Genomic DNA, 72,089 nt, shown 5'->3' with positions numbered 1-72,089 from the left:
CAGAGTGGTAGAGCAAATGGACTTTTCAGTTTTTTGGCTTCCAGGCTACCCACATCCATTCAAGACTTCCCCTCTCAAGAGATTATACTGGAGCTCAAAATTCTTTTCAGAGACCTAGGTCTGGCAAAGCATGATGCTTGGAAAGACTTCTGGGGAAATACCTGATTTACAAGGAATGGTGGGAAAGTCTGTGCCACAGCTGCATCAGTTTTGTCTTGGCTGTCCCAGAGCTTATCTTTGGTTTATCTAAATTTTTTCTGTTTGTTTTCCCTCATGGTAGGAGTACTCAGTATAGGTTTGTCAATGTCACCTTCATGGGAAAAAACTGAAATAGGCACAGCTTCCAGTTTTGGAATAATAGTGACTAGAACATAAACACCTAAGCTGGTCCTGATTAAATTTTCCAAAGTATTGGTCATTTGATAAATGGAAGATATCCTCTTTTCCTCAGTTCGTGTCTGAACTGAGCTTCAGTGGTGAGTGCAGCTGGTCATGAGTCCTAAAACCTGGTTACAAATGGCATCCATAGATTTTCTGACTAATATGATAGTTGTTCATTTATTGTGATTGACCCATTATTCTTGGGTAATTGAGTAGAGCATTGATCATTGTCAGTTCTCTAGTTCTCCAATATGCTTTCAGTTCATGTTTAAGGTTATGTAGATATTCTAGGTTGGCTGAAGAAAACATTCTAGAGAGGTGCGCCCAGGGAGAAGTAGATACAAATGAAACAGAAACATGGAAATATACACACCCACAGTGAGTAAGGAAGGGGTGCTGAGGTGGAGAATCAGAGATAGAAAGGGTTGGGGAAATGGAAAGTATGATATATGTGGGAAGAAAAAACTGCAAAACATCAGAAGCCTAAATGGAAAATTTGAAAGTAAATATGGAGAAGTAATGACAGATGTTGGATATTTCAAACAGAGCTAGGGAGGCAGATCATCACACTTGAGTAGTACACACACTGAGAGAAAAAAGAGAAGGAAGATCAACCCATTTAAAGGGAAGCAAACACATTCACGGGACATTGTGAGCCTTGAACAGAGATAACAATTAACACAGATACGTTGAAAGAGGTAAAATAACGTGCATGACTTAGAATGAAGTCAGATTCTAGGTTTCTAATGTACATAAGGTGGGGAAGTTATAGGTCATAAAATTAGAAAGTGACCATTAAAAAAGGTAAAGAGCTTCACAGAAAGGGGCTTGGAAAGAGATGGAAAGCATATGGCATGGAAAAATAATTGAGGGAGTGTGGAAGGACAAGCAGAAGATGGTACGAGGAAGAAGTGGGAAGGAGGCAAACAGAATGATCTGTATGAGGATGTTATAATAAAGTCCATTACTTTGTATGCTAATAAAAACAAAATAATAAGTAACTAGCTGTACATTCTAGACTTACTTGAAATGTAACTGTGCTAAGGATAACACAGTTTATTATAAATGAAAGGCTCACTAATTTTATTAGTATATATTAATAATATTCAATGATGTTACATAAAATAATGGGTCCCATGGAAATTTCTTATCTGTATATGTATTTTTATTTTATTCATAGCCAATTACCTTATGCTGCCTTTTTTCCACTCTTGCTAATATACCCCCAGAAGCCCACTCTTTCATTGGGCCTTGACAAATGTTGCTCTGTGTACTCCAGATTCAGTTCAAGCCTTATCTTACCAGAAGCATGTGTACATTTCTGTAATATTTCACTGTAGACTTCCTCCTCAATTAAAATATTTCTACAGTGTGATTGAAGGTACCTGATATTACTCTCACGTCATCACATTACTATGCTGTTGAAAAGTTTGTTCCTGTGAATTGAAACATAATCTTTTGTAAATGGAAATAGAGAAACCTCTAAGTCTCTAGAAGATCCTGAAATATAAAAGATTCACAGATTCAAAATGGCACTCTGAAGTTGTATGAGTAATAACAGTAGCTGAGAAGATGAGATCCTCAGATTAACTAAGTCTCCTGCAAGTCATGTTGGGTAAAAGATGGAATGCAAATATTTAGTCACATGAATGGGGGATGTTTTGGTTTAGCTAATCCAACTGATCAGTCTAAATGCTATAATACAGATTTTAGCATAAGTAAGTCTTCTCTAGAGACCATTGGTAATGGAAATTATACTCATATTAAAATGAAAATGGAGAGCTGGGTGTTGGTGGTGCACGCCTTTAATCCCAGCACTCAGGAGGCAGAAGCAGGTGGATTTCTGTGAGTTCAAGGCCAGCCTGGTCTATAGAGCGAGTTCCAGGACAGCCTCTAAAACAATACAGAGAAACCCTGCCTCGAAAAACCAAAAAAGAAAGAAAGAAAATGGAGATTTTTGGTTTACTGACTACTAAAGTTGATATTTTTGTACCTAGAATGATGCTAGCCAGTGGTTTAGAAAAGAAACTCTGACTTCATTTGGTACATTGTTGCTGGGTATTTGATCATACTGTGTGAAAATATGTCACCATTTTATTCTGATCGGTATAATAAAGAGCTGAATGCCCAATAGGTAGACAGTAGAGAATAGGCAGGACTTCCAGGGAGCATCCTGAAGATGAAATTTTATTTGGAGTTTCTTTAATACAAGTTTCTTCCAATGATGCTTCAAAGAGATTCTTTTGAAGGTCATGGGTAACATAAAAGGTTTATACAGTTGTAGGGGTGCCTGCAAACACTATGGCTAGCAGAGAAACAAGCAACTTAAGGTAAGAAGGAAACCCAGTTCAGAATTACTTAGTTATCCAGGCTGGTTCAAACTTTGGGACTTTGACACCAAGTGGTTTATTGTAAATACATTTAAACACAATACAATTCAGGGGAAATGTTTCCTGATGTAATACAATACGATGAGACATAATAATATCAAAAATCAATTTAAAGGAACTGTCATTTCTTTCAGGAGCATGGGCTCTAGAGACAGAGATAGATATTAGCTTAATGGCTGTGGGAAGGATCTGGCATGGTCTCAATCCTAGAGAGAACTATTAGGCTATTAGTTTTCTCTTATTCTGATTGTGGGAGTTTGGGGGAATCCCTGCCTATATGGATACTTGTAAGGTTCATCTAGACTAGTGTATATCTCCAGTACTGCTTGTGAATCACCAGGATATTAATCACCTCAAATTCCAGTCTTCTGAATGGATAAAAACAGGTTTATACCTCATTTTCTTTGAAAAGAAAACCAAGATTGCTTCACATTCCTAATTTCCCTAGTGATTTGTGGATGCAAGGACCTTTCAGCTCCCAACATTCCCTTCATTCTAATTTTTTTAAATGGTGGGTAATAGAGGCCAAGTTTGAATTCATTGCTTCTATAGTTAGTCCAGTAAATATAGTCAAGCATAAGAGACTTATAAGGATATCTAACAGAGGACCAAAGAAGGTGGAAAGCCATCTTCACATTAATGGACACTCAAAGGTCCCTACTGAGATTTTGTCTGTCTCTTTACACAAATAAATATTTTGACCATAAATAGAATGAGGAAAATCTGACATTAAAGGAACATGTGCAAGGAAATTGTTTACAATCAAGATTGTGTTTTAGTAACAAGTACAGATTTATTTATTTTTATTGTGGCCCTCAATTCATCCATCCCTTGATAAATTTCTGCTATTGTTTTTGCTGCAATATGTGCAATTTTACTAATCATATAGGTACTGTATTTGAAAACTTTCTTTGTGTTCCAGTAACTATTACTTGGATTGGTCCTAAAAAAGCTGGCTGCTGTAGTTGCAACCATTAAACGATCCAATGGATGCAAACAATCATCACAAGTTTCAGGAAGAAATCTCTTAATTCTATTTATTGTGCAGTGTAAACTTAAAGGAGACTGACAAGCTTCAGCTGAACAAGAAATTTGGTCATAGGTCAGAGTTCTCCTCTTACACTTTGCTCAGAGTTTACTGAATATGTAACACATTAAATAGGGGGATATACTGGGTGTGCCCCTAGAAAGATTGACATTCAATGATAGGCTTATTTATGAGTAGTAATTTGTACACTAAGCATTGATAGTACACTATTCAAACCATGATGTTTCACCTGAACTGAATCAGATATTTTGTCTTTGGTTAGCTCTTTGAAATTGCAAGAGCTCTCAGCCTGGGAACAGGCTGTTATATATTAAGTATGTTTGCCTTAACAAAAACAGTTTAAAGATTGTTTGAAATAGGTTTAGGGGACTATGATGAAAATAAAATCTGATATATATATATATATATATAATTGTAATTTAGCCTTCAACCCTGGACATGTTATGGAAAATAAAATACATGTCTGCAGACAAAATGATGTAATTTTTACCTTTGAAAAACATCTTGAGTCTGTCTTTCTCTTATGAATGTGTGTGTGTAAACAAATAAGCAACCTGATGGCTAATTAGTCAGAGCTACAAGATTCTCCCAACCACTGACTCGCTTCTTTCCTCACTGATAACTTATCTCTTCTTGGGATCTATGAACTTCTGGGGCTGGCCCCTGGAATCCTATGCAAAAAGGTAATTCTCCTCTCAGAATCCATAGGCTACTTAGCAGAAAAGCCAGATGTGGGATGCTCTCTCTCTAGCTATTGCTCAGGGAGAACAAGTGAACCCCCCCAAACAATACAGGCTATTGCCATTATTCTTGATTACATTTCAGAATTGATGGTAAGATCTTATAGCTGAAGACAACACTCACTTTGATCATAGCATATAAAGACATTGAGCAAATACATACCTGGAAGCATCATCCATGCTGGCTAGGTTTCATTATGCCAGGGGCTGTGGTATAGATTGCTTGGGGGAGCATTTACCAGTTTTGAAAACTGCAATAATTAATACCCTGACAAACTATGGCTGTTGATACCATAGTGACATTGATGTTATGTGGGGTAACCAACAGACTTCTGATTGTACCTAAGACCTGCTCCACAGGAGTGACCCAAGCCAGGTGTTATAATTGAGCCAAAATTTGTGTTTGGGATGTTATTAGTCATAACACTATTTTGCTAAAAGTGCATAATATTAATCTGCTTTCTTAATACTTATTCTACACACTTAGAAGAGTGCAATTCTCATTCCTTACCAAACCTTCATTTTGCCACACATGGTGGTGACTAAAGAGACACACAACTGGTCAAATTTCAGAGGATAAGTGACAGCGGAGTCTCTTAAATAGAACATCTCTATCACATGACCCTCTTCAGAAGGGAGAATTGCAAGAGCTACAGGACTGCTAATGGTTCTGTGTGTCAGTTGGATGTATCAGAAACATTTCATCCCTTAACTCACAGTAGCTGTGAGTCCCTGGCATAAGACCTACACAAAATGAAGCCGGTCAGGACTCCCAGCATGGACGGGGAAGAAGCTCACAAGGCCTCACATCTAGCCAAGGATCTGTTGGCCGCTGATAGATGCTGGGGCATACACATCACACCCTCTCAAACCCATTGCTCAGGGATTGTTGATTCAGAAAGTCGTAAGAGACAAAGACTGGCAGGGGGTCCAAGACCTAACTCTAATGCACAAACTGACTTAGTGGAGCCCATTCTATATGGAGAGATACCTTGCTCAGCCTAGACAAAGGGAGGGTGTCATGGTCCTTCCTGCCTCGACGAGACGATGGGACAGACTTAGTAGACTTCCTAGGGGAGGCCTTACCCTCTCTGATAAGTAGATGGGAGGCGGGGTGAGAGGAAGTGGTAGGAGTGAGAGGAGAGGAGGGAGGGGGAACTGGGATTGGAATGTAAAAAATACATTAATAGAAATACACATAATAAAAAATCAAAGACTGGATAACTACAATGAAATAGTGTTTTTCCAGACATAGAAGGGCAACTGCAGTTTTGAACTAACTGTGATTATGACAACATGCATAAGTCCTGCACAGGCACAAGCCAGCCCAAATCCCAGCACAGAGAGGGGAGGTGGGTATGAAGTTCATCTCTAATTGAGAATCTTTTGGCTAGATAACTTTTGGGAGAGGAAAATTCAGTCTTCTTCATGGTTGTCACTCCTGGTAAGTTGACCACAGTTCAGTTGAAGACCACACATCAAAATGTATAAGCAGCACTGCAAATTCTTTCCCTACACCCTCTCTCTTTCTCTCCATTTTCTCTAGGGATAAACCCGAAGGTTTCAAATGATAGATAAATCCTTCTATTCATGGTGCCTCCTGATTATCTAGGATGACTGGACATCATGCAGGGCCTGTGGCTTCTCTTACATCACCATTTTCTCATCTATGCCTCCACTTGGAACAGTTTGTTTTTAACATCCTTTCTTTTCATTGTAATAGATGAAGCCATTGATTTTGAAGACATTTTATTTGCTTATGCATTTATTCATGATTCTGAAACTTCCAGTTTCAAAATCAATATGTCTTTTTTTTTCGAGACAGGGTTTCCCTGTGGCTTTGGAGGCTGTCCTGGAACTAGCTCTTGTAGACCAGGCTGGCCTCGAACTCACAGAGATCCGCCTGCCTCTGCCTCCCGAGTGGTTACACTGTCATTCAAGTCACATTTTCTCACTTCATTTCTTTCTCATTTCACTGTTTATTGAGAAGGATTTGACTTTACGTACAAAATGTAGGACATTAGTTAATCTCTGACCAAAGAATCAAGATGGTTCCCAAATTTCTGAGAGTCTCCTTATGATGCATGATGTTTGCATGATGGCTGTCATTCATTAGACAGAGTGCACTAGGGACATATTTTATCTTAGATGTCTCCTAATTTCTGTCCATGGAATGCGGGGTTAGGGTATTCTTCTTGTGATGGCTGTTTACTGGTCTGAGCTGTTGTCCTATTTCAGTGTCCTGCTGCATAACTGGGCATAAGTCACCTCCTGGGGTTCCTTGGATGTAGTTGCCTGCAGTGGGACAGAGTTTGAGGAAGGTTTGTGCTTGGCATTAGCAACTTAGGTGGCTGGGATGAACAGGACCCACCTGAGAGTGTATCTCTTTGTTCTCTTCTGATTGGCTGTTCTTCATGTCCAATACTTTTCCTGACAGTGAGGAGGGAGAGGTAAACCCTGTCTTCTGAAGCCTGGAGTGTTTCACCTGGGCATACACAATTCTCTGGGGGTCTTCATCAGGTGGTTTCTGCAGCAGGGAGATAAAGAGATGGATAAAGGGACTCCTGATTCCATTCAGAAACTTCTTCAAACAGAGAGATCTTCAGGGTCTTCAGGGAGCTTTCTGAGTCTTTGGGCAGTCTGTAAGTGTCCTTCCCATAGTTCTGGACTTTTATCCTCACACCAATGCCTGTTTTCTCAGATCCAGCTACAAGTGCCTCTCCCTCTCTGACGACATTTTCACCTGCTGTAAATCTGCCTGTTTGTGCTAGTTCATTGGATGTCTGGGTAGACCTCTTCAGGATTCCCCCCAGAATACACCCAGTCAGAGTCTCCCCTTGTGATCCACACTGGCCCTGTGTGCCTCACACACTATATCCATTTTCTCTGCTTCCTTTTCCCTAATACCCAACCACACCATGAACATTCTTCACTTACACACATCTAATTTCCCAGCCTTGGGGTGAGCTTTGAGTAGGTGAGGATCTCTGCCCCTTGATGCGTTTGCAGCCATCATGGAAAGCCAGAACAAAAGATGCTATCTGAAGCAGCTTATAGTTCTGTTACCCATACAATTTTGTAAATGTGCCTACATTTTTGAGTTACTACATAACATTTCCGTTATTTTTTTGTGTATCAATTCTAAGCAAGCTTTCCTCAATACTTTGGGATTCAATAAACTTTCTCTAAAGCTTCCCTCCCTGGCTTGTGACTGCCAGCAATCACCTAGTTGATCTACATCCTGGCTCTACTCAAGCATGGCGTTCCCCTATTTCTTTTCTCCGTTTATCTATTTATTCTCCAGGGAGCTGCTGGGATTTACTTGCCATCTGTACTGTGTTTTTTCTTAAATGCTAATAAAATTGTTCTCAAGCTCAAAAAAGGAGAAGCTCTCTGTGAATGACAAGGTGAAAGCATATATGGGGATCTTGGCGGATGAGAGCTCAGTGACTCATGCGTTCTGAGTCTTCAGGCATTGCTAAGCAACAGTCAGATGGCACAAATACAAAAGGGAGACAGGAGACAGAGGTCACAAAGTCATAGTGGAGCCAAGAAGGAGTGGTCATAGTTAAGAGGCAATTTTTTTTCTGAATGGAGGCATCAGCTGTGGCTGTGGCTGTTGCTGGCACTAAAAGGGAGTGCTGGACCAAATTAGACCATAAGTTCTTATCACTAACAGTAGTCTTACCCAACTGTCCAGCTCTAGACTCTCCTCAGGTTGTGTGTCCTTCACAGAAGTGTCTGTTTTGTTAGAACAAAAGAGTCATTTCTTGGCCAGAGGCCCTGAATTTTTCAGTCTCCCAGACCTATGCCATTGCTCCACAAGGAGACAGAGAAGCAGGGAGTGTGGTCAAGGGTAGGAAGCCCAGAACTATTCTCCGGTAAGAGACATACTTAGATTAACAATTATGGGGTAATTACTTAAAGCAGAGCTAGCCTGTAAGAGACAAGCAAGGCCAACAGCTTCATAACTAATATAACCTCCTGTGTGTTTATTTGGGACTGATGCGGCTCTAGAACCAGGCTGGCAGGAAGGCTTCTCTCAAAGAAAAAGTTTCTCTTTACAGTCAAGTCTCTAGGTCCATTGTGAAGGTTCAGTCCCTTAAAGCGCTGACCACAGACCCTCCCATCTGTCCTGTATGCTGAGATTTAAAGAATCTCCATCCCCTGGGACCTCTCTCTCTCACACTGCTTTTCTTCCTTGATGGCAGCATCTGGATTGGATCTGTGGAGACAGAAATTATCAGGTAGCAGTGAGGTGTGAGGCAGCTGGGAGTCTGGGTCTCTGGGCTAGAGTTACCTCTTCTGAGGGAGTCTATCCCTGGGTGTTGGCTCTGGAGCCCCTGCAAGAAGATGCAAGTTGGTCTCTCCTTGGGCTGCATGAAATGAAAAAGTATCAGCTAGTAGAATGTGGAGACCCCACCAATACAAAATTTCAGATGAATAAGGGGAATATTAAAATATAAGTATAGAAATAATGTGGCAGATGGAAAATCTTTTCAAATATTTGAAATTTTCATGAATCTGGAGACAATATGTGTTCTCTACCACCACATACACACACCCAAGTCACTCTCACTCTGCTTACCTGTATTCTTCTCTTTGCGTTTACGCTGATAACGGAAGAGGATGTGAAGAAACAGGAGGAAGAAAATAAAGAGAAGGGTCACCAAGACTCCAATCAGAACTTTCTGGTATCTTCCTAGTCCTTGGGCACAATTGACATTGCATATGAGCGAAAGATATATTTACCCAAACACCCATTTTATTCCACCCAGTCAAAGCCTCCATTCTCACAATCATACATCACAGAATTGTTTCCATTATCCAGATAGGATGGATGATGAAATTAAGGCTCAGAGAGACCCAGTAGGCCCAGGTAATTTAGAAGGAGTATAAAGAGCTGGGGTTGGAACCCAATGTCTGACTTTCAGACTTGCCCACACTACAGAATATGAGCTCTACACAAAGAGTCTGAATGTCCAGGACAAACTGAGTCTCTTCTAGTGTTGTGTACTGTGTCACCATTCTTGTGACAGAGGGGACATGGTCATTCCAGAACTGGCATCTGATAGAAGAGACTCCTACTCATCCAGGAGATCACAGTCAAGGAAAGCACAGGAAGTAAATTAAAGATCTGGGCCAACAGTTTCCTTTACACTTGCAGAAATCAAGGGGAAGACTCAGAAAAGGTGATTTTCCTCAAGTCTGAGTCTCAGAAGAACACCTTGGTTTCCCTTCATTATTCAATAAAATCAATCCAGGGAACTAGAAGATAGGAAGAAACCATATTTGGGATTTCAGGACCCAAGGGGATCAGAAATTGGTGTTAAGGAGGGCATGGGATCTAGGTAGAGAGGTATATTGAGGCTTTGGCTATGTAAGGGACAGATTATTTAAGTGGGGAGCAAGTTCAGTACTTTTGATTTATTAACATCAGAAGGGGCTTCGCCAATCCATAATGATCTCACACATTATTGTACCCACATATCAAGAGAGCTCTTACTTACCATTCCCACTGTGAGTTTGGAACTGGTCCTTGGATTCTGCCAGAGATGGATGGAGAGGTGAGTATTTGTACTTCCAGCACTTGACTATGGCCTTTCTATTTCTACCTCAATCTGGAATCTATGTACTTCCAACTGACTATCACCTTGTTTCAGGCAAGATTTTATGCATCTGGATACTTGTGGGCATATCAAGATCACAGCTCAGATTTCCCTCAGCCTCAATAAATAATGTAAATGAATGTAAGTGGAGAATGAGATACTGGGGCACACAGAAATTCCTGATTAAGCCTGAGCTGTGTTTGTGCCACAAGTACTTGGTGACCACTGTTGACATGACGGTGAGCCCTGTATTTCAAGATAAAAACAAGAGGGCAGTGAAGGAGAGTGCATGCCACTGGACACTGCACTGGTTAGATTTTACTAATTGGATGCAAGCTAGAGTCATCAGGGAAGAGGCAACTTTAATTGAGAATATGCCTCCGTCATAATCTCCTGTAGGCAAGCCTGTTGGGGAATTTTCCTGATTGACAACTGATGTTGGAGGGACCAGGTCCTTGTGGTTGGTTCTAACCCTAGGTAGTTGGACCTTGATGGTATAAGAAAACAGGCAGAAGAAGCCACTTGTGAGTAAGTCTGCTTCAGCTCCTTCCTGGAGTGTACCTCTATCTCTCTTCATGATGAACTGTAAGCTATTAAATGTAATACAACTTTTCCCACACAAGTTTCTTTAGAACATTGTGTTTTCATCACAGAGTAGAATCCTAATTAGTACAGACACAATGTCTCATTGGTTAATCAAATTTGTGTCCAATTTAAACCCTCCTGCCTCTGTTAAATTGCAGTAAGTAATGGTGGGCACTTGCATCAGGGGATACTGATGGTTTTTCCTGTATGATGGGTTAAAGTCTTTTGGAATGAAGAGTTTCCTCACTCTCTTATTCTAGGCAAGAGCACTTCTTAGAGAAGTTAAATGAGTGACCACATACATTAAGAAAGGGTAAGTGAGGGGTCCTTACCTGAGATCAGGACATCAAGAGGGTCACTTGATGCTGAGCATACTTGGGGATTATTCCTAAAACAGCCATAGCATCTGAATGTCCCATTGTAGTTGGTAGTCACAGAGGCCAGAACAAAGTGAGCATGGATTGAATGCTTGGCCTGTTCCTCTGAATCCAGGGTCCAGGAGAGGTTGTGGTTTCCTTCCTTGTTCAGAATGAACATGCCAAATCTCAGTGATGAGCTACAGTTCATGCTTAAGGACACTCCTGAGGACACAGCATGGTGGGGCCAGATTGACAGGCTTGGTTTTGCATAAGCTCCTAGGATATAAGGGTTAGTGAATGAAATGAATTTAAGCTACACACATTGTCAACCAGGTTGGGCTCAAGAGTAGTACCCCTGGAAAGTATGCCTCTTTCTGAAGGGAGAGGCTGTAGTAAAACCCCTGTGTGTCCACTCACCTATCATCACCAGCTTCAAGATGTCACTGTGTTCTGATCTTCCACCAGGGCTCATATAAGAACACTTATATATCCCAGCATATTGCTCTGTCATGTATTGGATGTTAAACCTGGCCTTATTCTTTGTTTTCAGAGGGTTCTGTGTGTCCCAAGGATCTATGCTTCCCCCTTTACTCAGAAAATATTGCTGGGCATCCCAGGACCCCTGGCACCAAATAGTCACAGGCATATGTTGAGCAATGAAGGAGCTTGGCTCAGCCCAGATGAGGGGCTTTGGGAGAGAACCTGCAAGGAAATCAAAGACTGAATCCCAGTACAATCCTCCCACAGATCACAGCTATGAGAACAGAGCCCTCACAAGCATCACAGCATTAGCCCATACAAACTTTTTCCTATTTTAATTGTGAAAAATTAGTCTTCTGGAGAGAAAAGGGGAAGTCTGGTTTCCAGAATAAAATATCAAAACCTGGGATGGATAGATACACTCACCTGCCAGTACTTCAGTCTTGTATTCCATACTCAGACCTGGAAGAAAATTCCCTCTGAGATTTTTTTCTATCTGAGAGCCAGGCTGGATCCCCTGAGCTCTCCATATGGAATCAGACCCGGCTATGGAGTAGGGTTCTTTACAAACTTGAGTGTCCACGCCCACTCTTCATATCTTACCAAGGAACAGCAGCACAATGAACACTGGGATCATGGCGAGTCTCGGTATTGTTCTCACTTGTGCGCCCACGCTGGTCTGACTATGCTCTGTAGAACCACCTGACAGTCTGTTCTCATTCTGTGGGCTGGTCCTGCCAGTCATGTGTTTGCCACATCGCTGCTATCACTTCCCTTTTTCTCTGGTGCAGGGATATGGTTAAATATGCATGTCTGTGAACATGGGTGTCAGTTAGGATCACTGGGCAGTCTATGGGGCCTCTGGAACTACGATGTAGCCTTAATACACGAACGGACTTTGGGAGCCCATTTCCCACAAAGGGATAATCTATTAGCCTACATACACTGGGGAGGGTATTGGCCATGCCCAAAATGACTTGGCAGATTTTAATGATCCCTCATGGAAGGCCTCACCCTCCCTGGGGAGTGAATGAGGGATGGGATGGGAGGGTTCCTTGGGGGTATGGGAGGATGGTAGAGGGAACTGCGGTTGATACGTAAAATAAGATTTGTTTCTAATTTAAATAAAATTTGTATGTATAAAAAAAGAATGAAGTGCTGGTCTGAGTTGAATCAGTTCTGTTTTAATTCTAAGAATTCCTAATAAAGTCAGGACCTCCTCCAAAGGATTAAATCTCTCTCTTAGGAAAGTCGAGTTGGAATGAGTATCTATTGGTAAAACAGTAATAGAGTATATTACAAAAGTAGTACCTCTGTCCATTCTAACTGTGAGTGTAATACCCCAAACACTAAACATCCTTCTACCAATTGCCATATCCAAAATTCATATAGTGTTGGTTCATGTTTACATGAGGAAACCCAAGGTACTTCTGGTACATGTTGTTAATTCTCACAACATCTTGGAATGTACAATGCAATTATTTACAGGAATTCTAAAATTATTGCATTGTGTTATGTTGGGTTTTCTATAGTAATAAAACTTGGAGACTCTCTCTCTCTACATATATATATATACATATATATACATACATATATATGTATGGATGAATATAGATTAGATAAATGATATATAGATAGAAAGATAGATATATTAAGATATATGCTATATTCATAAATTATTGACAGGTCGAGATAGGGAGAGATACAAATTATCTATATCTATATGTAAATATATAGAGAGCGAGAGCTGGTTTAATAAAATGGCTTATAGTCCAGCTAATTCAAAGATGGTTGTTTATCAATGAAACTTCCAAGAATCCAGTAGTTGTTCCATTCACAATACTGGATGTCTCAGCAGGTTCCATATATGCCAGAATCACAAAGAATAAGGTCCAATGCCAGTGAAGAAATGAAATTCACAAGGAGAGCATTACTATGTGGGAAAATGGGGCTCAAGCATTCTCTTTCCTTGTCCCTTACATAAACTTCCAGAAGAAGTTGCATTCCAGAGTAAAAGTAGGTATTCCCACCCAAAAGACCTTTAAAAAGGTTTATCCTTCCATATCAAAGATCCTGATAGAAGGTGGTATTCCCTCTTCAAATTATCTGATTACTAAAAAGTCACAGTGGAATGCAGTCTCTTGGGTTACGGTTAAGTTCACAAATAGTTAAGCATTTGGTTTGCTTTCTTAGTTGTTTTTTTGTCTTTTTGATGTTAATTGCTTTATAAATTACATGACCACTGTGTCCCTTGTATACTCCAAGTAAGATAGAAGTAAATTGAAAATAGTTATTAGTTTTAGTCCAGCTAGCAATCCCTAAGAAAATCTTGTAGGTAGTCCAAGAATAATTAAAACTACAGTATTACGGGTACTTTACCCAGGATCACAGGAGTAAATTATCCAGTAGTGCCCATAAGATATCACCACCAGAAACAAGTCAGCAATGCCACTCAAGGGTTATGTGGTGAACCATTGAATGTAATTGTGATTACTAAACTGAAGCGTGAATGGGAGGCTGCTTGCATGAGCTTGAGCAGTTTGTAAACTGCTTTAACACCAAAAAAGTCTGGCTTAGCAGTTCTTCAGCAAAGAATAATATATGTAAGAAAACAAAGATTATGAAACAGACTAACAGTATAGGAAAGATCAAACAGACATCCCATCACCTTGCAACATTGTTGAGGGAATGTTTTATTGTGGTGCCAACCCAGACAGCTATACCTACAGGTCAGGTATTAGAAAATAGAACCTCACTGGCTATTCTTGATTATCAACTTAGCTACTTCTGAATTTAAGAATAACCCAATGACTGCACTCAACTTTGAGTGACTTTTTCATAATTACATAATTTGAAGAGGGAAGACCACCTTTTACTCAGGATACTGATATAGAAAGATACACCTACATCAATATCTTTTGAGGTAAGAATATCTACTTATAATTTGGAATGTAGCCTCTCCTGGAAGTTTATGTAAAGAACATGGAAAAAGGAAGCTTGATCTCTCTTTTCCCACATAGCCTTGCTCTCCTCACCAAGTTCATTCCTTCACTGGCATTAGAGATTTTTCTTTGGGATTCTGGCATATACTGAGGATTGGCTGAGACATCCAGCCAATGTAAAATGTTCTGATTAGGTTTTGCTAACTTCATACAAGCTAGAGTCATCAGGGAAAAAGCAACTTTAAATGAAAAGAGAATGCCTTTATCATTTTGGACACAGGGCATTTCTGTTAAGGAATTTTCCTGATTTATTTATAATTGTTGTGGGAGTTTCCAGGCCACTGTGTGTGGTTCTAAGCCTTGTTAGTTTGACCTTGAAAGTATAAGAAAATGTGTTGAACAAGCCACTTGGGAGTAAGTCAGTATGAAGTGCTCCTTTATTGCCTCTGCTTCTGCTCCTCCTTGGGTGTCTACTTGTAATTGTCTTCAAGGTAAATTATAATCTGCTAGATGGAATAAATCCTTTTCCTACACAAGTTCCTTTAGAATATTGTGTTTTCATCACAGGATAGACACCTAACTAGTACAGTGACAGTGTCTGATTACTACATCATATATTTTAAACATAACACACTTGTCTTTGCTTAATTGCAGTGAGTCAGGAAGGGGAACACTTGCATCAGGAGATGTTTATGGTTTGTCCTCTATGAGGTGTGAAAGTCTTTTGGAATGAAGAGTTTTCTTAATTAAGGTTTCCTTATTCTTGTTCTAGGCAAGGGCCCTTCTCAGAGAAGATAAATGAGTGATCATATACATTAAGAAAGGATAAGTCAGGGGTCCTTACATGAGACCAGGACATCAATTGAGTCACTTGATTCTGACCAGATGTGGGGATTATTCCTAAAATAGCCATATAATCTGAATATTCCATTGTGTTTTGTAGTCACAGAGTCCAGAACAAACCAAACACAAGCTGACACATTGGCATGTTGCTGTGAGTCCAGGATCCAGGAGAGGTTGTGGTTTCCTTCCTGGATCAGAATGAATATGATGAGCTACAGTTCATGGTTATGAACTCTTCTGTGGATACAGCATGGCGAGGGAATATTGACAGGCTTGGTTTTTCATAAGCTCCTAGGATATAAGTATCAGTGAATGAAATGAAATTAACCTACATATATTGTCTACTAGGTTGGGCTCAAGAGTACCCTTGGAGAATATACCTCTTTCTGAAGGGAGAGACTGTTGTAGGACCCCGGAGTGTCTGCTCACCTATCATCACCAGCTGCAATATGTCACTGTGTTCTGATCTTCCACCAGGGCTCATATAAGAACACTTATGCACCATATGAAATAGACCTGGCTGTGGAATAGGATTCTTTACAAACTTGAGTGTCCACGCTCACTCTTCATATCCTACCAAGGAACAGCAGCACAATGAACATTGGGATCATGGTGAGTCCTGGTATTGTTCTTACTTGTGCTCCCTAGCTGGTCTGACTATGTTCTGTAAAACCACCTGACAGTCTGTTCTCATTATGTGGGCTGGTCCTTCCAGTCATGGCTTTGCTATATCAGTACTGTCACTTCCCTTTTTTCTCTGGTACAGGTACTTGATTAAATATCCATGTGAGTGAAGTTTTAGATATTTTTCTGCATTCCTCACATATTTCCGTATGTCCTGTGTGTTTTCCAAGCCAGAAAATGAACATTCACATGTCACAGCATTTTATTACACAAGGATACAAAATTGCAGATTCCAAACATGAAAAATGATGCTGGTCAAAGCTAGCACAGTGTTCTAAGACAATATACATTAATGATCATACAATTGGAGGCCATAATTTCAAGGTGGTTCCCTAGGTACAATCAAATATTCCCCCAGTCAGATCTCAGAGCAGACTCTGATGTCTTTCTTCCCTAAGCGCCAATTATCTTCACATCCTTTGCCCTATGACCTGGTACATAGTAGCCAAGGACTAGCATTTTCCAACTCTGTTACATTTTCTAATTTGTTTCTATGAGGTTGACTTTCTTGACTACTTGTTTGCATTATAATGACATTAATAATGTTTTAGGATCCATGGCTTAAATTCACTTCAAAGACACTTAATAAACTATGGGATGAAGTATACTGGATCATAGTCCATGCTTTTTCTAATGTGTTCTTGGATTTTATTTTCCATATTTTATTGAGTATTTTTTCCATCAATGTCCATGAGTAATTTTTGTCTGTACTTCTCTTTCTTGGCTGTGTCATTTTGTGGTTTCAGTACCAAGGTACTTGTAACCTTTTAGAAAGAGTTTGGCAATGACTTTTCTGCTTCTATTGTGTGGAACATTTTGAGGAGTATTGGTATTAACTCTTCTTTGAGATTTTGGTAGGATAACGCACTGAAACTATCTGATCCTAGGATTTTTTGCTTGGAAGACTTTTGATGACTGCTTCTGTTTCATTTGAGGTTATACGTCTATCTGCATTACCTATCTGTTCTTGATTTAATTTTGGTCAATGATTTTTATGTAGAAAATTATACATTTCCATTCAGTTTTCTAATTTTGTAGAGTACAGGTTTTCAAAGTATGACCTCTTGATTGTCTGGATTTCCTCAGTGTCTGTTGCTATGTCCCCCTTTTGATTTCTGATTTTGTTAATTTGCATATTCTCTCTCTGCCTTTTGTTACTTTGGATAATGGTTTGTCTATCTTATTGATTTTCTCAAGGAACCATCTCTTAGTTTCATTGATTATTTGTATTGTTTTCTTTGTTTCTGCTTGATTGATTTCAGCCCTAGGTTTGATTATTTCTTGGTATCTACTCCTCCTGGGTGAGATTGCTTCTTTTTTTCTCTACCTTCTTCTCAGCACCACATGGAACCTTCTCTAAAATCGGCCACATATTCCGCAATGTAGAAAACTTCAACAGGTACAAAATATTGGAATAACCCCCTGTATTTATGGGATCACCATGGTTTAAAATTAGAATTCAACAAGAACACAAGTTGCAGAAATCCTGCAAACTCATGTTCAATTACATTACTCTTGGGTCAAGAAATAAATAAAGAAAGAAATTAAAGACTTCCTTGAATTCAATAAAAATAGAGGCACAACATACCCAAACCTGTGGGACACTCTGAAAGCAATTCTAAGAGGAAAGTTCATTAAGAAACTGGAGAATAGCAACACTAGAGATGTTTAAAGTATTTAAAAATATGTTTGAACCTATCTATGAAAATCTGAACAGCTAAGATTGTTATTCTTGTCATTTCATAGGAGAGCAATCATATAGAACACTGTAATATAGAGGGTTGCAGAAATTTATAGGTAACTGGATGGAAATAGAGAAACAAGAGTCAATGAGGTGATTCAGTCTCCTAAGAACAATTGCTATGTTTTTGTTTACTTGTGGACACTAACTCTGAGGATTTAGACTTGAGAGTATCCTCAAAGAACAGAATTGGCCCACAAATAAAGAAGAAATTGTGGGGGGAAGAGGGTTGGATAGAGCTGTAGAAAAAGATCGTAAGACACAGGTGTCACAGGGGGAAATATGAAGGGAAGGAAAGTAATATATAGAGAGGGAAAAGCAGAGACTACAGTACAGGTGCTTGGGAAAGGCAAGAGAAAGCCTATTATCTCATAATCTAACTGAAAATACTTAAAACACACTTATTGACATGGAGTTATACATCATGGAAGAATAAGTTTCCCCTAAGAGCCTTGCATCATATAAGAAAAATAGAGTGACATATAGAAAACCTCCCTTAAGTTGTACTTGAGAGTTCCAAAAAACTTCCAAAACAATGTAAGTCAAGACCTTACTCTAAATGTACCACATACTTAGCAGAGTTGTTCTTCTATGTGATTACTGATTGCTTGACTGCTTTCTTAATTTGGAATTCTTCAGCCTTCTAAACTGTTAAACTGGCATTGGTCCTTGGTAATCATCCATTTATTTGTGACCAGATACATTTAGGAAGAGTAAATATTGTATTTGTTATTCAGCTTTCATACACTCATTTCAATAGCCACTGCACTAAAAATCTTACACTTCTTCCTGTTCCTGCTTAAGATTTCCACAGTGGAAAGTTAGTTTAATTAGTTATTACATTTATCTTCACTGATACATTTTAAAAGGCCCTTCTTGTTTGGGAAATGACTGTAGAGTTTCTTTTGGCTATCTATGTTCCACTCCTAGGTCATGATACATATTTAAGAATACATTTCTGGGTTTATACATCTTTTTAAAGATTTATTTTATTTTATTATTTTTGGTTAGTTGTATTCTTTTCTTTTATTATACTTTTATTATATATTTAAATTAGGAACAAGCTTCCTTCCCATATTAGTCCTGGTTCCCTCTCCTGCCTCTCCATGCCCACTCCCCCCAACAGCCCCCAAAACCCCACCCAGTCCCCACTCCATTCCCGAGAGAGGGTAAGGCCCTCCTTGGGGGATTTCTAGAGTCTGACATTTCGTTCCTGGGAGGGCCCAGACCCTCCCCAAAGTGTCCAGATTGAGAAAGCATCCCTCATTGTGGAATGGATCCCCAAAGTCCATTTGTGTGCAAGGATAAATACTGATCTACTACACAAAAACATCATAGATTGCCTGAGTCTCCTCACTGACACCCACACATTCAGGGTGTCTGAATAAGTCCCATGCTGGCCTCTTAGCAATCAGTCTGGGTCAAAGATCTCCCCCTTGTTCAGGTCAGCGTTATCTCTGGGTTTCAACAGCCCAGTCTTTACCCCTTTCCTCATCACTCTTCCCTCTCTGTTACTGGGTTCCAGGAATTCAGTTCAGTGTTTAGCTGTGGGTGTCTGCCTCTCCTTCCTTCTGTCACTGGATGGAGGTTTTAGGATGGTAAGTAAGACAGTCGTCAAAATCATTATTAGGGATGGACATTTAATGTAGTTTCTCCCCTACTGCATAGTTTGTCAGTTGGTGTCACCCTTGTAGTTCTCTGGAGATCTCACTAGTGCCAGTTCTCCCGTCTAACCTATTATGACTCCCTCTATTATGGTATCTCCTTTCCTGCTCTCCTCTATTCTTCCCCCAACTCAACCTTCCTGTTCCCCCATGTGCTCCTCTCCCTTCTTCTTCTTTCCCTCTCTTTTTCATGGCTCCATTTCCCCTCCCCCACCCTGTGCTCCCAATCTGCTTAGGAGATCTTGCCTCATTCCACCTTCTCTGGGGTACAATGTATGTCTCTCTTAGGGCCCTTCCTGCTTCCCTGCCTCTCTGGCAGTGGGATTGTAGACTGGTACTTCTCTGCTTCAGGTCTAAAATCCACTTATGAGTGAATACATACGATGTTTGTCTTTTTGTGAGTGGGTTACTTCACTCAGGTTGGTTTCTACTATTGCCATCCATTTGCCTGCAAATTTCTTGATTCCATTGGTTTTTATCTGTTGAATAGTATTCCATTGTGTAATGTACCACATTTTCTCTATCCACTCTTCAGTTGTGGGGCATCTGAATAGGTTCTGGCTATTACAAATAGTCCTGCTATAAACATAGTGGAGCAGATGTCCTTGCTATATGAATGTGCATCTATTGGGTATGTTCCTAAGACTGGAATTGCTGGGTCTTGTGGTAGACTGATTCTCATTTTCCTGAGGAATCTCCATACTGATTTCCATAGTGGCTGTACGAGTTGGCACTCCCACCAGCAGTGGAGGAGTGTTCCCTTTTCTCTGCATACTCTACAACATAAACTGTCATTGGTGTTTTTGATTTTTGCCATTCTGACAGGAGTAAGATGGTATCTCAGAGTTGATTTGCATTTTCCTGATGGCTAAGGATGTTGAGCACTTTCTTAAGTGTCTCTCAGCAATTTTAGTCTCCTCTATTGAGAATTGTCTATTTAGTTCTGTAGCCCTCTTTTTAATAGGATCCTTTGGTGCTTTGGAGACTTGCTTCTTGAGCTCTTTGTAGATTTTGGAGATAATCCCTCTGACAGATGTGGGGTTAGTAAATATCTTTTCCCATTCAGTGGGCTGCCTATTTGTCTTGTTTACTGTGTGCTTTGCCTTGAAGAAGCTTCTCAGCTTCAGCAGGTCCCATTTATTAATTGTCAATCTCAGTGTCTGTGCTATGCTCAGGATGTGGTCTCCTGTACTAATTCGTTCAAGGGTACCTCCCACTTTCTCTTCTACCAGGTTTAATGTGACTGGATCTATGTTGAGATTTTTTTTGTTTTTACGAGACAGGGTTTCTCTGTATTGTTTCGGAGGCTATCGGTCCAGCCCAGCCTCGAACTCACAGAGATCCGCCTGCCTCTGCCTCCTGAGTGCTGGGATTAAAGGCGTGCACCACCACCGCCCGGCTATGTTGAGATCTTTAATCCATTTGGACTTAAATTTTATGCATGGCTATTGACATTGATCCATCTGCAGTCTTCTGCATGCCAATATCCAGTAATGCCAGCACCATTTATTGAAGATACCTTATTTTTTTCCATCGTATAATTTTAGCTTCTTTGTCAAAAACTAAGTGTTTATATGTGTGTGGGTTAATATAAGGGTTTTAGATTTGATTCCATTGGTCTACTTGTGCCAATACCAAGCTGTTTTCAGGATTATAGCTTGAAGTAAGGGATGGTGATGCCTCTGGACTTTGCCTTGGTAAATAGGGTGGTTTTAGCTATCCTGGTTCTTTTATTTTTCCGTATAGAATTGAGAATTGTTCTTTCAAGGTCTGTGAAGAATTGTTTTGAGATTTCAATGGGGATAGCTTTGAATCTGTTGATTGCTTTTGGCAAGATTGCCATTTTTTAGTATGTTGATCCTACCTATCCAAGAGCATGGGAGATCTGTCCATTTTCTGGTGTCTTCTTTAATTTCTTTCTTTAAAGACTCAAAGTTCTTTCTATACAGATTTTTCACTTGTTTGGTTAGGGTTACCCCAAGATACTTTATATTGTTCATGGCAATTGCAAAGAATGATGTTTCTCTGGTTTCTTTCTCAGCCCTTTTATCGTCTGTATTTAGTAGGGCTACTGATTTTCTTGAGTTGATCTTGTATCCTGCCACTATGCTGAAGGTATTTATCAGTTGTAGGAGTTCCCTGGTAGAGTTTTTTTGGTCACTTATGTAAATGGGTACTTCTGTTTCTGACCACTTCCAAAGAACCAAGTTTCAGCTCCTCCATATCTTATAGAATTGCATTTGGATTTCATTTTCTGGGACTTATTCACCGGGTTCTGGGACCATCGCTCTATAAAATACCTCCACATAAAAATCCATTTACAGTCTTTTTTCAAGATACAACATATAAGATATGAAGAAATGTCATGAAGATCAATGAAGAGAGAAGGGAGCATGTGATTTTACATTCTTTAAATGAAGAAATTTAGAGAACACAGGTGTTCTGTAGTCTGTTATTTAGGTTTAATTAAATCTCCTATCCAGACATCAAATACTTTTGTTTTTGACGCAGGGAGATGTTGAAGTTTTCTGAATTTGTAGTTAGAGACAAATAGACAAAAACACTAATTGAAATGCTAAACCAGTTTTATTTGTGTCTCAAGATCTGAATACCTCACCAATTTGGTGGATTACTTGAATCAGTTATTTTGAGGTCTTTTTATTTAAGAAATAGTTAATGGGAGGTAACTAAGGCCCTGCATCTGAGCCTGCCTTCCAGTGCCTCCCATCCCAGCAGGAGCCAAGCACCCCAGATCCCACCACCAACAAGACCAGGGGACCAGCAGGTTCAGGGGACCAGTGGGACCAGGTAAACCAGGCCCTGCATCCGGGCCTGCATTCCAGTGCCTAGGGATTGCCTGGGGACTGCCACAGAGCTTCCCTTCCAGGTGGGAGCCATGCACTCCGGATCCCAGGTCTTCTCTTCCACCAAGGAGTCCAGGGGACCAGCGAGTCTAGGTAAGCAAGGCCCAGCATCTGGGCTTGCCTTCCAGTGCTTGGGGACTGTCTACTGACTGCCACAGAGCTTCCCATCCTGGCGGGAGCCAAGCAACTCAAATCCCAGGTCTTGTTTTCCTCCAACGGGACCAGCAGACCAACAGGACAAGTGCTTGGGGACTGCCACAGAGCCTCCAATCCTGGCAGGATCCACATACCCCAGATCCCAGGTCTTCTCTTCCACCAACAGGAACAGAGGACCAGGTAGGAGACTATGCACCCCAGATTCCTATAATAAAAAAGCTATATACAGCAAACCAACAGCCAGCATCAAACTAAATGGAAAGAAACTCAACTCAATTCTGATAAAATTAGTAACAAGACAAGGCTGTCCACTCTCTCCTTATCTTCTCAATATTGTACTTAAAGTTCTAGGCAGAGCCATATGACAAGAAAAGGAGATCAAGGGGATACAAATTGGAAAGGAAGAGGTCAAACTTTCACTATTTACAGATGATATGATAGTTTACATCAATGACCCAAAGAACTCTACCAGGGAGCTCTTACAGCTGATTAACACCTTCAGCAAAGTGGAAACCAGGGCTAATTACATGTGGAGACCTCAAGGGATTCATCCTGGCTCTCAGATGAAGAAAGCTTATGATAGTCTACATAATCGACCCAAAGAATTCTACCAGGGAACTCCTAGAGCTGATAAACACCTTCTGCAAGGTGGCAGGATACAAAATTAACTCAAAATATCAGTAGCTCCACTATATATAGACAGTAAAGGGGATGAGAAAAAAATCAGAGAGACATCACTCTTTACAATAGCCACAATATCTTGCAGTATCTCTAACCAAACAGTTGAAAGACCTGTATAACAAAAACTTTGAGTCTTTAAAATAAGAAATTAAAAAAGATACCAGGAAAGATCTCCCATGCTCTTGGATAGAAGGATCAACATAGTTAAAAACGGCAATCTTTCCCAAAGCAATCTTCTGATTCAATGTATTGAATACCAGCACAATTTTTCACATACCTTGAAAAAACCATCCTCAACTTTATATGGAAAAACAAAAGTCCCAGGATAGCCAAAACAACCCTGTACAATAATGGAAATTGAGGAGGCATCACAATTCCTGAGTTAAAGATCTATTATAGATGTATATTTCTGAAAACAGCTTGGTGTTGGCACAAAAACTTACTGGTAGACCAATGGAATTGAATCTAAGACCCTGCTATCAACCCACACACCTTTGAATGCCTGATCTTTGGCAAATAAAAGAAAGCATCCTCAACAAATGGTGCTGGTGTAACTGGATGCTGGCTTGTAAAAGACAGCAGATAGATTCATATCTATCACCATGAACAAATCTTAAGTCCAAATGGACATAAGATCTCAAAATCAATCCAGCCACACTGAACCTTTTAGAAGAGAAAGTGGGAAGTACTCTTGAACAAAGTGGTACAGGAGATCACTTCCTGAACATAACACCAGTAGCACAGATGCTGAGATCGATAATTAGTAAATGGGACCTCCTGAGACTGAGACGATTCTGCAAGGCAAAGGTCACAGTCAACAAGACAAAATGAAACCCCACAGAATGGAAAAAGATATTCACAAAACCCAAGTCTGACCGAGGGCTGATCTCCAAAATTTACAAAGAACTCAAGAAGCAATTCTCCAGAACACCAAAGGATCCAATTAAAAAGTGGAGTACAGAACTAGAGAATTCTCAATAGAGGAGTCTAAAATGGCCAATAAACACCTGAGAAAGTGCTCAACATCCTTAGCCATCAGAGAAATGCAAACCAAAACAACTCTGAGATGCCATCTGATTCCAGTCATAATGGTTATAATAAAAAACAAAACACTGATGACCGTTTATGCTGGAGAGGATGTCGGGAAAGGGGAACAGTCCTCCACTGCTGGGAGGAATGCCATCTTGTGCAGCTACTTTGGACATCAGTATAGAGATTCCTCAGGAAAATGGAAATCTGTCAACCACAGTATCCAGCAATTTCACACTTAGGATTATACCTAAAAGATGTAAAATCATACAAGAAGGACATCTGATCAACTATGTTCATAACAGAACTATTTGTAATAGCCAGAGCCTGGAAGCAACCTAGATGCCCCTCAACTGAAGAGTGGATAGAGAAAATGTGGTTCATTTACACAATGGAGTAGTGCTCAGATGGAAAATATGAAATCTTGAAATTTGCAGGCAAATAGATGGCACTAGAAGAAACCATCCTGAGTTAGGTAACCCAGTCACAAAAAGACAAGCATGGTACGTACTCACTCATATATGGATTTTCGACATAGAGCAGGGGATTGCCAGCCTACGAGATCACCTAATTGGATTGGGAGCAGTGGTGTGGGGAGAAGGAAGTAGGAGAAAGAGAGAGGGAAAAGAGGAGGGGAGAGGAGGACATGGGGGAGCAGGTAGGTTGAGCCAGGGCAAGAGTGGAGGAGAGAAGGATGAGAGATACCATAATAGAGGGATCCATTATAAGTTGGAGGAGAGATCTGGCACTAGTGAGATCTTCACACATCTACAAGAATGACACCAACTGACATTAAAGCAACCTTAAATGCCCTCCCATGATAATGAGATTGATGACTACCTTATGTGCCATCCTAGAACCCTCATCCATTGGCTGACGGAAGCAGAGGCAGACACCCACAGCTAAAAACTGAACTGCGCTCCTGGAACCCTGTTGCAAGGGGGGGGGGGTGATGAGCAAAGGAATCTAGACCAGGCTGGCAAAACCCACCGAGGCAGCTGACCTAAACAAGGGGGAATGCATGGACCCCAGCCTGATGCCTGAGAGGCCAGCAAAGGCTCCTAGGATAAAGAGGTAATGTGTGAAATGAAGTTAAGCTACTGACATTGACGTTCAGTGTTGGACTCTGAAAGAAGTACCTTCTGAAGAGAGAGGCTGTTCTGAGATACCTGAGTGCCCTCTCACCTGTTAGCACCAGCTCCAGCATGTCACCGTGCTCTGAAAAACCTGCAGTGCTCTTATAGTGACATGTATATATCTCTTCATGTTGGATTGTCATGTGTTGACAGTATAACTTGGCCTTTTCCCTTGTTTCCAGAGGGAGCTCTCTGTCCCAAGGATTTAGGCTTCCTTCTTTATGCAGAAGGTACTCCTTGGCCTCCCAGGATCCCTGACACCAAATACTCACAGATTTATATAAGGCTATCACAGAACCTGGGTCAGCCCAGATGATGGGCTTTGGGAGAGTACCTGCAAGAAATGCAAAGGCTGAATTCCAGGAAAATTCTCTTTCATACCTTACCTATTAGCATAGAGCACTCACAGGCATCACAACATTAGCCAACAAATATTTTTCTCCATTCTCTTTGTGAAGGATCAGTCCACTGGAAAGCAAAAGGAAAATCTGGTATTCAGAGTGAATAATCAATTCATGGAATAGACTAAAACTCACCTGCCGATACTGCAGTCCTGTGTCCCATAGTCAGACCTGGAAGACACATTTCTCTGAGAGATTTCTTCATCTGAGAGCCAGGGTGGATCCCTTGGGGTCTCCACATGTAATCAGCCCTGGCTCCAGAGTAGGGGCCTTTACATGTGTGAGTGTTTACTCCCCCTCTTAATATCTTCATATCTTACCAAAGTACAGCAGCATTCTGAGCATGGGGATCATGGTGAGTCTTGATAATGTTCTTACTTGTGCTCTTGGGATGGTCTTACAATGTTCTGTAGTACTGCTAGACAGGCTATTGTCATTCTGAGGGCATTCTCTCCCTGTCATATGTTTACCACACTAGCACCATCACCAGAAGTAGAACTTCTCTTTTTTCTGTAGTGTAAGGGATTGGTTAAGTACCCAGTCTATAAACAGTCTTTAGACAAAATGTGTAGAAAATCACAGTTTACCATATGCCCTATGTCTTTGCCAAGCCAGAGAACCAACATTCATTTATCAAGGCATTTTATTTCACATAGTTAAACAATCCCAGAACGATAATGTGCAGAACTGATGTTGGTGAAAACCAGCACAGTATTTTAAAACAAGCAACATTTATGGTCTTACAACTGGAGGCTGTGATCTAAAGTTGGTTTCATATATTCAAGTCCTTGGGTTCTTCTGGGTAGTGGTGTACCTTACATGAGCAGATGGGTGATGGCTTACGTTATTGCTGTGTTTCTATCTACCTCTTTTCCCCCAGGTCTTTTAGGTGTCTGGGCCAACCAGAGAGCTCCTGGTTTATTCCATTGCCTCTATTACAGCATGGCAGGGGCTTCATTCTTAGTAAGAGCTAGGAAGAGCTTGACTGAGGGGTCACGCAGCCCATTGGTTATGTGTCCTGATTTCCCACATTGGATACTCTTGCACCTGATGTTGACGCATGGATATGAGGAATTGGATGAACAATAGACAGAAACCAGAGCTGGGAGATCAGGGAGTTGTTCCATGTGGGTATGGTTGGAAGTAGCCTCTAATATGTAAGCATTGACTTCTTCAAGGTACCAGAAGAGGTGCTGCTCCTTCTTCATATCAAACTGTACTGATGTACAAGAGATTCTGGCTGGTGGGGAGCAGCCAGCTCTAGGTCTGTTCTGGGGTCCCAGGGAGGCCCAGGAGCTGGGGGTGCTCCTTCCAGAACACTGCCCCATCGCATGCCACCTCTGCCCCAGGCCATCCATTAGCACTGCCCATCTTGGTCCCTGAGCACCACCAGGACAATCTGTTCTTTGAACCTCTGGCTGCTACCACACTAATCCAGGCTGGAGACTGACAGTTGAGAACTTCAGCGTCCAGGGGCTATGCCTAGAAGTCCCCTGTCTATCCGATCTCCAGACTGGCTGCAAGAGGTAAGTGACTATCTCAGCAGTCACCGAGTACAGCAAGGGGTTGGGCTCCTCACTCCTGAAGACAGTGGTCTTGTTCCTGTGGGAACCCAAGAGGCCACTCTGGGATGAGGGGACAGAGGAGTCTCAAGAGTAACTGGACCTGTGACGGCCAAGCATTGCCCCTGAAGTTGCAGGGGCTCAGCTCCTGCTCTCCAGCCCCTGGAGTATGCTGTCAGCCAGTGCAGGGGGAATTAGGAGGTATGGATGGTACAAAGGGCTAAAAAGACAGCACATATGGGTGTCCCAGAGCAAGAGTGGTGGGGAATCCTATGGGAACCCCACAGACTCTGTGCCTGCAGCTGTGAATTGCCCAGGCATTCCTGGGAGCCCAGCACAAGCACAAAGATGGTTGCAGCATTCCCCCAATGTATTCTACACAGTACTGTCTCTTGACATGCAGAGGGAACAGCAAATGTTCTTGCACCTGAAAGAGGAATTCATAGGTGATCCAGATGCCTTGCCACCAGCTGTACTCCCATGGGAACAGCCTCTGATCCTCCAGTTCTGGATTCTGCTTACTGTTTATCTCTCTCCTTATATCCATCTCTCAATGTCCTGGGCAGCAAATGTCACCAACCCAGGGAGTCAGGTCACACAGCTGATGGGTTGCCATCAGCCCATAGAAGACAGACCCTGCCTTGATGGTTAGGGGGATCACTGGAAGAAACAAAGTGCTCTCTGACTGATCTTGACAAGCAGGAGGGTGGACACACAGCTAGACCATAAATCAATATTCTCCCCCCGCCTCAGAAACCCCACCACCCATCAGGACCCACATTTCGCAGGGCTTGGTATGTCCTGCAGTTAGACACTCCAAGGACTGAGCCAGGTTCTTGAATGTGATGGACCAGCTCAGCTGCATCTGTACCCCGTTCCATTTTCTTTGTGGCCTTACCCTCTCTCACCTCTTGAGCAGCAGATATCATGGGATGAGATCCCATGGGGGACCACATGACACAATGAGACACTTGTTTTATATTCTGGTTTGGATAAGAGCATTACTAATTAATTAATTTTACTGAATGTCATAGAGGATACTAGGCCATCCCAGCATCACAAGGACCTGTGATCCAGTAAGCAGAACCTCTGAGGGTAAAGTTTTGCTCCAGAAATTGATAATTAAAGACACAATGTTATGGGTACTTTTCATGGAGTGATAGAAGCAAACCATGTAACATCCTCAAATAAGGCAGCACTGACAAACAAATAAACAATGTCATCCAACTATGGTTGAATCAATGAGTGATTAGTAAACTAAAACATTAGTGAGAGGCTGCTTACATGAGAATAGAAAATTTGCAAACAGTTATTCCACAAAATAAAACCTCTACCCATTTCTCTCTCCTCCCAAAAAGAAAATATCAGCATGGGGGCAGGATGTGAAACCTAGCCATCATCCATCATGGGACTTTCATATGCCCAGTCTTGTGAAGAACAGATATTGAACTTACAGGTTCCACAACTCACAGGCATCCCTAGAGCTTCCTGCTGTTATTACATCCCTGGGACAATAGAAGCCCATCATGAAAGGTTACTTGGAAAATGGAAAATTCTTCCAAGCAGAATGATAGAACCAAAGGAGTCTGAATTTTAATGCACAAAGCTTGAGAGCATATCACCTCACATCACAGAAGGAATCTAATTTAAGGATTTTGGAGGAGGACTTAGCCAGATGGTCTCAAACACAATAATAATGTCTCGATCAGAGAAACGGGAAAACAAGAGGTTCATTCTAAGAGAAACAAGATAAAAGATGCCACATAATTGTAAAAGGCTGTTCATTGGAAGTAGTGGATCAGGAAATTATAGCAAAGGATTTGGTGGATCATTGGACTTTACAGAGGAAAGAGCAGAATCTGTTCTAAGAGCTTTCTAAACTAATATTTGCCTTTAGTCTACAGGGCCATCTCAAGCTTATGGCTTCCAGTTTTAAGATCATTAATTTGTCTTGTTTTAAATCACTGTGCTGTTTTTGGATTGTCATCAGATCTGCATATTTGGGGTGTGGGATTGTTACTCTCTGTGAAATAAAGCTTCATGACATGTGAATGTTCATTCTCCAGCTTGGCAAACACATATGGCACGAGGAAAGCTGTGAGGAATAGAGAAATAGAGTCTTTGTCTGAAGTCTCTTAATAGACCTGAGAATTAGCCAATCTTAGTGCACTATGGAAAAAAGAGAAAGTCTTCTTCTGCTAAGGGTGATGCTGTAGCACACTTATGGTAGGAAGGATCTGCCCTCAGAATGACAAGAGTCTGTCTGTTGATGCTACATAAAATGTTCAGACTCCCCCCAGGAACACAACGAAGAACATTTCCAAGTTTTACCAGGATCCCCACGCTCAAATTGCTGCTGCACCTTGCTTAGGTACAAAGAGAAGTGGACACACAAGTCTATAAGGGACCCTATTCAAAAGTCAAGTTCTATTCCTTATGAAGACTCCAGAAGATCCAACCTGGCTATAGGGGAAGAGCTCTCATAGAATTTTCTATCAGGTCTCAGTGTGGAACACAGGACTGTAATTCTAGAGGGTGAGTGTCTCCATCAATTACAGGATTTGGTTCATCACTCTGAGGACCATACCTCCCTTTTGCTCTTCAATGGACCAATTATTCAGAATGGAGATATAGAAAGGTATTTATGAGGTTATGTTGTGATGCCTATGGGTGCTGTATGCTAATAGTTGAGGTCTGAGGGTGGATTGTACTTTTTAGTTCCTTTTGGAATTGCTTTTGAATTCCTTGATGGAATCCTTCCAAAGACTATCATTTGGATTGAAACAGGCTCTGTGATTGCTCAACATACGCCTGTAAATTTTTGGTGTCAGGGGTCCTGGAATGTTCAGGGAGCACTTTATTTTGCATAAACACATCACAACTGAATAAGCTGGGATGTGTAAGTGTTAATATAACATTCCTGCTGCAGAACAGAGTACAGTGACACCCTTGGTCTGGTGTTGTCAGGTGAGAAAACACTAAGTAGTCTCAGGATAGGCTCTCCCTCAGAAGAAGGTGAATTTCTCCATAAGAATTTCTCCCAGAACCCAAGCCTGGAGGACAATGCTGGTAGTTTCACACAATGCCCTTTCTATCCTAGTAGCCTATGATAAATCTAGACTGTCACTCTAGGCCAGGCTTGCTATGACTTCAGCATAGTCCATAGCCATGCAGTGTAGCTTGTTCCTGGGATTTGGCAGATTCATTCTGATCCAGGAGTGAAAACAACCTCTAATGGAATCTGGATTCACAGCAAAATGGCATTCAGCCATTCCAGGCTCATTTTGGTCTGAGAAGGGTGATTACCACCCAAAATGACACACTCAGATGCTGTGGCAATTTTAGGAACTATTGCTAGGTTTGGTCAGAATGATCCTATTGAAGTCCTGGTCTTAGGTAAGAACCCCTGACATATAGTCCTTAATGTACAGTGTTGTGAGATATTTTGTTTGTGTTCTGACAAATGTAGCTTGTCTGGAGATCAGAGAGCATAACTAGCCACTAGTTAACCATAGAGGCCAGGTAGTGGTGGCACCTGCCTTTGATCCCATCACTTGGGAGGTTCTCACCTTTAATACCAGCAATAGCAAGTTGAGACAGGAATATAAGGATGGTGAAGACAGGGTCTTGCCATCATTTTGTTTAAGGTTTCATAGAGGTAAGAAGTCTATATGTGGTTGCTGCTCTGTTTTTCTTATCTTTCAGGTAAACTTTATTCATTAGAACACCAGAAAATATCACAAAACAGTTTAGAGTCACTCTGGTCACTTCTCTGAGAAGATCTCTAGCCCAGAAAAATGGAAAGGTGTCCAGTACAGCAGACTTGTCCATCCATACTTGAAAGGATGATTTAGGAAAGAAATAGACAAGAAACAGAATACAGAATTCAGAGGGTATCCGGTGAGTACTATAATCAGCCCTAAGCTTATTAATCAAAGTTCTTATATACCCCAATCAAAATGGGAAGGAAAAAATGCTTCCTTACCATGATAGAAGGCACAAACAAATGTAATTACCCCCTTAATATCCAAAGCATGGAGTAACTACATACTAAACCAAATATTCTGTTGTTTAGCTTAACATCCAGTAGCCACACCTTAGGCCAAACGTCCTGTGGTTTAACCTTGAAGGAGCAAGGTTAGTTTGAACTCTCTGACCCTACATCAAGATGGGAGAGAGCCACATATGTTGGCCTCCACAGTCTCCCATTTTTAATTTAATTATTAATGCCTGCACTTCTGCCACAGGACAGACGACTGTGCCTGTCTTAGATTCTTTTCAAATCTTCCAGACTTACCTGTCATTGTTACACAGATTCCATCATGTGTGCTCTGTTTTAGGTTGACTGGAGGCAAAAAGATCTTATACATCTTTGACTACCAGCCTCTGTTTTTAAATGGTTAAGGGATAATGCATATGTTGATGTCATGCACCTCTGAGCCAACTTTCCATCAAGAATTCACAAGCAACTTGATAATCATGTGAAAATAATGCTTAATCATACACATGATCCTATGACTATGTGTTCCTTATGGAAGCCCCTAAAAGGAAGGAACTCAGTCCCAACAAGGTTTTGTTGCCTGATGCCCTGAAGAGAGCATCTAGGTACATCTTTTACATGTCCCATCCTCCACCCATGACTTGCTGTGCCACTTTAAAGGTGACCACACAAGGTAAATACCACCTGTCCTATATTTCTGGATGGTATTCACTTTCTGACCTTACTCTTGAAGCAGAATCTTTAATATCCTTTAATGAAAATCACACAACATCACTCTAGAAACACTTTCTTCAAGGTTTGTCCATGTCCAAGACTCAAGATCCTACCTGCTATTCTTTCTTTTTCATGTATCTTATTGGAACTTACAGTATATATGTTATATGTATGCACAGGATATATTTATAATTATATATTACATATCAGGCAAATAGAGTCACCTGTGCTGTGTAATGATGTTATAGTTAACTGCAGACCTTTAGTAAGATTAAAACTGAGCTGAAAATTTTCTATGCCCTAGTGGCATAGTGTCTGCCTTGAGTTTTGATTCCTGCATCATTTGAGGCAACACCGGCAGTACTAAAGTCCAGAAGCTGCTTGATCTATATGCCATATGGTGTGCAGGAGACTCTACCTTCTACCTGGTGTAAATAACATTTTGATTACACAATGACACAATTGGCTAATAATGGTTCAATTCTGACAACACAGGTACCACACGACCACATGGGCCATGGACACATGTCCCAGAGCAATGCCCCATTATTAATTGACACATGGCTGTATATTCACATATAATACACATAACCACACCTAACGTGCTGTGGATATGATCAATTAGTTGTACTCAGTGTGCAAGAGTGAGGATCAGAGTTTAGATGCCCAGAACTTACAGAAAAATTGGATATGACTTCTGGCCTGTAATCTCAGTGTATATGAGACACAGATAGAAAATTACCTGAGCAATATGACTAGACAAAACAGTGAACTTCATGGTCAGACAGAGATGCCTTCATAATATATAAGGTAAAAAACACTCAACAAAAGACATTCAGCATCAATTTTGGGCCTACAAACACATACATTCATGTGTGTGCAAATGCATGTTCATATGTGTACCAAGCATACACATATATGCACACCACACACATAACCATGCAAAAATGTAAATAATCAAGTATTGAATAAAATTATATGTTACTATCTTTCACATAATATCTAATGTCCAAATATTTAATATATTAATGTATAAATAACTTACTTATGCAATTTAATAACATGTTACCTACCATTCAAGCATAATGTATCAATAGCTATCTTTTCAAATAAATTTTTATTTAAATTAAATACAATCTTATTTTAATACCAATCCCAATTCTCTCTCCCTCCTATCTTCCCATGCTTACCACCAACTGCCCATCCCACCCCTATCCACTCCCCAGGGAAGGTGAGGCCACCCATGGGGGATCATCAAAGTCTGACACATCATTTGGGGCAGTACCTAGGCCCTCCACCATGTGCTTATGCTGTGAGAGTATTCCTCCATAGGGAATGGGTTTCCAAAGTTCATTCATGCGCTAGGAATAAATATTGGTTCCACTGCCAGAGGCCCCATAGATTTCCCAGGCCTCCCAACCGACACCCATGTTCAGGAGGCCTGGTCTGGTCCTAAGATGTTTCCCTAGCTGTCAGACTGGGGTCCGTGAGCTCCCACTTGGTCAGGCTGTTTCTGTGAGTTTCCCCAGCATGGATGCCTTTGCTCACTATTCTTCCCTCGCTCTAACTGGATTCCAGGAGTTTGGCTCAGTGCTTGGCTGTGAATCTATCCTTTTTCTTCTATCAGAAGCCTCTGCCTCTAAGATGGCATTTAAGGTAGTCATCATTCTCATTTTAGGGGAAGGGCATTTGAGGTAGGCTCTCCATTATTGCTTAGATTCTTAGTTGGGGTAATCCTTGTAGATCCCTGGGTATTTCCCTAGTACTAGATTTCTCTTTAAACCTATAATGGCTCCTTTTATTAGGGTGTCTCTTTTCTTGCTCTCCTTCTCTATTCTTTCCCCAACTCGATATTCCTGAATCCCATGTTCTCATCCCCACCTCTCCCCTCCTCTTTCTCTTAACTTCCTCCTCACTCCCCCATGCCCCAATTTATTTAATGATGTATGCTTGTATGTAGGGTGTATTAATAAATAATGTCTTTTAAGTTATATATTATAAATATTAAATAGTATGTGATGTTATATAAAATGGTATAACATGTATTATATCCATGTGTAAATATACATTATATTGTCACATCAGTAATATTGCTTATAAATTTAATTATAAGATAAATATATAATTCGATATAATTTAAGTTTCAAGCTTGAAATTTTAAGGTATTTTTCTGATTCTCCATAACTATCTTTCCATTAATGCTTACAAGGGCTGTGTCATTTCTCTTCCCTCAACATGAGTGTCCAGTTTCACTCACTTTTGGACCAGTGCACTTAAAGTGAAAAACTATTTATAACATTATCAAAGACGGATCACAATCTAATATGGTCAGCTGGGAAAGACATGATAATGTGTCCCAACATAGCGGCATATAAAAAGGCCGATGCACAAAACAGCATCTGGTTCTCCTCTATCTTTGCACATCATTTGTCTCTTTCTACCATCCCACCTGCATGAACTCAGAGCTTATCTTAGATCAGAGACTCCATGCATGATCAGATCCACATCTCCCTAGACAGTTGGGCCACAGTGTATAGTGGACAACAAGATGTGAGGAGTGAGAAAAGCTCATTTGACATCACACAGCACCCCAGACTAGCTACCTTTCAGAGGTCACAACCTTCTCAAATCAATTTCCTCTAAGAGAACCTTTTATCCCGGTCAGGCAAAGAACTGAGAATGTCCCTTTTGAGGTCTGAACTTGCAAGGAAGGCCCTAAACAGATCCATCACAAAAGACAGCAATGTGTGTGGTGAGTCTCAGACCACAAGGGAGCAGCACAGAGTTGTGCAAACAGAAGTATGCCACATTGCCGCAGGCACTGCTTCTGTCCCAGAGTCTTTAGAACTTGGTATCTTTGAACAAGAAAGTTAATTTTCTCCATTTTAAAAATAGAAGGGTCACTGGGAATTGAGGCATGTGCCTTTAGTCCCAAAACTCAAAAGACAGAGACAGGAGCACCTCAGTGAGTTTAGACCAGTTTGGTCTATGTAGGAAGTTCTAAGACCAACAAAGATTACATACAGAGAGCCTTCACTGTTGTTTATAAAAATCAAAGCAAAACAACAATGACAAAATAGTATGTATGACATCCTGATCTTGGATCCAAAGATAAGTGGATAGCTGGCTGGGATGTCAAGAATGTAATCTCTTAAACTACCACACCTGCAAAGAGGTAGGGTGAAGAATTGAGAACTTGTGAAGAGACCTATGTAGACTTCTCCTCCATCCTACATAGTGATCCAAAAGGGTTGACTTGCCAATCACTCAAACCCAGACCATGAGAGAGACCTGAAATGACAGGACAGGGAAAAGAGAAAACCCAACAGATGCCCTGTTAACTCCCTGCTGTTGTGGTTTGGTCTTCCTTATATTTCTCCCTCACTAACTCAGTTTGTCGTCACAGAATCAGCACTGACAATCTCTGTGAAAGACCTGGGAGGACATAGTAGTAAAATGAAAGTTTTTCTTGAATCCTGACTCCAGGAAATCTGATGCCTAACTAAACGGAGACCCGCCATTCCATATGAAAGCACTCCCAAAAGGACAGTTAAGGCCTTCCCAGAAGCCAACACCAGATCATATGACCTGGCCACTGAGATGTGACCACAGCATAGGAGATAGATTCCTGCAGTTACCACAGGCTCTGACTCAGTGGAAGGAAAGGATAACTCAACATGACCAGTGAAAAGATCACCTTGAATTGAGTCTACCCTCACAATTGCTGGGCATCAGTCTAACCAGTAAACAGGGACAGATCTATACCAACTCTCAAGTTTGCAGCTGTATCCAGGTCATTTTTGGTGTCAGCTAAGATTAAATTTCCAGGAATCTGAGGTGTATGGGCAGAGGGGACATGTGTTGAGGGAGGTGAGAGAAAGGATCCTTGGTGTTAAGATACATCAGGGGAGTTTGAGGCAGGAGAGCAGTTAGGATTAGAGTCCAAGGACCTTGAAAGAAACCTGAGGTCACTGCCTGGTTCAGCAGAGATGGAAGGACTCGACAGACGTCTTGGAGCAAGAATCTCAGAGTACACAGGCAGGACATTGACACAACACAAAACCAATTCAGGTACACCATTCTATATTCTTACAAGATTTAGAGTTCTCCAAACATCATCAAAATTCAGCTTTATAACATCCCCACTTTTCTGCATGAATTTGATTTCCCACCACATGACAATAAGGAACCTAAACCTGAGCACAGGTCAGGTCCAACAAAGATCCATCCAAGAAAATCTCAGAACATCCCAGGCTGGACATGACTGCTACAGAACCTGCTGCCTCCCTGCTTATGCCAGTGTCCTCTGCCTTTTCTAACTTTGTCTTTCTCTCTAGGTCCTGTTATTAGGGTGCTAAAGCCCCATCTGCTTCAAACTGTCTGTATTTAAGAGCACTGCCATAACATCACTCATGTGTATTCTTACATCAAGTGACAAATTTAATGCTCACACTTTCTGTGTTCAAAGTGATGTTTTGTTGTGAATTGTGGAACAACTGGATCCAGCATATAAACCTGGATCATCTCGTTAATTTGGCTTGCTGGTTATTTACCACCCTACTCTTGGCAGTTTCCAAGCTTACAAATCTCTTGGCAGTTTCCAAGCTTACAAATGCAGGGTTGCTAGCCACAATACACAATAAGGCTCCTGTCCTTATTTGTGTGTAAATGATATTTTATGCCCTTAAACCAACATTTGCTAATCCTCTCTTCTTTTTCCATTCATTCTTTCAACCATATTTCATATCTTATTCATCTTTTAGGGGTGCCTTCTGTGTTTCCATGGTTTCACTTATACAATAAACACAACTGCTTCCATTTGAAGCTGAAGTATGGGAAGGAGGACCGATGTAGACAGAATAATTGTGTGATACTGTAACAAAACGACTGCAATGAAAGTGAGAGGTAAGCATAGGAATCACAAAGAACAAGTGAGATCACAGCTGTACTCCCTGTGATGACGGGGAAGAAATACTTTCACTGACATTCAAGAAAAAGGATCCAGCAAGCAGGGGCATGGAGAATCAAACACTGATAAAATATTATGTAAAATGCCACGTGGAGGACACAGACCCTTAACTCAACAAGAAGAAGCAGTTCAAGAGATCAGCTGTGGGACATTCTGTAGATAATACGAAGACTATTGTTCTTCAGAGTCACTGAGAGCTGAGTTTAAGTGTTTCCCAATATGCAGAAGAAATCATATGCTAATTGGCATGATTTATTCATTTTCGCACATGTATTTGCTTCAAAATATGAAGAACAATGTGGTAAATAAATGGGATTTTCATCATCTAAAAATTAAATTAAAAATAATCCTGTGCAATAACCCAGAGTTGAGAGGAAACAGGACTCATTGAGAAACAAAAGACAGTTGAAGAACTTAGAGATAAGTAAGTCTGGCAGGAGGAGGTGGGCAGGTTGTAGCTGGGCTAAGTCACCAGTTCTGAGAAGCACATGTGTCTGATTCATTCTCAAGATAAACTATGAAACATCCCACCCCCAGACCCAACCTGACCTGCTAATTCAGTGCTTCAGTCCAGACTAGTGAATGTGGCTCTCCTTCCCATGATACATCAACAATAGGTCCTGAACAAAGACGACAGCAGCTGATATGCCAGATTCGGTGAGGGGAGTCTCACAGATCTCCTTGATGAAGAGCTACAAGGATTAAATGGATCCTGAGAGAGGGAGAAGGATTTCCTAGGAATTAGCAACTTAGTTGTTTATTTAATACCAAGTGGCCAGCTCTAAGTGCACGCAGATATAAGCAACACCAAACACCACACAGCAGGTTGTATTTATATGTTTATTTTAATATATATATGTATATGTATGTAACACTAATAAGGAGGTCATGAATTTGCAAGGGATCATGAAAAGCATGGACGTAGGAGGGGTTGGACAGAGTATAGAGGGGGAAAATGGAGTAATTATATTTCATTAAAATATTTTTTTAAAGATTAAGAAGAGATGATGCCCAGTTCACAGGGTCAGAAAAGACTGTTATGGGGTTAGAGGAGATTGAAAAATTGTGGGTTTCACCATCATGGTCTTGACCCCTTTGCTCATCACGCCTCCATCTCTGTCACTAGGTTCCAGGAGTTCAGTTCAGTGTTTAGCTGTGGGTATACAGCTGACCAGATAAGCGGGGAGGGGGGCTCTTGAATCCCAGACTGATGGCTGAGATGCCAGCATGGGACTGATCCAGACTCCATGAATGTATTGCCAGTGAGGAGATCACAGAAATCACTGGGGCCTTGGATCAGTGTTTACCATGGTGCATGAATGATCTTTGGGAGCCCATTCCACATAGAGAGATGCTCTCTCAGCCTGGACACATGGGGAAGGGCCTAGGTCCTGCCCTGGATGAAATGACAGATTCTGGAGATACCCCCAAGGAGAGCCTCACCCTCCCTGGGGAATGATGTGGGGATGGGGTGGGGGCTGGGGAGGCTGGTTGAGGGACAAGGAAAGAGGGGTGGGAGAGGGAGGTGGGATTGACATGTGAAGTATGTATGTTTCTAATTTAAATAAAAACATATATTGAGGAAAAATTGTGAAGCCTCTGGGATAAAACATGAAAGCTTTGGGGTTAAATTTTCAAATCGTGGAGAAAGTAAAGGGAAGATAACTGTGCTTCTGCATGACAAGGGGCAAACTCTATAGCTCCAAGAAGGGTGAAAGCCATAGGAGGTATAGACAAGCAGAGAAGACATGAGAGAAGCAGTAACAAATGAGGAGGGTAGGAGCTTAGTGAGAAGTGAGCAGAAATTTATGCAAAGAGAAAGATTTAGGCTGGGTGTGGTGGTGTGCGCATTTAATAGCAACACTCAGGAGGCAGAGCAGGTAGAACTCTATGAGTTCTACATCAGCCTGGTCTACGTAGCAAGTTCCATGCTAATCAGGAATACTGAGTGATAATCTATATTAGAACAAACAAAAGAAGTAAATAATGAGAGTTTAATGGGGGTGGTGTTAACAGGACCTAGTGACATATTGTTCATAAGAAGATGGAACAGTAGGTCAAGTGCAAATTCTCATGTGCTGCCTTTGAGGCATACCAAGACCTTTGCTAAGTGGATACTAAGATACATTTGGGTGATGTAGAGAACTCTCTTGGCTGTAAGGCTTGTCATCCTGAAGAGAATTGTCTCTGCACACAGCCAGTCATAGAGATATCTCATTGCCACATTCTTCACAGGGCGGTGAATGTGGGTGAATAGATAAATAGATAAAGAAATGTGGTGTACAAACACGTAATATTGGTCACTCTTCAGAAAGGAAATGCTGCTGTTGGTATCAACCAGAATGTATCCAGAGGAAGTTAAGTGGAATAAGCTGGTCACGGAATGAGAAAAACCACTGGATTTCAGTTATGCAGAGAATGTAAAGATACTCATCTCAGAGATTAACAAAGTGAGAGTAAAATGGTTATCAGAGGCTAAGGGCAGGGTAAATGGAGACAGAAAAAGATGTGAACTTACATTTAGGTGAGAGAAATGCATTTCCTGATATCTACAATGCACGACAGTGACAGGTTGTTTCTTTAAAATTTCCAACAATGTTAGATATGTAGCATCCTTACATCTAAAACATAATTAGTGACAGAGGTGATGGACATGTAATTTACCCTAATTTAATTGTAGCACATTGTAAACACACACCAAACAGGGTGCTGCATCCCATAAATATAAACCTTTTTATTTGTCAAACGAAAACATTTTAAATAAGAAATCAAAGGACTGTAGGTAGAAAAGGAAGAGGATTGAAGGTTGCCTCTCTGGGGATGTTCATGATTAGAGAATATATTCAGTGGTCTTCATCCAGGCCTCCCAAGTGCACATGATCCTCTTCAAAGCTTCTCACAGGTGCAGAAGCAACCAAAGACATGACTCACCTTTCTGAGTCTTAGTTGTCTGTTCCAGGCACAGCACTGAAAGAGAAATCTGTCGTGAAACATTGTTTATGATCTATTAAAGCTTGCCCGATGATTCAGAAAGCAAAGTCAGTACAGGCTGTAGAAGTCAGGCACACATCTATAATTCCAGCATCCAGAAGCTAGGAGGTTGTAGCTAGGACTCGGGATTAAGAGGTAGACAGATCCCTGTGAATTCAAGACCACCCAGATCTACACAAGAGTGAATCAGTCTAAAAGAGAATTATAGATCACATCTTTAATCCCAACATTAGGGAAGTATATAAGACAGAAGCAAGGCTGTGGAGAGGCTTTTCATTCTCCAGTCACACTGAAGAGAGGCAGTGGCTTGAGACTTGGTGAAGACTTCATTAGTGGATCAACCCTTTTAGCCTGAGGAAGGGTGAGAGATAGTGGCTCACTACTTTGCTTTTCCGACATTCAGCTTGAACCCCAGTATCAGCCTCTGGGTCTTTTATTTTTAGTGTCACAGAAATTCCAGTGATAAAGACACTTATCACATGGTTTGCTTAGAGATGAGAATCTAGGAAGGACTAAATATAGGTAGGCACATCCCATATTGATGTGATATAATGTTCTTGTACACTGTAAAGATTTGTCACATTTATTGGTTTAGTAAAATGATAATTTCTCAGTAGCCAGGCAGGAAGTATAAGCAGAGTTACCAGGCTAAGAGAATTCTGGGAAGGGGAAAGGCACAGACAGATTCATTAGCCTGTCTTCAAAAGAAGTACCAGACTTCACTGACGCTGCATTGGAAGCCTCTGAGGAGTGGATGGGGGTGGGGTAGGAGAAAGGAAGAATTGAAGGATGGGAGGGAGTGGGAACTGTGATTGGTATGAAAAATTAGAAAAGATAGTTTTTAAATAAAAAGCCTATAAAAGCTCATAAATGTTTTTTGAAAAGAAAAGAATTTCTTAACTATGGTACTCATTAATGCATAACACTTGTGAACTTAAAAAACTAAGACTGAGATGAAAGGAATATAACTCTCTGGTATTGTGCTTACCTAGCATGAATGGGACCCTGAGTTCAACTTCCAAAATCCAGAAAAACAAATGCCTCCAATTCATCTTTCCTTCCAAACGGACTCTTCCTAACTCCTTTCACATCTAACTTGGCTACATGGCCCATTCCTATTCCTATCAGTAAGTGCACAGAAGTATCTTCCAAGTAGGAGATTGGGTGAAGAGACTCTCTTCCCAGGGGCCTCCAGAATCTATGTGGCTGGATTCAGGCCCGAGTTCAGAATAGACTCCCTTCCTCAAATCATCTGCCCCAGCCCTCCATTTCTCCCAGGACTCACCGAGGGCCAGCACCATGGCAGGATGAAGTGACATGTCTCAGATGCCAGCAACCCAACCAGGTCTGGAGCTGCAACCCTGCAGTGGACCCAAGAGGCAGGGTGTGTGGACTGGGGCTCATTACAAGATTTCTGTATCAGTTTCCTCACAGGAAAAGGAAGAGGTTTCTTTTGTGTCCTTTCCACTCTTTCTCCTAGTGACTCTGTGAGAAGGTGTCAGATTCTAAAAACTACAGCAGTTCCTGAGTTCAGGTGTAACTGAGCTCATTCATTAATATGCTTGTCTCTTTGTAAATATGGGAGACAGAGAAATATCAGATTGTGCCTGTCAGTCCCAATTGTAAATGCAATGGCCATCCATATTCAGGCAAGACATTTCAGCATCCAAAACTCACATATCCTCATGTTTAAGATGAGGACCATAAAGTCTCTCACAGTGTGTGATGTTATCATCTTTGTAATATCCCAATTAGATAATTCACATGTTCAAAGTGTCCTGTTATAAACAATGTGTTATTATGTGTATATGTGTGTGTGCATGGCACAAGGTGTGTGTGTGTGTGTGTGTGTGTGTGTGTGAGGGGATTGTGTGAGGGGGGTTGGGCTGCTCAGAGAACAAGTTGCAAGCCATTTCTTTCATTCTACTATGTAGGTCCCAAGGATCAAGCTTAGAATGTCAGGCTTGGAAGCAAGCATCTTTACACAGTGAACCATCTCATTGACCCAGATGATATTTTTAAGAGATAACAATTGTATTCAGGGGTGGAGAGAATGGATCTTTTTCATACTGTTAACAAGAATGCTGGGACTCAACAGGTCTGAGGAAATCTGTCGCTGAGAAAATGTGTCAGAATCATTTGGGAAGACCTGAGATGCTCCCTCCCTTCCACTAATGGAACAAAGATGGTAAAGTAGATAGAAGAAAGTTCTTCCTCTTTGGAAGTAGCATGAATATTTCAGACACAAAAAAATTAAAAATAGAAACTAAGTAAGGGGAAGTGAGATGTTAGTTCTCGTGTAACCATTCCAACACTATTCGCAAGAGCTATGATAGAGAAATAATGGGTGAAGAAAATGTGATGTATATATATATATGTCTCTCTCTCTCTCTCTCTCTCTCTCTGTGTGTGTGTGTGTGTGTGTGTGTGTGTGTGTGTGTGTGTGTGTGTGTTAGGGTTTCTACACCATGACCAAAAAGCAAGTTGTGGACAAAAGGATTTATTTAGCTTAAACATACCCACTGCTATTAATCACTGAAGGAAGCCAGGACAGGAAATGAAACAGGGCAGAACTCTGGAGGCAGGAGCTGATGCAGAGGCCATTGAGGGTAACTTCTTACTGGCTTGCTTCCTCTGGCTTGCTCATCCTGCTTTCTTAAGAACCCGGGACTACCAGTCCAGGGATGGCACCATCCAAAATGAACTGTGCCCTCCCCCATTGATCATTAAATTAAGAAATCCCCTACAGCTGAATATTATGGAGGCATTTCCTCATCTGAGGCTTCTTCCTCTCTGCTGACTCTTTTACCTAGTTGACACACAAAACCACCTAGTACAAATGACCCCCTTGTCAACTTGATTCATAAACAAATCCTTATTAAACCACTACTCTTCCTTTCTTATTCATCCCCAAGATCTCACATTAGCATCACAAATAATTTTGAAAGTTCCACAGTCTTTACAAATTCAAACAAATTAAAATTTCAGTCTCTTTAAAGTAACCCCTCATTTTTAAAAGTTCAGGTCTTTCATCTGTGAGATCCTTTAAAACTCACAACTAAATTAAATATCTTCTTCAATAGGAAAGAACTAGGATACTGTCACAAACAGACCAAGCAAAATCTTAATTCAAAATAACAAATGGCCCTGGTAGAGTCTTTAAACTTCTCTCTGAAATGTCACAAGGCAGGCCTCCATGTTCTGTACTGATTTTAACTTTCTTATTGTCCAAGCTTCAAGGGCATCCCACTGGGTTCTGAACACTCAATGGATCTTCAAGCCCAAAGTTCCAAAGTCCTTCTACAATATGCCCCAAAACATGGTCAGGTCTGTCAGAGGATTACCCTACTACACTGGTATCAATTTCTCTTAGTTAGGGTTTCTATTGCTGTGATAAAACACTATGACTAAAAAACACCTTTGGAAGGAAAGGTTTGTTTTGCTTATGTGTCTACATTATAGTCCATCACTGAAGGAAGTCAAGACAGGAATTCAAACATGGCAGGAACCTGCAGGCAGGAACTGATGTAGAGGCCATTGAGGGGTATTGTTTACTGTCTTGCTTCTGCTGGCTTTCTTAGTCTGTTTTCTTATAGAATTCAGGATCACCAGCCCAGGGGAGGCACTACCCAAAATGGACTTGTCCCTCCAGCATTGACTGATAATTGAGAAAATGCTTTACAGCTGGACCTCATGGAGGAGGCATTTCCTCATCTGAAGCTTCTTCATTGCTGACTCTAGCTTATATCAAGTTGACACACAAAACCAGCTAGGACACCATAATTAGAAATAATATAACTGAAACTTCAAGAAATTGATTGACCCAGTAAAACAAACAATTCCAGAAGGACAGGTGGCAGAGTGTTTCCTTCAATTGAGGCACATTAAGTAGTCATATTCAAACTGGAAATGCTGACCCATGCCTGGAATCCATGCACTTTGGAGTATGAGACAGGAGGACTACCCTGAGTGCAAGGTCAGTAAGCAATATATCATGGGTTATGGTCTAACCTGAGTATATAATAAGATTCTGTTTTGAAAACTACAAAATAGAAAATAAAGACAAATTCATAAAAGCAAAGATTAGAATGTTGGCTACCAGAAAAAAAACTGGGGAAGTTATTTACTAATAGACCAAAACTTTAGTCAACTAATATGAATAACTCTAAGACAACATAACACCTACAGTCAATAATACTGAGCTGCATGGATAATATGTTAAAAAATAGATTTCATGCTTATCTAGGGTTTCAATTGCTGTGATTAAACACCAGAATGAGAAGTAACTTGAGGAGGAAAGATGTGTTTTACCTGAATCTTCCAGGTAGCTATCACTGAGGGAAATAAGGGCAGGAAGTCAAGGCAGGAGCCTGGAGACAGGAACTGAACTAGAGTCTATAAAGAAATGCCTCTCACTGGCTTCCTACTCATGGCTTTCTCAGTATTCGTTTTTTGTGTAACCTAGGTTCACCATGCCAGGGGAAGCAGTACCCACTGTGAGGTAGGCCAAGAAAATGCACATCCAAAGCCTTTACTACAGCTCACTTGCTGATCTGATGGAGGCATTTTCTTAGTTGAGATCCCCTCTACCCAAATAACTGTGGCTTGTATCAAGTTGACCAAAAAAGAAATCAGTTAAATGCCTCTCCCACTTCTCTCTCTCATCTATGAATCTTACCCACTCCCCTTCCCTCCCTTTATTCTTGTATTACCATTGAAACAAGAGTAGAGAAGAGTGACTTACATAAAATCCTAAAGGGGACTGAATAGACAAGAAAGAGATCTGCATATGTGTGTGTGTGTGTGTGTTACATAATGCATGTTTTATATATGACAGAAAATATTAGATATCTGTTTTTCTGAGTCTGTTTTATTTTGCTTACTACAATAAACTGCAGACCCATTTATTTCCCTAAGAATTATTTTCCTATGTTAGGTATTCTGAACTTGACACAGCCTTGAAGAGCAATAGGGTGTGATGCTCCTATAACTCAGCCACAATCTACTCTTGGTTAAACCTCCCAGATGTGGATCTAACCTACTGTCTAGTAGCACAAAACCTGGTGTTATGAGGGCACTCACCTCAGATTTGTCATCCCTTTACTCCCCCAATCCCTCCTAAGTGGAGAAGAAAGCAGGTAGCCTACATGCCCAGGGCCAGTTTCCAGCACATGAAGGCTCCAACTAGCATTGTCTTTGCATGGACTGGCTCTAGATGCTCTATTTCTGAGGCCTGATGTAATTTTATTTATTTTCATGGCTGAATAAAATTCCATTGTGTAATACAACAAATTTTCTTTATTTATCTGTTTCTTGATGAATAGGTGGGTGTCAAGCTTCACATAGCCAATAGGAATCCAGTGTGGGAGATAAAGAAATGACAGGGATGGGGTCAGGGGCTACTGCATATTCAATCCTCATATCACAACTCTGGAGCCAAATGTAAGACTCCAGCTCCTAAGGAGTTCCTTGATTTTTCATCTGACACTTTTATGCTGTTGTATGTTGAACAGTTGTGTGCCTCCCCCCATCAAAACTTACATGTTAAAACCCAATCTCATGGGGGCTGAAAAGTTGTTCAGTCGTTAGGTGTGATTGTTGCTCTCACAGGGAATCCATGTTGAGCAGCCCACAGCAGGTCTGTAACCCTAGAGCTTGGAGATTCAACATCATCTTCTGTTGATTTCCACAGGCATCTGCACAGACATGGTATACAAGTGCACACATGCACACATGCACACACACAAACTTTTTTAAAAGTAAATATTTTTAAAACTCATTTGAAGAAGCTACAACACAAATATTAAAGGAAGGAGACTGTATTGGATTCCCCTACACGTAGTATCAGTTGGGACTTCTGACCTCCCAAACTATAATTCAATAAACTGGCCTCATTATTCCAAACTACTGCATTCATGATAATTTATGCAAGATTCTGTGGGGGAAGTGAAGCCACCAGTTGAAGAATGACATGCATGACTCTGTTCACATTTTACTAACAAGAACCAGAAACAATAGGGAAGATATCAGCACATTGTTGCAAAATGAATTTGGTGGAGACAGAATTTATTTTATATCACAGTTCAAGGTGATGAAGTCACAGTGGCAGGATCTTTTTTCCTTTTTTATTTAAATTAGATACATGCATACTTCAAATGTCAATCCCAGCTCCCCTCTTCTCCCTCCCAGGCCTACCCCTAGCGCCACCCCCAGCCCAATCCCCACATCTTTCCCCAGGGAGGGTGAGGCCCTCCTTGGGGAGATATCCAGAATCTGTCATTTCATCCAGGGCAGGACCTAGGCCCTTCCCCATGTGTCCATGCTGAGAGAGCATCCCTCCATGTGGAACAGGCTCCTAAAGTTCATTTGTGTGCCATGGTAAACACTGATCTACTACCCAAGGCCCCAGAGATTTCTGAGGTCTGCTCACTGACACTACATTCATGGAGTTTGGATCAGTCCCCTGTTGGCCTCTTAGCCATCAGTCTGGGGTTCAAGAGCTCCCCCTTGTCCAGTCAGCTGTCTTTGTGGGTTTCACCAGCACGGTCTTCACCCCTTTGTTCATCACTCCTCCATCTCTGTCACTGGGTTCCTGTGGGTCAGTTCAGTGTTTAGCTGTGAGTATCTGTCTCTGCTTCCATTAGTCACAGGATGAAGGTTCTAAGGAAGTCATTAACATTATCATTAGGTAGGGGCTATTAATGTAGTCTCTCTGATATTAGTTTTTCAGTTGGTGTTATCCTTGTAGATCTCTGGAAATCTCACTGGTGTCAGCTCTCTCCTCAAAGCTATAATGACTACAACTATTATGGTATCTCTCATCCTGGTCTCCTCTATTCTTACCCGACTCAACCTTCCTGCTCCCCCATGTTTTCTTCTACCCTCCTCTTATCCCTCTCTCTTTTTCCTGGTACACTCTCTTCTCCCCCCCCCCATGTTCCCAATCTGCTCAGGAGATCTTGCCTCTTTCCACTTCTCTGGGGTATAGTGCATATCTATTGGGAATCTCCCTGTTTCCCAGACTCACTGGCCCTGGGATTGTAGGCTGACACTCCCCTGATCCATGTCTAGAATCCATATATGAGTGAGTACATACCATGCTTGTCTTTTTGTGACTGAGTTACCTCACTCAGGATGGTTTCTTCTAGTGACATCCATTTCCTGCGAATTTCAAGATTCCATTGTTTTTTCCACTGGGTAGTACTCCATAGTGGCAGGATCTTGAACCACCTGATTACATTGGACACAACAATCAGAAAGCAGAATGTGACCAATGCTTGCTGCTGACACAGCTTGCTCTTTCTTTGTTTAGTTCAAGTTCCCATTCAATGAAATGGAGACAACCACAGTGTGGTAACTCCTCACAGACATGCCTAGAAGGCCCTCTCTTGGATACTTTTAGATTCTCTCCAGTAGATAGCACTAAACCTCACAGACTTTGTGTGTCCACTCCACGCCATGGAGGGGCTATGTATACATCTTTGTTATGCAGCCATTTTTACTGCATGATGCAGTTATACTCATGGCAGTAAATAGCCCCATGCTCTGTCTTTGCACCACCATAGCAAGGATTATGGCATGGAGAGTAACTGGCTTCTCTATTTTGCCAGGTTGAACTTTGACAAGCATAGGGGATTCACCTGCAATCAGCCTGCGTTTGGCTGTTCTGAGGATGCTCAAACATGATTCAGAATGAAGGGGTATCACCAGAAACATCTAATTTCCTTTCCTGACTGCTGCTGAGGTTTGGACTCTGATAGGGGGCAACTTGATTCTGGGGAGCTGTGGAGGCACACCTATGTCCCTGCACTGGCAGTACTCACAAGGCACCTTCTATGCAGTTATTATTGAGTCACATGGTTGTAATTGTATTAGATGTGACTGACATTTTAGAAACGTGACAGTCGTTCTTCTCTTGATCTAGAGAGCTCACAGACCTATGAGCTCCCTGCACCATGTGGACAAATGCCTTCTTTAGTTATTCGAACTCAGCTCAAACAATAGATTCGGGGGAATCCCCTGGAAGTGATTAGCATGTTTTCTGGGATTTTAGTTTCAGTGCCAGTCTCAGGGAAACCCCAATCAGAATAGTTCTTCCTTTTAACCAAGCACAGTGAGATCTCCATGTTAAGATAGGAGAACAGATTCTGAGTGTTAGGGTAATGATTTTCCTATGCCAGGTGTGCTGAAAAGCTTGAAGAGCAGTATAGGGTAGTGATCTCCCTCCTGCTTTACCAAGTTGTTTAGTGGTCCTGGTGAGTGAGGGAGGTTGTCCTATATCTAGACAAGACTGACATACATATAAGGTTGCGCATAAGGTTGGGCATGTTTTCTCTTCAGCACATCAGATAGGAGCTGACCAAAATTGGCACATATGTAGGATGTGGTCACCAAGGCCCCCTAGTGCTATCTCCACTGAGATCACTGCCTGCTTACCATTGCTTGCTGGTGAAAGAGAGTAACTGAAAATGAGTTTTGCAGATCAGTCAAATTTCCTATTTTCTCTTAGCTTCTGTGCTAAGATTCTGCATGACTCTGAGCTATGATGAACTGTAGTTTCTTAATTTGTTTCATATCATTTTGTCACAGCAATGAAAAATTAATAATATGTCACCATTGTAGTGGTTAGGAAAAAATTACAAATTCTGACCCCGACTTCCCAGGTTAGAAAGAGAAAATATGTGCCCTCTCCACATATTCTCACTATTGGATTTGAAACCTTAAGTGTTTTCTCAAGCAGTTTCAGAACTTACATGAAGGTATTGGGTGGATTTTGAATTTATTCTTGTGCAAGGTTAAAGACGGGGATCTGTTTTTTCTACTCAATATGTGGATATCAGTTTCCCCAGCATCATCAGTTAAATAGGTTGTTTTGTCCTCCAAGGTATATTTGACATGTTAATCAAAATTTAGATGGCTATCTGTGAATCAGCTTATTTTCTGTCCATCTATTCAATTCTTTGATCTCCATGTCTGTAAAATTCTTCCTCATGTTGATATATATATATATTTATGAGTGGGATGTTTTGACTCATATACACAGTGATAGTGACCAATTCAGAAAAGTTAGCATGTGCTTAACCTTGAAATTTTTATTATTTTTTATTATCTTCCAAGAAGGGGAGGATAGGCTAATAGCATTTTACCAGAATTTTCTGACTATTGGCAATTTCTAAGGAAATGTACACCAGTTAAACACATTAGTGGTAAACTCAGAGTCATTAGTATTCTGACATGGCACATTAAAGATGGGGATCAATTGAACTACTATTGTAGTTATGAACTAGTTCATAACTGAAGTTAACCAAGCTAGGCCTACACAACATTAGCCCTGTCAACAATCAGGCATAAAAAGAGATGAGCTCACTGTACCTTACCACTTAAACTGCACAAATTGTTATTGCATGATTATGGGAGAGGTAAGGCCATTTACTTATGTTGTGTAAACACTGCTCAGTTTGCCATATTCTCATGGATGGTTCTGAACCCAAACTCACACAGATGGTCCTGGTTAAACCCTGGGAGTTGTAACACAAAATTAATGGATATGAACATTAGAAAGAAATTAGTAGGGAAGAGAAGGTACTGGAATGGTGGTAGGGATTTGGGAGAAGGTGGGGTGAAACTGGTCACTATGCATAATTTATAAATTTGCTTAATAAAATAATGACTCTTTTTCAAAAAAAAGGAACAGCAGGCTTCTTTTGGATGAATTTGAACAACTGTTAGCCAAGATTGGAATGCCCCCTCTTCTCTTTCTGGATCAACATTATCTATGCAGCTTACTAACTCTGGCTAACCTGTAACCTTTTCGTTGTATGTGTCTGTTTTGCCATGTTGGCCTGATGACTGCCCATTTGATCTACACAAAGCACCTCTGCTTTTCAGTTTATTAAATAAATAAAATTTAATAGTGCTTTATAAGGGAATATAAAGCTAAATCCAGATGTAATTTACTGGCTCCATTTAAGCACCAAACATACCCAAAATACACCGCCATTAAGTAATTTCCACATTCTATTTTCAGAATTTTGTTTGGGTGGATATTTATCTTATAAGGCCATTTTTTACTCATTTGCTGTACTCAAAAAATAATCATCAAAATACAGGTACATCACAGTCATTGCTATTTTAGGATTAAAGCTTAGGTTGAAAAAGCTTATGGCATGGAAAAGCCAAGGCAAGTAAGGCTGGTTGTTCTATAGTTTTCTTAAACACTAGTCAAACAAACAGGCTGAGGACACAGCAGAATATTAGCCTCAAACCTTAAATGACTTCAAGGTGTATTATTAACTTTAGCTATAAGACCCAGCAAAAGTTCCAGGTTATTTTTATTAATGTAAGAGGTATTTTCATAGTAATTTGTCTCTACAAAAATCAGTCTACCACTTAAGAATTGGATGCCATCCCATTGGCCTCACGATGCCACATAACTCATGTGATTAAAAGACACCCACAAGGTAGCCCGGGTCTCAATGGTGCCAGGTGGGTGAGTGTCATTATGATGAGCAAGTATGGTGAGAAAATGGGGGAGAAGACCCATGTGCTATTGTAAGAGACAGATCTAAGGAAGTAAGGACAGTGAGGAATGGGCTGATGTTGATGCCTTGCTTCCCATGTGGACCAGGATCATGTCTGGGCCTGAGCTGCTGCCTAGGGCCATGCCTATGTCTGTGGTCCTACCACCGCCGGGGTCTGTGTCGATGTCCATGGCCCATTTGGCCACCAAGGACATGGAGAGGCCTAGGGTATGTGGCCACCTGTCGACATTTTTGGTGTCTGAGAGCCATGCCACCACCAGGGCTACATTGATCTGGGTGGCACGTGCTGCCAATGCCCAAGGCCCAAGATGCTGCATGGGGAAATGCCTGCCTGAATATATCTGTATCTATATATCTATATATCTATATCTATCTATACATACATACATACATACATATATATACCAGATATATATATAATCTGGTTTCCCCATAGCAAGTGTAACAGTTCTGCTCCAGCAAGGAAGGATTTCCCCCACTGAAGCTGTTACAGCTCTGCTCTGCTCTACTACAGAGAAGCGCTACAGTTCTTGTCCAGTAGGGAAAAGTTTCCCCAGCAAAATTGTTACAGTTCTCATCTGCTCTGGCTCCCTTGAAAAAATGTTACAGCTGGGCTCTGGTCATGTGCAATTGTTACACTGTATAACAAACCTCACCCAAGCGATATATTTATTGGGGAAGAAAAACATCCAGGATGGCGGCTGTCTCCAGGGTGAGAAATAGCAGCAAACTGAACAGGGTACAGAGCTTACATGGGGTTTCCTTGGTGGGGAAGAGGATGGAGCTTCCCAAGGTGGCTTGGGATTGGCGGACTTTTGTAGCCTGATTCTGAGGCAAGCCCAGAGACTGGTGGGGATTTGTGCTCAGGGATCTCAGTGATTGGTGAGATTCTGTGCTCAGGGCATGGTGGGATTCTGCAGCCTGACTCTGGGGCAAGCTCAGGGATGAGTGGGATTTCAACTCCTGGTCCTGGGATCAAGTCAGGGTCAGGGTGTTTTCACGATACAGAGAAACCCTGTCTCACTAAATTAGGTGAAGACAAACCAAAAAGGATATAAAATATCCTTCTCTGCTTCCATATGTGCATACACCACACACACACACACACACACACACACACACACGCACACCACAACACACACACAGAGACACTCACACAATACTCACATACACCCTCTCTCTAAGTATATAGATAGATAGATTGGTAGGTAGATAGATGATAGATAGGTAGATAGATAGATAGATAGATAGATAGATAGATAGATAGATAGGTAGATAGGTAGATAAACCGAACACATAGCATAAGGTAAGGGATTTCGTTTACTTGTTTTGTGGGACAGGGTATCATTGTTTAACACTGACTGGCCTGGAACTCTCTATGTAGTCCAAGTTGGCCTTGAAATGTTAGAGATCTGCCTACTTCTGCCCTTGACTTAGTGGAATTAAATATTAAAAGATCATGATTCAGGATTATGTCCTGTCTCCAGTCTCCAGACTCTTTGCTGATACATGTAAGAAGTTCACAGGAACAATTATGTCGTAGGACTCTATTGCCTTGACAACCTGCAGGCTCTTCATAGGAATGATGAGGACTCTGACTGACACAATGTGAGGTCAGATGCTCACATTCAAGGCTCCTTTTCAGTTTTTCATCTCCAAATCATGTCAGCCCTGTGGTAGCTCTGATTGATCACAGGTGATAATAGAGGTCCACGACATGACCTCTTTATCAACCATTAGCTTTGTATATCATCTTCAATTTCAAAAATGTGATATTACATTTGGCATTAAGACTGTGTACCCACAAAGATGACTCGGCAAATAAAAGAGCTTACTGCCAAGCCTAATGACCGCAGATTGGTTCCAGGGAATCTGTATGGTAGAAAATTGACTCACCTGACTTCCACAGTTATACCATGATATTCACAATCATACACATACTCTCCACTCTCCAACCAGCCCATAATAAATAAATGTTTTTAAGAGAGTTATAAAGGGAACTTAGAAAGTAATCAGGAAACAGATACTCAGGAATTTGGTTTTTAAAAAATTGATTATTTCAAAATAGTGTCAAAAGTGTCCCTCCGGTAAGTTCTTTCTAACACTGGTATACCAATGACAATCTTTTCCATTTTAAGAAAAATTTCCTGATAAATGTATGTTGGAAATGAAAAGTTTGGGGCTTCCAGGAAGAGTTTTAGAGCATCATTCAAGTTAAGTTACTTATTTTCATTCTTGACTCATTTTTCTTTTTTAAACAATGTTAAGTTTTGACAAATTCATGGTAGTTTTAGTAATAAGACCAAACCAGAACAATAAATCATGGACAAGACAAATGTAACCAGACAATATTATGGATGGAACCCAAAGATGAAGATGTGGTGAACATTCACAATGAAATTTTGTGCTTTCTTGTGGAGGCAAATTCATGCAAAACTGTATCTGTAGCAGAAAAGAATCACTTATGTTACCTCCTTTTTTCAGACTAATATTTTTATTGATTCTTGGGAATTTTGTCTCAGACACTCCAATCATACTCACCTCTCAACTTCCATGCCTATCCCCCCACCATTGTGACCTACCATCCTCAACAAAATAATAAAAAGTCCAATTTGTGTTGTTCATAAACTCAATAGAGCATGATCAAACTCCCATTTGCTCATACACTAAAGAAAACTGACTATTTCTCAACCTGCATCTCCTCCGGAAGTCATCGATTGTAGAGAGATGCACCTCAGCATTCCTGTCACAAGTTTTGAGAGTTCTCATTGATGTCTTTCTTTTAGACTGCTACTTGGGGGTGGGTGTTGGGGGTATAGGTGTTATCACAGAAGCTTTCCACATTCCTCTTTCTCAACTGTATGTCTGAAATTATTGATGTTTTTGCCCAAGTTTCTTCCTTGACCTTTACACTCAGCTTGAACTCAGGTTCCTTATGGTTTCTAGTGACGACAGAGACCACAAACATGGCACTTAGCATCAGTAGGACAACAGATCCAGACAGGACCTTCAGAGGCAGCCCAGATCACAGACATCAACACGACCTCTGATAGCATTACAGGCAAATCACATAAATAGGGTACCCATTGGCAATACTGGCCACAGACATCAGCATGGCTTCAGGCTGCAGTACAGACCATGGACATCTGTATGGTGCTCAGTCATTAACTTTGGCTGCTGTAGGATCACAGATGCTGACATGGCCCTTGGTGGCAGCACTTCTCCAGGGTTTCAGGTAGCACTGGACGTCACCCACATTGGTATGGCCCTTGTCATCATGGCCTACAGAAATTGACATGACTTCAGTTTGCAGCACAGACTACAGTTATCTACATGCCTCTGGTGGCAACATAGGTCACAGACTTCAACACAAACATGGCCTCAGTAGCACCCTGGAACAAGAAGTGGTCCTTAGTGGCAGCAGGGACCTGGGCATCACCAAGGCCTCAGGTTAAAACACTGGTCACTCACATCCATATGACTCCTGGAGGAAACATAGCCTTTGGACATTCATATGGCATCAGGCTGAGTCATGGATCATGGGTGTCCACATAGTGTTGGCAGTAGCAAAGGCCATGGATACCTGCATGCTCATTGGATACATCAGGACCACTGACCCACACATGACCTTCACTGGCATCATAGACCATGGTGGCCCTTCAAGGAAGTTCAATCCAGAAAGTGAGACTTTCCTCATCTAGGCCTCTTCATTGCCCAAAGAAGGCTATCCCAAGGCTGGGTAGCATATTAAGGGTCTGAGTCTGTGTGTGTATATATAAACTCCAGGCTGAGGCAGTTCATCTCACTGACCACTCTGGCCAAGACCTGTTCCAACATCAGTCTCATGCCTCTGTCCCACCTGTCACGACCATCACATCTCCAGGTCCACCTCTCTCCACTGCACAGGCACTGCTCCACTTTTCCATCCCTGTCACCTCTCTGTGGCTCTTTTCTTCATTGTAGCCCTGTGCAACCCCTTGAGAGGTGGGAGGCAGAAGACAGGGGCAGCCTTCTACTGGCCTGGATTCTTCCAAAGCCAGCCCTGTACAACCCCAATGGATGTGAGAGGCAGATGGGGTCCTCATTATGGATTCTTTTTTATGCTTATAATTATTGCTATTTAGTTAATAACATTGTTCTCATCTGGAGAAAGTGGAAGCTCATAATGCAGATGGGAATGTGGTAATTTAAAATTCTGGAAGACATTGGATGAAAGTGAAGGGAGGAGATAAACAAAGATAATTACCTACCTTTTTTTGATGGTGAAGGATGCTCCCCCATCTCATGAGGGGAGAAGAAACGAAGCATTGGTAAGTAAAAGTCCACTAATAGATGTAGGCAAACAACTCTTAATGGCAAAAGAGCTCCCCAAGCCAACACCCAGACCTTTCTCTTGCACTCAAATAATGCTGTCTCTTGGAATGTTGTCTGAGAGAAGTTCCTCAACATATGCACTGTATTTTCTTACAAAGACACCTTGAATTCCCATATATTTTCCAGTCTCTGGCACTACAAAGATGCACTTCTGTACCTCTAGTTCAACTTCTTGCTGCTTGTTGGAGCTATTGCTGGCTGGGACCAGTCTCAAACATCAGAATTTCTATGTAACACAAGGACCAAGACATCCATTCTCATCCTGATAATGTTTTACACTGTGTTGTCCTGGATCTCCGAGGCTGTGGTTGTGGTCAAAAGTCAGGGAAGAACAAATTCACTTCAAGATGAATAGGATGAAGTGCTTAAGATTGCCAAGTGTCTTCTCTGAGTTCAACAATCATGTTTCCTACTTAGCATATTAGGTTAATCACATGAATTCACAGGGATCCAGGAAGATCTATTTTCCTGCAATGCCATAATTTCTTAGTTGTCTTACTGGATTCCTCAGACACACCAAGCTGTTAGAGTTAATTCTTGGGTCTGAGACACTTGACCTCAGCACTAAGAGCTAAATACTGGTGAAGAAAATCACCTACTAGTTACAGTCAGAATTAAGGCAGTCATCCTATGCTTTCTGCTCTATCTGGGGAACAGGAACTAATTTCCCTGGAGGTGGGTTTTCATGGAGTCATTATCTTAGGACCCAGTGTCAAGAATGTGAAGGCTGATTCTCATTGGCAGTCTGGGGCTATCTCTTCTGTACCATAGCTAGTTCTCATGATCCTTAATTATCCATTAATCATCTCATTAACTAATCATCACATAGTCAAAAACTCCTACAATGAAACTCAAGTAAATATAATACACATACATGTGCATGTTTTTTAACATGTGGCAATCTACTCTTAACAGATGATCTGAAAAGAAATGTCAGAAAAAATAGTAATTAGACAATATTAGTAGGGTTGAAATTTTGTAAATTTAAACACATGTAAACACACACACATATATATACATATATATATAACTACATGTATGTATTACAGATATATAAGTATCTACTCATGTAAATTACATGCAATTATTGACATACATCTTCAAAATAAGGGATAATGGCATGTAAAAAACTATTTTCATGGAAACAAAGGCCATTAAGTAAAATACATAAGATGCAAAAAACTTGAAAAATTCATAAATGTTTCCATTTTCAAGTTTCTTGCATCTTATGTATAAAAACATAATGCTTTAACATCCATTAGTAACTGTGAATTTAAAATAAATGATAAAATTCTTATGGAGACATGTTTTAGTCATTAAGAGTAGTGTTTCTTCCCATAGGACCTGGGTTTAATTTCCAGCATCCACAATGCAATTCACAGCTGTGTCTAACTCCAGTTACTGTATATCTGCTGTTTACACCTGGCTTCTGTTAACACTGCATGTACGCATTACACAAACACAATCATAGTCAAAACACCCACATACATAAATTGTAAAAAGAATGTGTAAAAAGACTGTACTTCAAACCAAATTGCCACCTATATCTTATATATAAATATGATCCAGTGTTTTCAAAACACTAGTAGTTTTTCAGCAAATTTAGAGGAAATATCATAATTTCTCAAGAATGCCTTAGTTGTAAACTTTTAAAAAGTAACAACAATATACAAGCGTAAATAAAAATGTAGAGTGGAAGCAATGTGACTGACACAAAAAAACAGATGAGAGAGATCCCTGGGGACACTGAAATCAACAGGTGCTCGGCTCCTACCTTGAGTATGCATTGAGTATGGAGTGCAGGTGAGCTCAGGGGGAGCCATGTAGCTTGGTATCCACAGTGTGGGATACTTCTCCCTAAAGAAATGTGACTTCTTGGGCAACAGCCTCCCCTAAAAGAGACTCTCATCATGACCTTAACATCCCTTGATCTGTTCTGAGAGAACTCGGTGACCACCTAAGTTTTGATGAGGGACTGTAACACAGTCTCACACAAAAAAGAGAAATAACTTTAGTCCAGATAAAGCACATATTTCTTATTTAAAGGGTCTCCCAGGTATTTCTTCTCCCATCAGAACCAGTATCTTCACTTTGCTCATATCATTTCAGCATCTGTCTGAAGCCACATGTCTTCCCAAAAATAATCTGGAAAATTTTGGACCTGGGTGTAGTGGTGTGAATAGCTCTCATGGGAAGGGCTGAAAAATCCAGCCAGAACTCATGCCAGAGCAGTACTGGAGGGTTAAGTTCCCTCCAGGGGCCAGAGCAGAGCCTTTCTCAGTCAGCACAGAGGGCCTCCTGTGCAGATCTGGGAAAGGTAAAGAGGAAGTTCCACTCCTTCCTCTTTCATAATTTATGTTTTCTTTTTAACCAATAACATCTATAATTGGAAAACTAAAAACCCACCAACTCTGACAAAAAAACAAGTAGAAAAACTGCCTCTAGGCTAGACAGGAGGGATGAATTTCTATCAGACAATGCAGCCCCGTTGGAATGTATTTTCTCTTCCATCTAACACTGACCAAGGAGAACTTTAAATATTTTTTGCTAGGTTCTTCTTAGAAGGATTAAAGACAAAAGCTAAAAAGATCTCGTTTGTCACCCAGTGAACCCCAGATATTATAAGAATAAGTTATAAGAGTTACAGAGAATTAATTGTATAAACAGGTCACACTGGAGGTAGTTTCATAGGTATTTAACGACAGAAATTCAAGATATTGAGAGTAAGAACTATATGTATGCTTAAACAAAAACACTTCATAAACTGAAAACCACCGTCGCCTTCTTGAACTATTTCTTATTGACAACAAAGATACCTAGGGGCATGGACATAAAACAACCACCCCCAGGACTAGCCTGACACCACGATCAACACTATAATTGTTCAAATAACCAGATAATCCACCTCCTCAAAGATTAAACAATACCCAATGATGCTGGAAACAAAAAACGGGAAATTTAATTCCATACTGCATGTGTTAGAGACACACACATCCTGGTGCCCAGCCTGTCACATGTATGACCTCTCCTGCTTGTGATCTTTAATCTCATGAGATTTATTCTTTCAGAGAAATAGTTGTATAACTTTTTGGACTAGAGAGACATATTATTCATCCTCCAAATGATAGGTGTGATTCAACCCATTTTTACTTTTGAATATACAGACACAGAAGGAAGTTACAGTGCACAATTTACTAGACCAGGCAGCCGCAATGATTTGAAAATTCTCCAACCTTGTTTAATGAGACACTAAATGTTGACCTGTTGCTCTTCGCTCAGTGGTTTTCCAGGACCATATTCTTACTATATGTAAATGGCATCCTTCTAGTCTGTCAAATATAGTTAACTATAGAAGGGCCACAAAGGAACTGCTACAAGCTGCAGAGTTTGGCTACAGAATGTTCACTAAGAAAGCTCTGCTTTGTGAATCAGAGGCTACCAGCTGAGGAGAGGCAAAAGAAGACTGTCTCAAAGTAGGGTTGATGCCCTCATCCAGATTCACATTCTGAAGACTAAGAGACAAGTTCAAGAGTTCCAAGGTGCAGCTGGATATTTCTGCCTCTAGATACCAGAATTTGTGGAAACAACAATGTCTCTATACACCAGCACAGAGTGGGACACTGAACCCATAACATAGACAGAGACAAACAAAAGGTATTTGAAGCTTTAAAAACAGCTCTATTGTTTGGTCCAGCCCTAGGACTTCCAGATGCTGCAAAACCCTTTCATCTGTTTGTCCGTTAAGCAAAAGGCATTTTAACCCAAACTTTGGGGGCATGGAAACACCCTACAACATATCTCTCTAAATGATTGTACCCTGTAGGCATAGGATGGTCTAAATGTCTAAGAGCTGTGATAGCTACTGATAGATTAATAAAAAGTAAACTACAAAGCAAACAAAAAATTAATTCTGGATCTTTTACTCACAGGGCCTCAAGCAAGGTACCTCATCCCAGAGTGCATAATTGATTGAACTGACCCAGGCACTCTGTTGGGGAAAAGGAAAATAAACCATCACATACACAGGCAGTTGCTATGTTTTTATTACCACATATGTCCATGTTATGACCTATAGAGAGAGGTGGCTTCTCACCACTGGGGGAAAGGACATTAAAAATAAACAGAAAATCTTAGCACCCTGAGAGCCTGTTTGGCTTCCCCTATTAGTTGCTATCCTCTGCTGTTGAGCACATTAAAAAATGATGACTCCCCTGAAGGAAGAGGTAAACAGATTGTTGACCTGGTGTAGTAACATGTCTGTAGTAACCCTACATTGAGGCACCAGTCTATAGAAACCCAGATTTGGGTGGTTCAGTCAGATCCAGCCAACTTGCCCAGAGAGGGTGAGTGTGGGCTGAGAAAACATCAGGTAAACCTACTAAGGAAAAGACAGAGACACAGAGTTAGGAGAGCAATCCAGTGAATACTGAATGCCCCAAGTTTATTCTTCAACATTCTTATATACCCAAATCCAAAAGGGGAAAATGGCAAAATATTTCTTTATCATGATACAAGGACCAAACACACTTTCTTCCTTAATTGTCCAAACATTTAGTAAATACACCTTAGACTACATCTCTCATTATCTGGCCTTGAGGGTTAAGAGAACCACACTTTAGAGCAAGTCTCTTGATATTTAGATAAGACTTCCATGACCAAGACCAAACATCCTATAGTAGTCATGTCTTATACCTTTAGGTCTTGTAACTTTAACCTTGGAAGAGTAACGATAGTTTTGAACTCTGACCTTAAGTCAAGATGAATGGAAGTCATTTTTATGGACCCCAAATAACCTGGCTGTCTAACAAATGGCTCTAAGACTAGTAGTATCTACAGAAATTCTGGTGGCATACCCTGATCTGGTGCTACCAGAGACACTACCATGGTAAAGCCAGGAGGAAATAGAATTGCAAAAAAAAATAATAATTGGACAGCTTGAACCCACAGGGTGGTTGGAACAGAGGGAAAGATCATTTTGCCAGAAACAATAAGCGTGACTCTGGTAACTTATCTTTGGCAGGTTACTCAACTGATGTCCACAAAGCTTTCTGAGTTGCTCAGGTCAAGGTATGCTATAGGTTGACTGGGCAACCTGGCATGGGATGTCTCAGCAGATGCCAGGTTTGGGCTCAAGTAAATCCAAAATAGAGAGTCCTTGCCTAGGAAGAGCTCTGAATGAGAGGCCAATGCTTGAGAAAATTCTAGGAAACTAATTTCACTAATCCAGCCTGTCGTGGAAGGGTACTTGCTACTTTTTACAGATTCATTTTCCAAGTGCGTGTAAGTGTTCCTCAACCAGAACTGTTCAAAGAATAGTTTAAAAACTCCTCCAGTAACTGATCCCCTGATTTGCCCTTCTCCTAGCTGTTGATATCCTGGCATTATGCTGACTCTGCCCACTGACAAATGGCAGGGTAAGCACACTGGCATTCAGGCAGATACTTAGACAACTCAAAGGGCCCTGCATTGGTGGCTACATCATGCATTTGTAGCTGCATAAGGACTCTCTATTCATGTGCAAGTCTTCCCTTTTAAGAAAGCCCCTACCACCTGCTCTCTCTTCCCATTTCCACTCCAGGTTGGCCAACACCAACCCCTTCCTTCACTCCTTTTCCCAATAAACTCCATGTCTGTTTTATTGAGTTTTGTGGTTCATGTTTCATGGACCAGAGCTGCAGTAAACAACAACAGTAGCAGTAAGGACCAGCAATGTCCTGATTTTCATAGTCCAACTGTCCCAATTAATAGCTAAAACTTTAGACATAAATTAAAAACACACACACACACACACACACACACACACACATATATATATATATATATATATATATATATATATATATATATATATCCCTACCTCATAATTCTGGACAGGCATAAAAACTAAATGGGGCATAAAAATCAACCTTAACATTCATTACAGTCCTGTGAAGGGTGAATAAAGTTTTTTCTTTGTTCTATTTCAGGCCTGCTGCACTCCATGTATACAGGGTTTTATCCAATATGAGATTATATTTGAAAATGCTCCCCCACTATTTCCCAAGATCAGAGGCCATTCCATTCTCAAATCAATACAGGTTCTCCAGTTCTCCATAAAGGCTATTCATCAGACTGTCTGAGAGACCCAGCTGAAATCTGAGCCCACCACCAGTAGTGCATTGATTGAGCCAATTAATTCTGTCTGAGTCAAGTAGCTATCCAAGGGGACACTGAAACCACCTTCAAAAGGACCATACACAGTGATTCTCTCCACTCCTGTTGCCGTAAAGGTAGCAGCATGATATTCTAGATCCACACACCTAGAGTGTGCAAATAACAGGAGAATGGAAGTCTGTAAGTGTAGTTTCTGTTCTGCCTGGTCCCACAGCCACTTTGCCCCAAATAAACACACTTATATTATGTATAAAATGTTTGGTCAATACCTCAGGCTCCTTACTGGCTAGCTGTCTTAATTATTAACCCATTTCTATTAAATACGTACTGCCACCAGGCTATGGATTACCTGTAATATGGCATGTGGCTCCTTCGGCAGCCACATTGTTTCTTTCTCACGACCTGTCTCTCTGTCCTCTTCCCAGAATTCTCCTGGTCTCCTAGCCCTGCCTATACTTCCTGCCTGGCTACTGGACAATCAGTGTTTTATTCATCATCCAATGAAAGAAACAAATATAATACAGATGAACATCGCCTATCAGGTATTTTCCTTACATGTATGAATGCAATGTCATGGTCCTGACCTGGAAATAGGAAGACAGATACATAAAGATGATGACTAGTATGACTACAGACCAACATCTCACAGTCCATCACAGACCATTGTTCACCGATGCCCACTCTAAATATCTGGTTATGCTAGAGAAAGAAAAGATATAGGAATTTGTTTTGTGAGATAAAAATACAGAGTATACAACTCTATTCATGCCCTGTGGCTGGGCCTTTCTGTTGCCAAAAACAAAGGAGTTTCTATTACAAAAATTCAGGTGGTCAAATGGAGGTTTCTTTGAAAATCCCTTAAAAGTGGTTCTGGCCTTTGGTAAACAGAGGAAACCCGGGGAAACAGAATCTATACCATAAGAATGTATCCTAGGAACAGATTTAATATACAGAAAAATAACTTCCCTCAAGGTTCTTATGACTTTTGAGTCCTAACAAAGATCTCTTGCCCATACTAATGCTTGGACTAACTCTTGCCTTCAAAGCATTTCACACAACAAAGGTCAGAGTCCCACCTCTTTATGTCCAGGAAGCTGAGGGACTCCTATCACTAGTGTCTATTCTTGCCAGAGTCCACTTTTTAGTTAATCGTTCCCAGACAGAAATCAGTCAGAACTGCTGGTTATGCATAGACCTCAAACCCCCCATACTACATAGGGAGAGGAAGTAACCAGACTGTTAGCACATTGACTGATAAGATTAACTGCTACTAGAGCCACCCAAATTAATGTTAAAGGTCTCATAAGGAGACAAAATTTGTCTAATATCCAAAACAATAAACTAGGCATTACCTCCCTTTCCATTGCCTGCTATTACACCTTGATGTTTAGCTCATCTGGACACAAACAATGCTACTGTATCCCTGAGATGACTTGATGGGCATGCACTAATAATGTGCCTTTTCTGATGTCTGATGCTTTCCAAGTGGAGAGACTCCTTTTGTGCATCTTAGTGCACATTCTGCCCAAAGTATGCCTACATAATGGGGGTAAAATGAAGTGTTTTTGTATGGACCCTAGAATACAAACAAAAACAACAGCCATGCCTGATGACACCTCACTCCAGGTTGGAGCCTTGATAGCCAGCTTAACATCCCCAGACAAGTCAACTTTTATTATAAGCTTTAAAAATATCAGCAGGCTGGTGGTGGTATCATGCCTTTACACCCAGCACTTAGGAAGCAGAGGCAGGTGGATCTCTGTGAGTTCAAGGCCAGGCAGGTCTAACCTATTTCTATTAAGCTACGTATTACCATAAGGCTGTATCTTGCCTTTAATGCTCCAGCATGCTACTCCTTTGATGGATATATAAGATCTCCCTCACAATTCCCCTTCCCAGCATTCTTAATATGTTAACCCTGCCTATACTTCCTGCCTGGCTACTGGTCAATTATTCATCAACCAATAAAAGAAACATATATTCATAGCATACAGAAGGACATCCCCCATCAGCTCCTCTTTTCTGTCTAAATAAAAAGGAAGTTTTTAACTTTAGCATAGTAAAATGTTATATAACAAAACAGTTATCAAGCAAGAATTATAATTACAACATTTACTCAATTAACGTTTGGCAAAATTTGTAGGAAATATTCTATCATCTATCCTATCTTTGTGATTCTAATTTTTTATGTGAAACTTATTTTTATCATAACTAAGTAAAACCATAACTATAACTACTAGTTATAATTGGTATTGCCAGGAGCAGTTGTGTGCCATTGTCAAGAAAAACCCAAAAAACAGTTTAAATGCCATATTCTATAAGCCTTCGAAAGGTTTTGATAGTATCTATTCATTTGAAATTTATCTCTGTATATCTAGAAAATCTAACTAACATATCTTTAAATTTTGAATATTATAGGTTGTAACTGGAGTTTCTTGTCCTGTATGTGCAGTTTGGACAGCAAACATTCAAGCTTTTAAGGCAAGAGGAGTTTCTTATCTACATAGGTATTCCTGCCATGTTGAAGGCAAACACCATAATGAGTTTCTTCAATGCCCATTCTCTGTTCTAACATAATTGGTATTGCCAGGAGCAGTTGTGTCTCTTTGCCATGAAAAAACCTAAACCATTTTAAATGCCATATTCTGTAGGTCTTTGAAAGGTTTGCAGAATATCTATCAATTATATATATATATATAACAATGAGTTTTGATTATTATAGGTAACTACAATCTGTATTTAATTATACACTACATTGCTAAATGGGTGGCATAAACACAATACCTAAACAAAAGGAAAAATACACATATGACAAAATTGACCTTAAATTTTTATCAATAAACTAAAATCCATATCAATGCAAAGTATTCATTTCTATATCATACTCATTTTTTTCTTTATAAAGAGATTGGTTATGATCATTAACCATTTATAGCCAACCCCATTTAAATGAAAACAAACTTTTATAAACAACATTTTGTTATGTGGACATTGTTTTCTCCAAACTGCTTCCTGCTGTTTGGGTTGCTGTCAATTATAAGGGGATCCTAAGAAAACCCAGAACCATGGCCAAATCCTGGCTGTAGTAGTCTGTGAGGTTGCATCATCCCAGGTATCTTGGATGTTGGATCACCTGGACTACTCCTTCAAGGGGTCTTGTTTGATCAAACCACATTAGTCTGGAAGGAATCCACAGCTTTTCATTTTCTATGGAAAAAATGCAGAACCTCTTTCCCAAAGTAACATGTCCTTAGACTTAAAATTTGAAATGAAAGCATTTTCAAAATATAGAAGTGCGATTTATCTAGCAACATTTGTAAACAAATATTGTTTAGCAGCTGTTGCTCCTTCCTCAGCAATCAGCCAATTCAAAGACAAAACAATAAATATAGTATCCAGACTCTATATTTTACATCTTTATGTGGCTTTTTAATTACTGTGTTTCTTTTATTTTTTTGAGACATGGTTTCTCTGTGTATTTTTGGCTGTCCTGTAATTCACTCTGTAAACCAAGATGGCCTTGAAATCACAGAGATCTGCCTACATCTGGCTCAGAGTGCTGTGATTAAAGGCTTATGCAGTCATACCCAGCTAATCTGTTTCTTTTTTTGAGGACTTCATCCTTTTTTTGTCATCTCCAAAGCCTATGTATATTTTTAAACACACTATATAACATTTAGGGGTTTTTCTTCATCTGAATCAGTATTTACTGTATGTGTCTATCTTTTTTCTGACCATGAGTCATTAATTTGCTAAACAGCATGGCTAAAATTAAAGTGGCAGCTGTCCCCACATTATTCTTTGGCTTCCTTAGAGTAGCTTCATGGTGGAGTACTGGTGGGAGCCATGCTTATTGCCACATCTCTATAGAGTTTTTAGGTCCATGCCAACACCAAGAAGCATGCCACTGGTTCATCCTAAACACCATTTAATTGTTTGCTGACAAGGCCTTTTAACAGAATCTTGCAGTTTTTTTACCACTAGCATTGACTCATGAAGCCTCTCTTTAAAGGGCCATGCCTTTGCTTGCCTCTAGCAAACAGAGCTCATCTGAGAAAATGCTGCTACCAAGAAGCTATGATTGGCTTCGTTCTTATGTTTTTAGAATCCCTTTTTAAGATTTTGCCAGGTTTTAAATGGAAACTGTTGCCAAACATTTGGGGTGCCATTTGTAGACAGAGTTTCTCTCCTGCCTAGTCCCATAGCCATTTAGTCCCAAATAAACATACCAGAGGCTTATATTAATTATAAACTGTTTTGTCAATAGCTCAGGATTCTTATTGGCTAGCTCTCTCTTAGTTATTAACCCATTTCTAGTGAACTATGTATTATCAGGAGGCTATGGCCTACCCATAATGCTCCAGCATGTTACTCCTTTGGCAACTACATGGAGTCTCCTTCTCAACTACCCATGTTCCTCTTCGTGGCATTCCTATTCTGGTAGCCCTGCCTATACTTTTGGTCAATCAGCACTTATTCATCAACCAAAAAGAGAAACATATATTCACAGCATACAGAAAGACATTCCCCGTTAAACAACAGAAAAATCCAACAAAAACCTTACAACAATGCAATGTGAGACAAGATAAACGAAGACAAGTGGTGGCCACCTTCATTCATATCCACAAACCAAAGTACAGTAGATCATCCCCTCTGCCCTGGTTGATGTCTCTACTCATCTGATATAACCTTAGTCTCTCCAAAAGCCCAGACCTCAAATTAGAACAAACAACCTCACCAATTCTTATGAGTTTCAGAATTACATTGGCCAGCAATTCTTTCTTTCATTTTGCGACCAGGACTCCCCAGAGCCTAAGAAATTCACCTTGGATTCTTGCCCTCTGAGACCTAACCCCTACTAACAATATTTAATTTCTGTCAGACATGGCCTTAGGCTCCCCAGACTTCCAAGCAAAAATCAGTGCGTACCAAGGACCTGTGTCCCTGAGTCTGTTCTATTCCAGGCACCTTGCTGGGTTATGAAAATCCCCAAAATCCCTGGGATCATAGATATAATCCAATTATAATTAAATTTTTTATTGATAAACACTGTAAGGACAATAAATTCTGAGTGAAATTTGAGATTGCCTTGCTAAGGGGGTGAGAGAAGGATTGGTAAAGGCAAAAACCACACACAAAAAAACTTGAGTGCCTGCACAACAAAGGCAGGGGCTGTTTTGATTTTCCAAAATTAGGTAACCAAGACAATCTCAAAATAATCCTTGAATATCTGCAGAAGCAGATTCCAAAAGCCAAAGAGAAGTTAGTTGTACGGAAATGTGTAGGTAGCCGTGGCTATGCATTTCTGGGTGGGAGACATTGTCAGGGTTACTGCAAACTTCTCAACAGACTTGGGTCAATGACAAACAACTATTGGGTACCAAGATGGGAGCCTAGAAGAAATTTCCTTAGCCATCACAAGAGTATGGGGTTTGATAAAAATGGAAGTTAAAGAAAATGGCAGGGGAAAGCATGGCCAGAGTACATTATATACAAATAGAATATTGTAGGAGATAGATAAAGAACTAAATCAGTACTTTTATTATTCTCTCATATATTACATGCAGACTACAAATTCCCCTCCATCCCTTCCCCCAATATCTCCCCTCCCTATAATCTCTTCTCCCCCATATGCATCCTTCTTCCATCTCTGTTCAGCAAAGGGCAGATATCCCAGCGACATCAACCAAACACAGCATGATGTGCATCATATGCTATCCTGTCAAGCTTGGATGAGGAAAAGCCAGCAAGAGAAAAAGGGTTCCACAAGAAAGAAAATGGGTCAGCAACCATGCCTACTCCCACTCTTAGGAATCCTACAAAGCACAATGATACTCAACCATAGCAGGAATCCCTGAGCTCTGCCTATTCCTTGGCTGTGGGACTCTCCATCTGCTCCCATCAGTGGATGGATAAAGTCACTCTGGACTCTCTGATGAGGATTCTGCTAGGCATTGGTCCCAGAATGTTCTTTAGGCAGGCAAACTGTAGGTCAAAGGATTTGTAACTGGACTGGTTTGTTGTTCCCTCCACTTGAGGTGTTGCCGGATTAGCGAAGAGGGCCAGTTCAGGCTCCCATTGCTCGGATTCTTTGTTACGGTTACTATTGTAGATTCCGTTGGGCACGTTTTCCATCTTGCCTGTGAAATACCCCCCAATTCCAGGTGTTTCTCCAAGTATTTTCTCACTCCCAGATATTGATCCCCTCAGTTCCCAACCCTGAACTGTAGCCTCCCAATTTTATTCTATTTCCCCTTCCCAGGGAGATCCTTGCATCCCACTTAGGCCCTTCGTGTTACTTGGCCTCTTTGGGTCTGTGAATTGTAGCATGCTTATCTGTTGCTTTGCAACTAATATCCATTTATAAGTAAGTACATACCATATTTGTCATTCTGGGTCTGGGCTTCCTCACTCAGAATGATTTTTTTTAAGTTCCTTTCATTGGAAATTTTATGACGTCATTTTTCAACAGATGAGTTAGTACTGCATTGTGTGTGTAAATACACTCCATTGTGTAAGGTTTTCATCCATTCTTCAGTTGAAGGTTATCTAGATGGTTTCCAGGTTCTGACTATTAATGAATAAAGCTGCTATGAGCATAACTGAGAAAGCATTATGATAGGATGGAGCATCCTTTGGTAATAAACCCAGGAGTAGTCTTGAAGTATATTAATCCCCAAATTTCTGAGAAACCACCACACTGATTTCCAAATTGGCTGCACAAGTTTTCAGTTCCACCAGCAGTGAGTGGAGGAGTGTGCCTCTTGCTCCAAATCCTCTCCAGCATGAGTTGTCACTTGATCTTGGCCATTCTGATAGATGTAAAATGGAATCTCAGAGATTTTTTTATTTTTATTTCCCTTATGTCTAAGGATGTTGAAAATTTCTAAGTGTTTCTTAGCCCTTTGATATTCCACTGCTGAGAATTCTCTGTTTAAACATGCATCCCATTTTAATTGGATTATATGGCTTGTTGACGTCTAGTTTCTTGAGTTCTTTGTATGTTTTGAATATTAGCTATCCATCAGGAATGGAGTTGGTCAAAACCTTTTCCCATTCTGTGGGCTGCATCTTTGTCCTGTTGGCAGTGCCCTTGCCTTACAGAAGCTTTTAAGTTGTGGTCTAATTCGTTAATGGTCAGTCTTAGTGCTTGCAAAATTGGTGTTCTGTTTAGGATGAAGTCTCCTGTGCCAATGCATCCAAGGATATTCCCCACTTTCTCCTCCATCATGTTCAGTGCATCTGGATTTATGTTAAGGTCTTTGATTCACTTGCACTTAAATTTTATGCAGGGCATAGGCGTGGATCTATTTGCGTTCTTCCACTTGGCAACATCCAGTTAGAGCAACAACATTTGTTGCCAGTGCATTCTGTTTTCAATTGTGTATTTCCAGCTTCTTTATTGGAAGTCAATTGTCTATAAGTGTGTGGATTTATGTCTGGTCTTCAACTTGATTTCACTGGTCACAGTGCCTGTTTTTTATGTCCATACCGTGTAGGGATTTTTTAATTCCTGCTTGAGATAATGGATGGTGATTCCTCTAGATCAGTGTCTATCCCTGGTGTACAAACAGTCTTCATGTGCCTATAGCACAAAGAGGGGTGCTTTCTCAGCCTGGACTCTTAGGGGAGTGCCTGGACCCTACCCAGAATAAAATTACAGACTCTAGATATCCCCTATGTGGAAGGAATTGGCAATAGGGTGTGAGGATGGGGGGGAAGAGGGGGGTGCGGGAGGAGGGGAGGGAGAGGGAACTGGGATTGACATGGAAAACAAGCTATTTAAAATTAAAATAAAAAATGATAAAAAAAGAATTTTTTGGTAGGGTCATTTTAGTGATCCTGAGTTTTTTGTTTTTCTATATTAAGCTGAGTATTCTTTCAAGATCTGTAATGAGTTGTGTTAAAATTTTGATGAAGATTGGGGTGATTCCAGCTAGGTGAGCTTGGGTCTCCGGGGGGGACTCTCCCCATCCTCTGTCCAACCCCCATCCCCTCGATCTCCCAAGCTGCACCTGACATCCAGAAGACCCGCCCACACAGGAAAGATATCAGCCCTTCCAGGCCCCAATCTCTGGCGATCCCAGCTAGGAAAGACATCAGCACTTCCAGGCCCCAATCTCCAGTGATCCCAGTCAGCTTCAGGAAGAAAGGAGACCAGCAGAGACAGAAAGACACCACCAGCACCCACTGGAAGAAGAAATGGGAAAAAACAGGATAAGAGCTCACTCAGTAGTCAAAAGACAAACATGACTCCAGCAATATCTAGGGAACCGACACCAGCAAGACCTGACAAGCACTACATAGATGAAGCAGAGGAGACACACCTTAAAAATCATTTTATGAAAATGATAGAGACCCTCCAAGAAGAAACGAGGAAATCCCTTAAAGAAATAGAGGAAAAAACAAACAAAAAATCCATGAAATGGGGGAAAAATTCAAGAAATAAACAAAGCTCTCAAAGAAGCTAAAGAGTACCAAGAAAAACAACCAAACAAATGAAGGAAACAACTCAAACAGTTGAAGGGTTGAAAGCTGAAATACAAACAATAAATAAAACACAGAACGAGGACATGCTGGAAATGGAAAAGCTGGGTAAGTGATTAGGAACTACAGATGCAAGTATCACCAATAAAATATAAGAGACAGAAGAGAGAATCTCAGGTGTTGAAGACTCATATACAGTCGTCAACCAAAGAAAACCTCAAAACCAATAAATCCCTAACACAAAATATCCAGGAAATATGGGACACCATGAAGAAGCCAAACCTGATAATGATAGGTATAGAAGAAGGCGAGGAAATACAGCTCAAAGGTAAAGAAAACATATTCAACAAAATCATAGAAGAAAACTTCCCTAACCTAAAGAAGGATATGCCTATGAAAATACAAGAATCTTACAGAACACCAAATAGGCTGGGCCAGAAAAAGAAGTCACCTCGCCATATAATAATCAAAATATCAAACCTACAGAATAAAGAGAAAATATTAAGAGCAGCTAAAGAAAAAGGCCAAGTAACATATAAAGGCAGACCTATCCGAATTACACCTGACTTCTCAATGGAAACGATGAAAGCCAGAAGATCCTGTACAGATGTCCTACAAACGCTAAGGGAACAAGGATGCCAGCCTAGACTACTATATCCAGCAAAGCTTTCAATTACCATAGATGGAGAAAACAAAATATTCCATGACAAAGCCAGATTTAAACAATACGTGTCCATGAATCCAGCTCTACAGAAAGTGCTAGAAGGAAAACTTAGATCCAAGGAAGATAACTACACTCACAAAGACTTTACATAATCACAAATCCCACTTTACATAACACCAAAAGAAAAATGGAGGAGAAACTACACAAAATAACTTTGCTACCGATAAATCAAGCACAATCAAGAATCATCAATCAATGGTCATTGATATCCCTCAATGTCAATGGCCTCAACTTGCCTATAAAAAGACACAGACTAGCAGAATGGACACGAAGGCAGAACCCATCCTTCTACTGCATACAAGAAACACATCTCAACATCAAAGACAGATGGTAAAGGGTTGGGAAAAGATTTTCCAATCAAACGGACCCAAGAAACAAGCGGGTGTAGCAATCCAAATATCTAACAAACTAGACTTCAAATTAAAATCAATCAAAAGAGATGAAGAATGCATTTCATATTTATCAAAGGAAAAGTCCATCAAGATGAAGTCTCAAATTTAAACATCTATGCCCCAAATACAAAGGCACATACATTTGTGAAAGAAACATTACTTAAGCTCAAATTACACATAAAATCGCACACACTAATAGCGGGAGACTTCAACACCCCGTTCTCACCACTAGACAGGACCTCCAGACAGAAACTTAACAAGGAAACAAAGGACCTAATAGAAGTTATGACACAACTGGGTTTAACAGACATCTATAGAACATTCCACCCAAACACAAAGGGATATACCTTCTTCTTGGCGCCACATGGAGCCTTCTCTAAAATTGACCACATAATAGGAAACATAGCAAATCTCCACAGATACAAAAAATTGGAATAACCACTGTATCCTCTCTGACCACCATGGATTAAAATTAGAATTCAACAATAACACAATTCGCAGAAACCCCACAAACTCATGGAAATTGGACAATGCTCAATTGCACCATTCCTGGGTAAAGGAACAAATAAAAAAAGAAATTAAAGATTTCCTAGAATTCAATGAGAATCAAGACACAACATACGCATACCTATGGGAAACTTTGAAAGCAGTGATAAGAGGAAATTCATAGCACTAAGTGCCCACATGAAAAAACTGGAGAACAGTCATACTAGAGAATTAATAGCACAGCTGAACGTTCTAGAACAAAAAGAAGCAAACTCACCCAGGAGGAGCAGATGCCAGGAAATAATCAAATTGAGGGCTGAAATCAATCAAGTAGAAACCAGGAGAACATTGAGAAGAATCAATGAAACAAAGAGTTGGTTCTTTGAGAAAATCAACAAAATAGACAAACCTCTGTCCAAACTAACCAAAAGACAGAGAGAGAGCATGGTAATTAACAATATCAGAAATGAAAAAGGGGACATAACAACGGACTTTGAGGAAATCCAGAGAATCATCAGGGCATAATTTGAAAACCTGTACTCCACAAAATTTGAAAATTTAAAGGAAATGGACAATTTCCTGGATAGATACCACTTGCCAAAACTAAATCAAGAGCAGATAAACAATCTAAACAGACCTGTAACCCTTAATGAAATAGAAGCAGTCATCAAAAGTCTCCCAAACAAAAAAAGCACAGGCCCAGATGGCTTCAGTGCAGAATTCTACCAGAAATTCAAAGAAGAGTTAACTCCAATACTCCTCAAAGTATTCCACACAATAGAAGCAGGAGGCTCACTGCCAAACTCTTTTTACGAGGCTACAATTACCTTGATACCCAAGCCACACACAACTAAGAAAGAAAACTATAGACCAATTTCCCTCATGAACATCGATGCAAAAATACTCAGTAAAATACTCACAAACCGGATTCAGGAACACATCAGAAATATCATCCACCATGAT

The 72,089-nt window shown here is 40.7% G+C and overlaps 2 protein-coding genes and 1 long non-coding RNA gene across 4 annotated transcripts; all 3 read right to left on the bottom strand.

The window, feature by feature from the left end:
- Positions 1-6,518: 6,518 nt before the first annotated feature.
- Positions 6,519-12,293, bottom strand: LOC106022318 (leukocyte immunoglobulin-like receptor subfamily B member 4). 2 transcript variants are annotated; one of them, XM_040734062.1, is made up of 11 exons: positions 12,196-12,293; positions 12,019-12,054; positions 11,530-11,814; positions 11,086-11,388; positions 10,070-10,105; positions 9,148-9,267; positions 8,860-8,935; positions 8,747-8,784; positions 8,248-8,300; positions 6,931-7,086; positions 6,519-6,854 (listed from the first exon to the last, which is right to left on the bottom strand). In XM_040734062.1, the coding sequence occupies exons 1-11, from the start codon at positions 12,227-12,229 to the stop codon at positions 6,789-6,791; spliced, it is 1,203 nt and encodes a 400-aa protein (XP_040589996.1). In that variant the 5' UTR covers positions 12,230-12,293; the 3' UTR covers positions 6,519-6,788. The 2 variants fall into 2 exon arrangements, with proteins under 2 accessions (XP_040589996.1, XP_040589997.1); XM_040734063.1 differs by lacking the exon at positions 11,530-11,814 and having other exon boundaries at positions 12,196-12,291.
- Positions 12,294-15,364: 3,071 nt separating this feature from the next.
- LOC121135315 (leukocyte immunoglobulin-like receptor subfamily B member 4) lies at positions 15,365-26,087 on the bottom strand. Its single transcript, XM_040733839.1, is given in 5 exon segments — positions 15,365-15,582; positions 15,585-15,668; positions 25,382-25,666; positions 25,869-25,904; positions 26,054-26,087. Coding segments are annotated over 5 exon segments (657 nt in total).
- A 13,610-nt stretch (positions 26,088-39,697) lies between these two features.
- LOC121135405 lies at positions 39,698-41,386 on the bottom strand. Its single transcript, XR_005872541.1, has 2 exons — positions 41,255-41,386; positions 39,698-39,945 (listed from the first exon to the last, which is right to left on the bottom strand). It is a non-coding gene; the product is annotated as an uncharacterized LOC121135405 (long non-coding RNA).
- Positions 41,387-72,089: the final 30,703 nt, after the last annotated feature.

This window comes from Mesocricetus auratus, unplaced genomic scaffold (genome assembly GCF_017639785.1).
Source record: "Mesocricetus auratus isolate SY011 unplaced genomic scaffold, BCM_Maur_2.0 Super-Scaffold_100037, whole genome shotgun sequence".
In the NCBI taxonomy this organism is placed as follows: Eukaryota; Metazoa; Chordata; class Mammalia; order Rodentia; family Cricetidae; genus Mesocricetus; species Mesocricetus auratus.
Note: the sequence above shows the minus strand (reverse complement) of the source record. Positions and strands in the feature narration are given on the sequence as shown.

Excerpts from the sequence above, each read along its gene's own strand:
- LOC106022318 (XM_040734062.1), bottom strand. The coding sequence starts at position 12,229 with ATGATCCCAGTGTTCATTGTGCTGCTGTTCCTTG. Across the intron at positions 12,055-12,195 it reads CATTGTGCTGCTGTTCCTTG|GTCTGAGTATGGAATACAAG; the intron begins GTAAGATATGAA and ends ATTTTCTTCCAG. Across the intron at positions 11,389-11,529 it reads CTTGAAGCTGGTGATGATAG|GAGCTTATGCAAAACCAAGC; the intron begins GTGAGTGGACAC and ends CTTATATCCTAG.